Genomic DNA, 68,205 nt, shown 5'->3' on the forward strand with positions numbered 1-68,205 from the left:
TCTGCCCTGTGCTCAGCACTGGTTAGGCTACACCTTGAGTCCTGTGTCTAGTTCTGGGCCCTCAGTTTAAGAAGGACATTGAGAGACTTGAAGGTGTCCAGAGAAGGGCAACAAGGCTGGGGAGGGGTCTGGAGCACAGCCCTGTGAGGAGAGGCTGAGGGAGCTGGGGTTGCTTAGCCTGCAGAAGAGGAGGCTCAGGGGAGACCTTCTTGCTCTCTACAGCTAACTGAAAGGAGGTTGTAGCCAGGAGGGGGTTGGTCTCTTCTCCCAGGCACCCAGCACCAGCACAAGAGGACACAGTCTCAAGCTGTGCCAGGGGAAATTTAGGCTTGAGGTGAGGAGAAAGTTCTTCCCAGGAAGAGTTGTTGGCCATTGGAATGTGCTGCCCAGGGAGGTGGTGGAGTCACCGTTCCTGGAGGTATTCAAGAGGGGACTGGATGTGGCACTTGGAGCCATGGTTTAGTAGTCACGAGGTGTTGGGTGACAGGTTGGACTTGATGATCTCTGAGGTCTTTTCCAACCTTACTGATTCTATGATTCCATGATTCAGAAACTTGAGTCTCTGTACTGCCTGGAGCCAGGCAAGATGACAAACACAAGAGCAGAACCACAAGAGCACATTCCTATTCAGGACTTGTAATTGAGGCCCCTTAAACCTCACCCTGGTACCTCTGTTTTGAGCCCACTAACTCACATTTATCTCACCCACCCCTTCCTAAGAAGCCTTCAAGTCTGGATTTGAAGCTACCAAAGGGCAGAACCTTCACTGCTTCCCTCAGTGCCAGTTCCAATGATCCATCACCCCCTGAGCTTTGTTTCCTACTCAAGTTTGCTTGGCCTGTGCCTTCCAGCTGTTAGCTGTGCTGATGACTTTCTGTTAGATAAAAGCCCTTCAGCATTGGCAGCTTCTGCCTCAGACAATATTTGTGCTCTGTTGTCAGCTTCTCACCCCCTTTTTTGTGTGGTGTTGGTGCAATAATTGCATTCAGACCTTCCTGTCTCCTCCCCCCATGAGGCATTTCCTTCAGCCCTCCCATCCTTACTGCTGGATATAGTCTGAACCACCTATATCTGATGCCCCAGTGCCAACCCAAAAGTGTGCCCAGCATTTCCAGTGCTCACCACTGATGTGTTCCTGTCTGGGTTTCTGTCAGGTAAAGGGAATTAGCTCTCCTAGTGACTGCTTTCTAGGGCAACATCCCATTGCCAGGCACATTCTGCATCCCTTGTGTAATGTTGTGTTTTCATTCTATTTGGGAACACCTGTAGACACTCAGCAGAAGCATCTCCTTCAACATCAGTGTCCCTCAAAGGGCTTCCAGTAGAGACCTGCCAGCAAGGCCCCAGCTGAGCCATTTTGATGTATGTTCTACTGCCCTTGCAGATCTTCACATGGTGGGATCCTCTGCCAGTCAAACCTTATCAAAACCTAACCCCATTATGTTCCAACCACGCAGGCAGCTTTATCAGACAGGCTTAGAGCCATGCCAAAAAGCAAAACCAACCTTGGAAACTCCTGGTTTATATGTAGGATCATAGAATGGTTAGGGTTGGAAGGGACCTCGAGGCTCAGCCAGTTCCAACCCCCCTGCCATGGGCAGGGACACCTCACACTGCAGCAGCTTGCTCACCAGGTTGCCTGGCTGCAAACACCTCCAGGGATGAGGCTTCCACCACCTCCCTGGGCAACCTGTGCCAGTGTCTCACCACCCTCATGGGGAACAACTTCCTCTTAACATCCAATCTGAATCTACCCATTGGAATGTGCTGACCAGGGAGGTGGTGGAGTCACCATCCCTGGAGGTGTTCAAGGGGAGATTGGACGTGGCACTTGGTGCCATGGTCTAGTTGTGAGGTCTGTTGGAACAGGTTGGACTTGATGATCCTTGGGGTCTCTTCCAACCTTAGTTACTGTGATACTGTGTGATACTGTGATACCCACTTCTAGTTTTGTTCCATTCCCCCCAGTCCTATCCCTCCCTGATACCCTCCAAAGTCCCTCCCCAGCTTTCTTGTAGCCCCCCTCAGATCCTGGGAGGCCACAATTAGGTCTCCTCAGAGCCTTCTCTTCTCCAGACTTACCTCCAGATAAATGCCTACAGCTCAGATGAATATCGTGCCTCTTCCTCAGTGCAAAATGAATTGGAGTCTGTATCAGATTTTCCATTCTTTTGCCTGAAAATTATGTCAACCAACCTAGAGTGTGTTTGTGAGGCTCAGCATTGTATATCTTGGCTGACTATTGGCACAGTGCTGCTGTATTCGAGACCTGCCCCAGGGCTCCAGCACGGATTATAAATGAACATCAGCGGGCCAGCAATTTCCTCAGCCAGCTCTGCAAGGACTCTGGGGTAGGGCTGTTAAGTCAGGCTGATTTCAGGCTGGTGAGCTGCAGCAGATGGTGTTTCCAATTCTCCTTGCTTAGTGAAGAAGCAGCAGAAGGCACTTCACTGCCTCCCACAGCCCGTCCTATGGGCACATCCTCCTGTCCCCGTCCAGGCACTGAGTGCCAAAAGCTTTGACCTCTTCTGCAGCATGGTGTTGGCCATCAGTAGATGGGCATGAAATGCTCAGGGGGCTGGAACACCTCTGCTGTGAGGACAGGCTGAGGGAGCTGGGGTTGTTCTGCCTGGAGAAGAGAAGGCTGCAGGGACACCTAAGAGCAGCCTGAAGGGGGCTACAAGAGGGCTGCAGAGGGCCTGTTTGCAAAGGCCTGCAGTGACAGGATGAGGTACAATGGTTTGAAATGAGAGCAGAGCAGATTTAGGTTGGATGTGAGGAACAAGCTCTGCACCATCAGGGTGGTGAAAGACTGGAACAGGTTGCCCAGGGAGGTAGCTGAGTCCCCATCCTTGAAGATATTCAAGATCAGGCTGGACAAGGCTCTGAGCAGCCTGCTGTAGTGGAGGATGTCCCTGCTCAGTGCAGGGGCATTGGACTGGATGACCTTTGGAGGTCCCTTCCAACCTAAACCACTTTGTGATGCTATGATTCTAACTCCTCTGTCATGCTGCAGAAGTGGTTCACGATGCATTGCTTAGGCAGGTATCATTCCCAACGGGAGAGACACCCAAAGAGGCTCACAACCACACACCTGAGCTTGCTGCTTACCTCACACTTTATTCCCAGGCCCAGCAGAAATGGAGAGAAGTCCATTTCATCTTGCACAGCTCTACAGCTGCAACTCAAGCCTCCATGCTCCTCTGCTGATGTGTTCCAGCCCTGCTCTGTCCTGTTTTCTGCCAGAGTGTTTCTATTAACTACAGATTTCACACAGACAGGCTTTGGTGACGTGTCAAGCTGAAATGAATGAGTGCCTGGAGGTCAATGTCTTCGTAAGTGAAAGGCTATTGCTGGGCTGCTCAGGCTGAGGTTTATTTTGGGCCTCTCCTGGTGCCAGCGAAGATATTTCGTGGGCTTTCCTGCAAGGTCAAAGAGTTCCCTGCCAGCTGAAGGCAGCTGGGATCTTTCTAGGGCACAGGAGTTAAACAGCCAGCACTTGGACAGGTGGCCTCAAAGGAAGCAGCAGTGATTCAGTAGGTGTGGTCCTCCCTTCTGAGTCAGAGCTCAGCCGGGATGCCAAGCGACGCAGCGGGGCTGCAGGGCAGGGGCTTCATTTGGGACAGCAAAACCAGCTTGAGCCTTTGTGGCCATGTACAAATCTCATCAGATTACACTGGATGGGCGTATTTCTATGGGCTTAGGTTGGAAGGCACCTCAGAGATCATCTACTCCAACCTCCTGCCATGGGCAGAGATGCCTCTCAACTAGACTCAGCTGCTCAAGGCCTCATCCAGCCTGGTCTTCAACGTCCCCAGGCAGGAGCAGCCGCAGCCTATTCCAGAGTCTCACCACCCTCCTACTGAAGAACTTCTTCCTCAGCTCAGTCTAACCCTGCCTTCCTTCAGCTTCAAACCATTCCCCCTTGTCCTGTCTCTAGACACTGTTTGGACCTGATGATCTTTGAGGTCTTTTCCAACCCTATGATTCATGAAAAGTCTCTCTGCAGCCTTCCTGGAGGATCCCTTCAGATACTGGCAGGCAGCTCTAAGGTCCCCCTGGAGTCTTCTCTTCTCCAGGCTGACCAACCCCAGCTCCCTCAGCCTGTCCTCATAGCAGAGGTGCTCCAGCCCTTGGATCATCTTTGTGGCCTCCTCTGGACTCACTCCACCAGCTCTGTGTCCTTCTTATGCTGGGGACACCAGAACTGGAGGCAGGATTGGAGGTGGGGTGTCAGCAGTGCCTTTGCACTCTTTAGGCAGAATCCCCTCTCTGCTAGCCACACTCCTCTGGCTGCAGCCTAACCCAGTTAGGATTAATCTAGTTGGCCTCACTGTGTTGCTTCTCCCATTCAACACCAGGAGCATGCTCTTCTCTTTTCCTACAGCTTTCAGAAGCAGCAAGTTGCTCTGAGTAAATGAGGAATCTCAAGAGGGTGTTTTTAGGGTGAATCTGAGGTGGGCAGAATTGTGTCCTGTGGATTCCTTGTGTCAGCCCAGGATCCATTTGCAGTTAGGTTTCTGTGTGCTGTCAATGTGAGAGTATTGGACCCTTTGACCCAAAGCATGATAACCTTTGCCTTTTCCATCATTAAGAGGGCAAATTTCCCTTCAGAGCATAGCCATGTATACACCATGTAGTGGGCACAGTGGTGGTGGGTTGACAGTTGGGCCTGATGATCTTAGAGGTCTCTTCCAACCTTAGTGACTCTGTAATTCCATGAAATGCTTCCAGTCATAGAATCAATAAGGTTGGAAAAGACCTCAGAAGTCATCAAGTCCAACCTGACATCATCTGGCCTGAGAGCCAGCGCTGGCCTGAATGGAGGGATGCTGGTGAGGGGCAACTTCTGTTGTGAAGCAAAGGCTTGGTGGATGTGTTGGTACCTCTTGAGCAGGCATTCAGTGTGTGAAGATCTGCTGGAAAGCTGCCTTTCCACTGAATCATGAGAGGGAATGGGAGAGCAGCACAATAAGTGCTCTGTAACAACATTTCAGTCTGCTGCACAGAGCACAGCATCTTCTTTCTGTGTCTCAGACTCCTTTCCTGAAGCAAGAGGCACTTAGAGACAGTGTCCTTCCCCAAGGATGGATGTGACTGCCCAGCCACATGTGGGAGGCTGAAGGGGTGGCTGAAAGATGGCAGTGAACTGCAGCAGCATCTGCAGCACTCTGCTCCCTCTGAACATCCAGCTGTGATAATTCCTTTCTCCCTGTGCTGTCTCTTGCAGGTAAACTATGACCACTTTGCTATTAGTGTTTGTGTGCTTCCAAGTCATCACTGCAGCCACCACCTTGGAGCTCTCAGGTAGGTGCCTGCCTTGGGGTGCAGGAAAGCAGCCCTGAGCCCCTGTGCTGCACTCTGGTCCCATCCCTGTGCACAAGCAGCTGCCAGAAACAAGTGTACCCAAGACCTGCTCTGAGCACACACAGGGTTTCTCCGAATGGCTACTATGACATAGCCTCCCACTGTCCTTGTGCTTGGGGAGCCAGGCCAAGGCAGATTGATGGGGAAACTAAGGGCATTTCAATATTCCCCTTTTAAACCCCCTTTTAAACCCCCTTTTAGACCCTGCCAGGAGTGTAGTGTGGGCAGAAGCTATGCTGCAGCAGAGCCCCTCGTTCCCTTCATTCCTTTCATTCCCTTCTTTCCCTTCATTCCTTCTATTCCCTTCTTTCCCTTCATTCCCTTCTTTCCCTTCATTCTTTCTATTCCCTTTTCTTTCATTCCTTCTCTTCCCTTCATTCCCTTCATTCCTTCTCTTCCCTTCTTTCCCTTCATTCCCTTCCTTCGCTTCATTCCTTTCATTCTCTTCTTTCCCTTCATTCCTTCTCTTCCCTTCATTCCCTTCATTCCCTTCTTTCCCTTCATTCTTTTCATTCCCTTCTTTCCCTTCATTCCTTCTCTTCCCTTCATTCCCTTCTTTCCCTTCATTCCTTTTATTCCCTTCTTTCCCTTCTTTCCCTTAACTCCCACACCCAGCGCTTGTCCAAATCCCCAAAGCAGCCATGGCATTAAGGGTCATGGCTGTAACTTCCCTTTCTGCAGGTCATTTTCAGCCAGCTAGACCAAACCTGGGGAGGTTGACCGTGTGGGTGTAGATTTGCAGAGCACATTGCAGGCTCGGGACAGACAGATGTGTTGGATGAAAGGAATGGTTGACGTGAGCTCTGCTTTCTTTGGGAACCAGCAGACAGTAGTGATGGCCTGGAAGTGAAGATACCTGAGCAGTCTCCCCTGCGTGTTATCCTGGGAAGCTCCCTGAACATCCCTTGCTACTTCAACATCCCAGAGGAAGAGGACAGCAGCGCTCTGCTGACGCCCCGCATCAAATGGAGCAAGCTGTCGAACGGCACCGAAGTCGTCTTGCTGGTGGCCACAGGGGGGAAGATCCGGCTCAACTCGGAGTACAGGGAGGTGATCTCTTTGCCCAACTACCCAGCCATCCCCACTGATGCCACCCTGGAAATCAAGGCACTGAGGTCCAACCACACTGGCATCTATCGCTGTGAAGTGATGTACGGCATTGAGGACAGGAAAGACACAATAGAGGTCCTGGTGAAAGGTGAGGTGCTGCCCCTTCCTCCTTCCTCTCAAGATCTTGCTGCCAAACCTGGGCTGAAGGGAGAAAGAAATAAATGGGTGTAGGGGATAGGATAGGATAGGATAGGATAGGATAGGACGGAATGGAATGGAATGGAATGGAATGGAATGGAATGGAATGGAATGGAATGGAATGGAATGGAATAGAATAGAATAGAATAGAATAGAATAGAATAGAATAGAATAGAATAGAATAGAATAGACCAGGTTGGAAGAGACCTTCAAGATCATCATGTCCAACCCATCATCCAACAAACTCTCTTCAGGTTGTCCAGGGAGGTGGCTGGGGTCCCATCCCTGGAGATACTCCAAGCGAGGCTCAACAGGGCTCTGGGCAATCCAACCTAGCTGAGGATGTCCCTGCTGACTGCAGAGGGGGTTGGACTGGACGACCTTTGGAGGTCCCTTCCGATCCAAACTGTTCTATGGTTCTATAAACCCTTCCAGTTAGGTCACAGAAACGGCAGAGAGAGGTGAGCAGAAGCCATGGGCCAGGCATTTATTTTAGCAGGTTAGGAGCAGACTAAACAAACCAGCAAAATGACTCATGGCAGAATGTACAGCAATGAAATTACTCTTCTGGCAGGAGGTGAGTTGCAGAGGCAGCAGGATGACATCCTTGGCAGGAGGTAGCACTGGCCACGCTGGGCTGTTGTTGTGCAGAGGCATGAAGCTGGAGCAGGGCTGCATGAGACCTTTCATTTCTTCCAGACATTTTAGGAGATGGGATGCCCTCAGCTGGAGAGTTGGTCTGTTCTGGAAAAACTATCCCCATCATCTCTCAAAGCACATCCTAGCAATAAACCAGCAGCATTTCTTACAACCCTTGCCTTGACTGGGGGTGGAGGACAAGGAGGCAGCTTCCACTACAAGCTAGCTGGCAGGTCTGCTGCTCACAGGCACTGGAGTACATAGCTCAGAGTGGAGGCTGGAAGCCCCCTCAATGCCTCCTGGTGGTTCTTCTATTTGACTTGCAGCCAGACCGAGGTGTGCCAACAGCCATCCTTCATCAGTAAAAGAAAGTGGCAGAGATGTTTGTGACAGATCTGGAGATTCTCCCTGCATTTGCCTCATGTTATTGTTCCCTGGGTGTTTGTACAGTGATCGACTCTCTGCACCCTAGGTCCAGAGCCGGACCTTGGGAGGTGGCAGCTTTCACAGCTGCACAGCAGCAGCAGCACAGTCCCTGTTCTGCCCCCAACAGCTGGTTCCTGAAGCCTGCACAAAGCTGTGTCAGGGGAGTATTGAATCCTTCTGATGGTGACCCAGCTCTGTGTGCTGGGCTGTGGATTTCCTCCCACTGCTCACATCACTGCTCAGCTGCTGGCACACTTGGTGCATACCAAGTTATCCATGGGACAGCAATGTGTCCTGGTGGCCAAGAAGGCCAACGGGATCCTGGGTGCATTAAGAAGAGTGTGTCCAACAGATCCAGGGAGGTTCTCCTCCCCCCCTACTCTGCCCTGGTGAGGCCTCAACTTGAGTACTGTGTTCAGTTTTGGGCTCCCCAGTTCAAGAGGGACAGAGACCAGCTGAAGAGGGACCAGTGGAGGGCTATGGGGATGATGAGGGGACTGGAGCACTGCCCTATGAGGAAAGGCTGAGGGGCCCGTGGCTTTTTAGTCTGGAAATGAGAAGACAGAGGGGATTTAACAAATGTTTATAAGTATCTGAGGGCTGGGGGTCAGGAGGCAGGGGCCAGGCTCTGCTCACTTGCTCTCTGTGATAGGATAAGGAGCAATGAATGTAAGCAGCAGCACAGGAGGTTCCACCTCAACACAAGGGGAACTTCTTTACTGTAAGGGTTCACAGAGCACTGGAACAGGCTGCCCAGAGAGGTTGTGGAGTCTCCTCTGCAGACTTTCAAGACCTGTCTGGATGTGTTCCTGTGTGACCTGAGCTGGATTGTATGGTCCTGCTCTGGCAGGGGGGTTGGACTCAATCTCTTTGTATCCTTTCCAACCCCTGACATCCTGTGATCCCCCTTGGCTCCAATGCAGACAATGAGCACACAGAGTTCGCTGCTCCTAGCTGGCATGTGCTGTGCTACAGGCTCCTTGAGCTGCTCTGGAGGGTAAAGGGCTGGCTGCTGCCCAGCAGAGGTGTGAGTGATGGTCATGGTGTTTTCCAGGCGTCGTGTTCCACTACAGAGCAATCTCCACCAGGTACACCTTGAACTTTGAGAAAGCAAAGCAGGCCTGCATCCAGAACAGCGCTGTCATTGCTACTCCTGAGCAGCTGCAAGCTGCCTACGAGGATGGGTACGAGCAGTGCGACGCCGGCTGGCTGGCTGATCAGACTGTCAGGTAAGGGACCCGGGAGGGCAGAGGGAAGCCACAGAAGGCTCTCCTGTAGAGAAGCCACCCACTGAACACGGTAGAGAAACAGTTGCCAACAGCAGCCAAATGGCTGGTGTGCAGAGGGAGATGGTGGATTGCAAGATATTCTCTGCCAGGGGGGAATCTATGCAGAGTGTCCACTGTCCTCCTTGGCTGGTGGTGACAGCTGAGTGGACAATGGTGTCATCCTGGTCCCTCACCCTCCCTGAGCAAAACAGATGCTATGCCAAGATGCACAAGTGTGGCTCAGCCATCGTGAGCTGCAGTTGCATCCCGGGGAGGCAGCTTGGCCTCATGTCTTTGGCCATCACTCCCAGGGATGCTCAGGCCCATCAGAGGGAGGGCAGCACAGCAGATCATCCTTCCCCTGTCCCATAACCCAGGAAAAGCCATAAATCATGGCACTGTGCAGTGCTCCACAGCTCCCTGAGGCCGCCAGGGTCCTGCCTCCCACCTCCTTCCACACCTTCTCTCCCCAGGTACCCCATCCACTGGCCTCGGGAGCGCTGCTATGGTGACAAGGATGAATTTCCAGGAGTGAGGACCTACGGTGTCCGTGAGCCAGATGAAACCTATGATGTTTACTGCTATGCAGAGCAAATGCAAGGTGATTGGGGCTTTTACTGCTGCTAGGTTGACTGATTGGCCATTGGAATGGGCTGCCCAGGGAGGTGGTGGAGTCACCATCACTGGAAGTGTTTTAGATAAGACTGAATGAGGCACTTAGTGCCATGGTTTAGTTGATTAGATGGTGGTGGGTGATAGGTTGAGCTTGATGATCTCAAAGGCCTTTTCCAACCTGGTTAATTCTGTATTCTGCAGAGGCAAAAGCAGCCAAAGCTCTGAACATTCCTAAAGTGAGCAACAGTAAATACAGAGGCAAGACAGGGTAAAGATGGAAAAGCAGATACCTCAGCAAGGCCAGATGTTCTCTACAGTCTCTTTGTTAGACCTTGGACAATTTTAATGTCAAATGACTAATGCAGCACAGAGGGTGGAGTCTGTCTGACCTCCACCCTAGTCCACACCATCTATGTGTCTCTGGTCACCCAGCGGAGGGTGTGACACTCAGAGGTGTCCATCAGCCATGCTCAGGAAGCTTCAACACATCAGAACATCAGATAACAAATTGTCCTTTATCTCCTTCTTGCCCTGTGGCTCCAGCTGGTTGGGCAAGTTCTACTCCAGGGTGTACCTGGGCTGTAAGCCTGCCTTCTTTCTTCAGTCACCAACGTGAGGTTGCAATATATCCAGACTCTCAGCAGTGGGAAGTGGAAAGAAAGGAACTGGGAGTTGCATGCCTGTGTAGAAGCACTGCAGAGGTTGCAGACTGAGAGAGAAGAGGCTATTCAGTCTGGAGAGGAGAAGGCTCTGAGGAGACCTAGTTGTGGCCTTCCAGTATCTGAAGGGGGCTACAAGAAAGCTGGGGAGGGAGTTTTAGGGTGTCAGGGAGTGATAGGACTGGTGGGGAATGGAACAAAACTAGAAATGGGTAGATTCAGATTGGATGTTACGAAGAAGTTCTTCCCCATGAGGGTGGTGAGAGACTGGCACAGGTTGCCCAGGGAGGTGGTGGAAGCCTCATGCCTGGAGGTGTTTGCAGCCAGGCTGGATGTGGCTGTGAGCAACCTGCTGTAGTGTGAGGTGTCCCTGCCCATGGCAGGGAGGTTGGAACTGGCTGATCCTTGAGGTCCCTTCCAACCCTAACAATTCTATGATTCTATGGTTCACATCTCGTTCTGTAGCCAGAGAGGGGCATTCTCTCCTTTTTAAGGCTGCTTCACTGCACAAGTGAGGCTTCAAACCTGCTTGTGAAACAAGTGGACAGTCAAGTTCTGCCCTAGTGAGTGTCTCCAGTGCAGCCTGCGCATCAGTCTCGCACTCTAAGACAGAAATGAGCCTTGCCTCAACTGGGGCAAGCAGCTGCTGTCAGTCAGCTGAGCCTCACCCATCCCATGTGAGCCCTCTTGGCATCTGCAGAGGACCCACCTGCCTGCTGAGCTGATGCCTGCTTGGGACAGGTAGTTCTGTGCTTTAGGCTGGATCTTAGGGGGGAGTTCTTCAGTACAAGGGTGGTGAGACTCTGGAGTAGGCTTGCCCAGGGAGGCTGTGGATGCCTTCTCCCTGGAGATGTTCAAGGTCAGGTCGGACGAGGCCTTGAGCAGCTGAGTCTAGTTGAGAGGTGCCCCTGCCCCCGGCAGGGAGGTTGGCACAGCCGACCTCCGAGGTCCCTCGCACGCCGAGCCGCGCCACGGCCCCGCGGCCGCCGCGCTAACGGGCGCTGTGCTTGCAGGCAAAGTCTTCTACGCCAGCGCCCCGGAGAAGTTCACCTTCCAGGAAGCTTCGGACAAGTGCCGCAGCCTAGGAGCTCGCTTGGCCACCACGGGGGAGCTGTACCTGGCCTGGAAGGACGGGATGGACGTGTGCAGCGCGGGCTGGCTGGCCGACCGCAGCGTGCGCTACCCCATCTCCCGCGCCCGGCCCAACTGCGGCGGCAACCTGGTGGGGGTGAGGACGGTCTACCTGCACGCCAACCAGACCGGGTACCCCCACCCCGACTCGCGCTACGACGCCATCTGCTACAGCGGTGAGTGCAGAGGGGCCGCGGGAACCCTCCTTCTGCCCAGCAGCGCCCCGGCCACGACTAAGCGCTCGGTGCTTTCCCGTGGGGTCTTGACGCGGCCGGGAGGAACGGAGGCGCGGCAAAGGACTTGGTGCCTTGGCCTGCCCAGGGGGGGTCATGCAGCGCTCTTCACTGCAGGCCTCCCACACTTTCCACCCACTGGAGACACAGAGCACAGCTCAGGTGCCTCATGTGCATCCTGGGGACACAAAGCACAGCTCAGGTGCTTCATGTGCACCCTGGGGACACAGAGCACAGCTCAGGTGCTTCATGTGCATCCTGGAGACACAGAGCACAGCTCGGGTGCTTCATGTGCATCCTGGAGACACAGAGCACAGCTCAGGTGCTTCATGTGCATCCTGGAGACACAGAGCACAGCTCGGGTGCTTCATGTGCATCCTGGGGACACAAAGCACAGCTCAGGTGCTTCATGTGCATCCTGGAGACACAGAGCACAGCTCAGGTGCTTCATGTGCACCCTGGGGACACAGAGCACAGCTCGGGTGCTTCATGTGCATCCTGGAGACACAGAGCACAGCTCAGGTGCTTCATGTGCACCCTGGAGACACAGAGCACAGCTCAGGTGCTTCATGTGCACCCTGGGGACACAGAGCACAGCTCGGGTGCTTCATGTGCATCCTGGAGACACAGAGCACAGCTCAGGTGCTTCATGTGCACCCTGGAGACACAGAGCACAGCTCGGGTGCTTCATGTGCATCCTGGAGACACAGTGCATAGCTCAGGTGCTTCATGTGCACCCTGGAGACACAGAGCACAGCTCAGGTGCTTCATGTGCACCCTGGAGACACAGTGCATAGCTCAGGTGCTTCATGTGCATCCTGGAGACACAGAGCACAGCTCAGGTGCTTCATGTGCATCCTAGAGACGCAGAGCAGAGCTCAGGTGCTTCACATACAAGGCTTTGGATGCTGGAGATGGAAGAGAATTTAAAAGAGAACAGTTCTGCCCCTGAAGAGGTGTGTAGTGCTGTAGTGTGGTACAGAGACCCTCCTGAATTTCCATGTTGGGATGAATCAGAGACTGCAGCAGTCTCTGGCCATCAGAAATGGGACAAAATTACACCTAGGAAGCTGTGAGCACCCCAGTTTGGTTTAGCTGCACACTTCTCCCTGCAGCAAGAAGGGGACAAAGCAAACCAGAGGCTGCCATTCAAACAGGATTGCCATCTTCAGTGTAATGTTAGTAACACTTTAAAACACGCTGGTTTGAAACCCTTAGACCTGTTGTGCCAGATGCATCCAAGTTCAGATCCCTTGGAGGCATTCAGCTTTGTGGCCAAGCTGAAGACTGCTCCACTAAGCCACAGCCTTCTGCTTGTCTCAGGGTATGCATCTGAAACTGCTGAGCACAACCAGTCCTTGACTGAGTATCTCTGACTAACTCTCTGCATCCCTTTTGGTCTGAGATATACTGGCTGAAACAAACCAGCAGGAAAATGGAGTTGGAAGTAGATGGAGCATGGAAGGGGTTATTAGGAGAAAAGCCTGGCAGTGAGACCTGGTTTGCTACATATCCAAGAGGTCCCATCCCTCCCTCACCTGTTTTATGCTGCTCTTCAGCACCTACCCCACTTGCTCTAGCCTGCCTTGCTCAGGTGCACATGGAGCACATTCTCCCTCATTCAAAGGATGTGACCTGAACAGGAAAGTGATTTGGAGGGAAAAGGCCTGTTTGGATGTATTTTGTATTTATATTCGGCTGTGCTGGTGCTGGAGTCAGCACACTTACATGTGGAGCTCCTAAGTCGTTGCTTGGGGAGAGCGTTATCTTGGTGAGTCTTCATGCACCGAGTGCGAGGATCCAGCTGTCTTTCTCCCATGGCTCAGACCTGCTGTGGAGGTTATCCAAGCTGCCTTCCTTCCCTCCTGCCACCTTAAATTCCTTGCGGCAGGCACTAGAGGTCAGTGCAGACTTGGATATGGGCAAGGTGTTTTCAGGAAAGGGAGCTGGAGGAAAGCAGGGAAAGTGCTCTCTGGTCTGTCAGCTGCGGAGCATGCGGTGGCTCATTGCCTCTAACCGACGACCGTGCCCTCCGTGCTGAGGTGCTGTACAGAGCCATAGTGGAGGAAGGAAAAGCTTTTCTCTTACCAGCCCATCATGAGTTCCCTGCTCCCTTCAGAGCCAGAAACATCCAGCAGCTTCTTGGAGCCAGCACCTGGCTGACTGACCATGTTCCCTCTGATTGTTCTTTGTCTCCTGATGTAGGGGAAGATGTTGGAAGCCTGATCCCAGGGCAGTTCATCGATGAGCTAGGCAGTGGGCTGGGCAGTGGCTTCACTGTGCAGACTGTCACCCAGACTGAAGTGGAGCTGCCCCTGCTACACAATGCCACAGAGGAGGAGGCTCGCGGCAGCATCGCCACCCTGGAGCCCATCGAGATCACACCCACGGCCACCCAGCTGTATGATGGCTTCACTGGCCTGCCTGAGCTCTTTGCCACAAGTCTGACAGTAGAGACAACTGCCCCAGAGGAGAATGTGACCAGGGAAGATGTCACAGGGGGCTGGACTGTACCTGCAGAGCTCACCACCGTAGCCTTAGGCACTGCCATCACCACTGAAGGGGCAGAGGTGAGCTCCCTGGAAGATGTCGTGGGGGTGACTGCCACGCCAGGACTAGAGTCTGCCTCCACGTCCATGGTGGAAGATCAGCTGGTTCAAGTGACAGCAGCCCCTGGTGTGGGTCTCCTCCCAGAGCAGCCCATCTCCCCCACAGGTAAGCCACCAGGACTTCAGGAAACCTGAAGGTGTGTTTCTCCTAGACATAACCACCCAGCTGGAAACAGCCTGAGCTTCTGCCACTACAGAGGGCATTCATGTCCCTGGAGGTGTGCAGGTTTGCTCAGGGTCAGGGACAGGCTGAATGCCATCCTCTACTACGGTAGTGCAGGGGCACAAGGAGGCTGTGGGCCACCCAGTTGTCACAGAATCACAGAATCAGCCAGGTTGGAAAAGACCTCAGTGATCATCAAGTCCAACCTACTACCTCTGCCTTTTCCTCATCTTTAGTTACAATACTCCCCTCCAACTCTAATCATGTGCTCAAAAGAGCTCAGCTGGCTGAAGCTTGGGGCCACAGTGGCCACACTCTGCACTCCCACATGCATCTGGCTCTAAGATCTTCCAGGACAGGAAGCTCTTAGAGAAGGAATAAAGAGATCCTCAATGACAGAGGAGTTCAATGAATGAGGCATCTCCATCAAAGTGGTTTTGATAGGGACTGGACCTTGCCTTGTGGGGAAAACCCTTGCTGGTCACACCTCACAGGGAGGGGCAGCCCCATACCTGGTGTCTCACCACAGTTCTCTTCCCACAGGGGTGGTGTTTCACTACCGTGCTGCCAGCAGCAGATATGCCTTCTCCTTCATCCAAGCCCAGGAGGCCTGCCTGGAGAACAACGCAGTGATCGCCACCCCTGAGCAGCTGCAGGCTGCCTACGAGGCTGGCTTCGACCAGTGCGACGCCGGCTGGCTGCGGGACCAGACAGTCAGGTACAGCTGCTCTGGCCTGGGGCCCCACAAATGCCTATTCTCATTTCATGTTCATTTCACTTTGGTCTGTCCTGCTGCTCTCTTTGTCAGCATCTAAAGCCCTCCTGACCTAAGGCTGCCGCCAGGCCACGATGCCTGGTGGCCACTAGACCTGTTCTTCTCAACCTGTCCCACCTGTCTCCTAACCCAGCCTGCAGTGGTGAGCTCCTCTGGCACGTAGGAAAAGTGGAGGAAAGTCTTTATTCATTGCCTCCAGGTCACACTGGGAGCTCCAAGCACCTCTAATGGTAAAATATTTCTGTCCTGCTCACAAGAAGGCAGGAGAGAGACTATTTACAGGACAAGAGGCAATAGCTTCAAACAAAAGAAGAGCAGATTTAGGTTGGACACTAGGAGGAAGCTCTTTACCATGAGGGTGGTGGAACACTGGAACAGGTTGCCCAGGGAGGTGGTTGAGGCCCCATCCCTGGAGATATTCAAGGTGAGGCTTGACAGGGCTCTGGGCAACCTGATCTAGTTGAGGATGTCCCTGCTGACCGCAGGGCAGTTGGACTGTGGTGATCTGTGGGGGTCCCTTCCAACCCAAACCGTTCTATGATTCTAAGTACACTGAGGTTCTTCACACTGCAGGGTGCACGAGGCTGACCTGGGGGTTACCTCCTCTCTCCTTTTGCTAGGTACCCCATTGTGAACCCCCGAAGCAACTGCCTGGGAGACAAAGAGAACTCTCCAGGGGTGCGGTCGTACGGCATGCGCCCGGCCTCAGAGACCTACGATGTGTACTGCTACATTGACAGGCTCAGGGGTACGTCCTCCTCCTCCTCCCCCTGGGCACGGCCGTGGAACAGAAACCACCTTCACACCTGCACATCCACCTGCGCAGGGGGTGGGCTGCAGGGACTCACTGCCCTCCTCTCTCTCCCACCCCCTCAGGTGAAGTGTTCTTCGCAACCCAGCCGGAGCAGTTCACCTTCCCAGAAGCTCAGCGGTACTGCGAGAGCCAGAACGCCACCCTGGCCTCTGTGGGGCACCTGCACGCAGCCTGGCGGCAGGGCCTGGACAGGTGCTACGCCGGCTGGCTGGCGGACGGCAGCCTGCGCTACCCCATCGTCAACCCCCGGCCCGCCTGCGGCGGGGACGCGCCCGGCGTCAGGACCATCTACCAGCACCACAACCAGACCGGCTTCCCCGACCCCCTGGCACGCCACCACGCCTTCTGCTTCAGAGGTACCCTTCCTTCCAGCCCTTCCAAGTTGGGGTGGTTCAGTCTGGAGAGGAGAAGGCTCCGAGGAGACCTTGTGGTGGCCTTCCAGTGTCTGAAGGGGGCTACAAGAAGGCTGGGGAGGGACTGTTTAGGGTGTCAGGGAGGGATAGGAGTAGGGGAAATGGATCAAAGCTAGAGGAGGGGAGATTCAGATTGGATGTTAGGAAGAAGTTCTTCCCCGTGAGGGTGGTGAGACACTGGCACAGGTTGCCCAGGGAGGTGGTGGCAGCCTCATCCCTGGAGGTTTTGAAGGCCAGGCTGGATGTGGCTGTGAGCAACCTGCTGCAGTGTGAGGTGTCCCTGCCCATGGCAGAGGGGTTGGAACTGGCTGAGCCTTGAGGTCCCTTCCAACCCTGACAATTCTATGATTCTGTGACCTGTCTCCTCTGGGACAGGGATCTCACAGGGGAGGTTGGGGACATTGGGGTGTGATGCACTTCGGTGGCATCTTGAGCAGTGAATTCTGTCTCCTCTGGGACAGGGATCTCACAGGGGAGGTTGGGGACATTGGGGTGTGATGCACTTCAGTGGCATCTTGAGCAGTGAATTTTTGGCAGCCCCCTTCAATAGCTTTTTTTGTTCCAGCTTTGCCACCTGTGGAGGAGGATGGAGTCACCTCATTCTCTGAAGATGTGATGGCAACCCAAGTGATCCCTGGCGTGGAGGGGGTACCCTCTGGGGAAGAGGTGACTGTGGAGACAGAGTTTGCCACTCAGCCTGAGAATCAGACCGCCTGGGGGCCAGAGATCTTTCCAACTGATGTGTCACTCCTCCCAGGTGGGTCAGAGCTTCCCTGGCTCCTGGGTGATGCTTGGCTGGTGTTGCAGGGTTGAGATACCCCCAAAATAAATGATCTGTGTCCTTGCTGAAGGAGATTCCCTCTAAGTTTAGATAGTTCTCACCACATTGGCAAAGTCTTTGAGGCCATGCACACAGAAGGAGCCACAAGTGTCTGCTCTTGAACTTCTGCCTAGGACTGAGCTAGATGAGCAGCAGAGCAGCACCCCCAGCACTGCCAGAGTCCCTCACAAATCGAGTTGTTGTCTCTCCATGGTGGGAAAAGCAGGTCAGAAACACACCTCAGGCCACGCTTGCCAGGGAAGACAGAGCTGCAGTGCAGTCAGAGCAGCACCAAAGTGTTTCTGTTCCACACGCTCTCTCCAGGGAAGGAGCAGCTCTGCTTTGGCACCTGGGAATCGGTGTCACTGTGCCAGCAGATTATCTCTTCTGTCAGTTTCCCAAAGATCTTGCGTTTCTAGCTGGTTAAGGTTTAATGTTCCTTCCCACATTTGAAGGGACCCAAATTACATCTGCAAGCACAAAGGACTTAGTGCCTTTGTTCCAGAGGTATCCGTTTGGAGGCAAAGTCAATGGGGGAATTGTTAGCAGCTTCTTTAAAACACTTCAGGAAAGGATGTTCCTGTCTCACTCTCTGTGTTTGCTCTGTTTTTTCCAGTGAGTCCCTCTGCTTTTCCTCCAGCCACCACAACTCCAGAGGAGACCAGCACCTATGTTTCCACCGGTGAAGTGTCAGGGCAGGTGACTGAACCTGGAGAACACCAAGCCAGTGGTGAACCTTCAGCATCCGGGTGGGCTTCTGGAGTCCCAGATACAAGTGGGGAACCAACTTCTGGAGGCTTTGAACACAGTGGAGAACACTCAGGGGCTGGAGAAAGTGGATTACCATCGGGAGACCTGCAAACCAGTGGCTTCCTACCTGGAGAAAGTGAGCTGCCCTCAGGGGATCTAAGCGGGGTGCCTTCTGGCGTCGTTGACATCGGCGGCCTGCCCTCTGCAGAGGAAGAAGTATTGGTGCCTGCTTCCAGGGTACCGGACATCAGTGGGATGCCATCTGGAGTGGAGAGCAGTGGGCAGCCTTCTGGATTTAGTGGAGAAATCTCTGGCACGGAGCTAGTCAGCGGTGTGTCATCTGGAGGGGAAAGTGGACTCGCCTCTGGTTTCCCAACCATCTCCCTGGTGGATACCACCTTGGTGGAAGTCGTTACGACGGTGCCAGAACGGCAGGAGGAGGGACAGGGATCCGTCGGAGTCAGCGGGGAAGGAGATCTCTCAGGCCTCCCACCCACCGAATGGGACACCAGTGGTGGAGCCCAGGGCTTACCCTCAGGAGCTGAGCTCAGTGGGGAGCCCTCTGGAGTGCCTGAGCTCAGTGGAGAGCCTTCTGGGGTACCCGAGCTCAGCGGGGAGCCCTCTGGGGTGCCCGAGCTCAGCGGGGAGCCCTCTGGGGTGCCCGAGCTCAGTGGGGAGCCCTCTGGAGTGCCCGAGCTCAGCGGGGAGCCCTCTGGAGTGCCTGAGCTCAGCGGGGAGCCCTCTGGGGTGCCCGAGCTCAGTGGGGAGCCCTCTGGAGTGCCCGAGCTCAGTGGGGAGCCCTCTGGGGTGCCTGAGCTCAGTGGGGAGCCCTCTGGGGTACCCGAGCTCAGCGGAGAGCCCTCTGGGGTGCCCGAGCTCAGTGGGGAGCCCTCTGGAGTGCCCGAGCTTGTCAGGGAGCCCTCTAGGGTGCCTGAGCACGGTGGGTTGCCCTCAGGACTGGATGCCAGTGGAGAACCATCTGGGACACATGAGATCAGTGGCCTGACAGACCTAAGTGGCCTTATTTCTGGTAGCAGTGGAAGCGGCGAGGCCTCAGGCATCACCTTCATAGACGCCACCTTGGTGGAAGTGGCAACGACCCCCTCGGTGACAAGGGCAGAAGCTAAAGAGGTTCTGGAAATCAGTGGATTGCCTTCTGGAGGTGAAGATGTGTCAGGCATGGTTTCTGGGGGTTTAGGCATCAGTGGTGAGCCTTCTGGGCACCTAGACTTTGGTGGGAGTGCTTCTGGAGCGCTCGAGACGAGCGGGCACCCGAGCGGAGGGGTTGACAGCAGTGGAGAAGTCTCTGGAGTTGATGTCACCAGTGGCCTACTGTCTGGAGAGGGAAGTGGACTCACCTCTGGCTTCCCCACAGTCTCTCTTGTGGATACCACTTTGGTGGAAGTTGTAACCCAGACCTCAGTTGACCAAGAGGTGGAAGGAGGACCATCTGGGGTGATTGAAGTCAGTGGAGTTGCTTCTGGAGACAGAGGACTGTCTGGAGAAGGGTCTGGAGCAGTGGAGACTAGTGGGTTCCCTTCAGAGACAGGAGACATCAGTGGAGAGCCATCTGGGATCCCATACATCAGTGGAGACATTTCTGGAGCCGTAGATCTAAGTGGACAATCTTCCTCAGTGACTGATATTAGTGGGGAGACATCAGGGTTTCCAGAAGTCACTTTAGTCACTTCTGATTTGGTAGAAGTCGTGACAAGGCCAACAGTGTCACAGGAACTTGGAGGGGAAACAGCTGTCACCTTTCCCTCCAGCTTTGAGCCAAGTGGGGAGGTCTCTGCTTCTGGTGAACCGAGTGAGGAAACATCTGCATTGCCAGAAAGTGGTGCAGAAACATCATCAGCTTATGAAATCAGTGGGGAAACATCTGCATTTCCTGAAGCTAGCACAGAGACATCCACGGGTCAAGAAATCAGTGGGGAAACATCTGCATTTCCTGAAAGTGCTGTAGAAACATCCACAATTCAGGAAATCAGTGGGGAAACCTCTGCCTTCCCTGGATTTAGCACAGAAACCTCTTCAGGTCAAGAAATCAGTGGGGAAACCTCTGCCTTCCCTGGATTTAGCATAGAAACCTCTTCAGGTCAAGAAATCAGTGGGGAAACCTCTGCCTTCCCTGGATTTAGCACAGAAACATCCTCAGGCCAAGAAATCAGTGGGGAAACCTCTGCCTTCCCTGGATTTAGCACAGAAACCTCTTCAGGTCAAGAAATCAGTGGGGAAACCTCTGCCTTCCCTGGATTTAGCACAGAAACCTCTTCAGGTCAAGAAACCAGTGGGGAAACCTCTGCCTTCCCTGGATTTAACATAGAAACATCTTCAGGTCAAGAAATCAGTGGGGAAACCTCTGCCTTCCCTGGATTTAGCATAGAAACATCTTCAGGTCAAGAAATCAGTGGGGAAACCTCTGCCTTCCCTGGATTTCACATAGAAACATCTTCAGGTCAAGAAATCAGTGGGGAAACCTCTGCCTTCCCTGGATTTCACATAGAAACATCCACAAGCCAAGAAGCCAGGGGTGAAACATCTGGCTACCCTGACCTGATCCTAGAAACATCCACAGCTCAAGAAATAAGTGGGGAAAGCTCTGCCTTTCCTGAAAGCAGCACAGGAACCCCCACCATACAAGACATCAGTGGGGAGACCTCTGCATTTCCTGACATTAGGATAGAAACCTCCACGAGTCAAGACATCAGTGGGGAGACATCTGCATTTCCTGGCATTAGGATAGAAACATTCACAAGTCAAGAAGCCAGGGGTGAAACCTCTGGCTACCCTGAAATTACCATTGAGACCTCCACAGTGCAGGAAACCAGTGGAGAAACCTCTGCCTTTCCTGAGATCAGCATAGAGACTTCCACAGTGCAGGAAATCAGTGGAGAAAGTTCTGCCTTTCCTGAGATCAGCATAGAGACTTCCACAGTCCATGAAATCAGTGGAGAAAGTTCTGCCTTTCCTGATATTAGGATAGAAACATCCACAAGTCAAGAAGCCAGGGGTGAAACCTCTGGCTACCCTGAAATTACCATTGAGACCTCCACAGTGCAGGAAACCAGTGGAGAGACCTCTGCCTTCCCTGAGATCAGCATAGAGACTTCCACAGTGCAGGAAACCAGTGGAGAAACCTCTGCCTTTCCTGACATTAGGATAGAAACATCCACAAGTCAAGAAGCAAGGGGTGAAACCTCTGGCTACCCTGAAATTACCATTGAAACCTCCACAGTGAATGAAACCAGTGGAGAAACCTCTGCCTTCCCCGAGATCAGCATAGAGACTTCCACAGTCCATGAAATCAGTGGAGAAAGTTCTGCCTTTCCTGAGATCAGAATAGAAACCTCCACAAGTCAGGAAGCCCGAGGTGAAGCCTCTGCATTTCCTGAGATCAGCATAGAGACTTCCACAGTCCATGAAAGCAGTGGGGAAGCCTCTGCGTTCCCTGAGGTTAGAATAGAAACCTCCACAAGTCAAGAAGCCAGGGGTGAATCGTCTGCCTACCCCCAGATCAGCCTAGAAACCTCCACAGGTCAAGAAGTAAGCGGGGAAAGCTCTGCGCTTCCTGAGATCAGAATAGAAACCTCCACCAGTCAAGAAGCCTGGGGTGAAACATCTGCATTCCCCGAGACGAGCACAGCAGCAGCCGCGGTGCACAGAAGCAGTGCAGAAGCAGCTGCGTTGCCTGCTGCTAGCTTGGAGCCAGCCGCCGCAGCCTCGGCCACCGGGCAGCCCTCTGGTGCTCCCGAGGAGACTCCTGGTGCAACGTCCGGAGCGGTGACGCGCTCGGTGGCAGGCATCTGGGAGGAAACCGCTGTCCCAGACGCTGTAACGAGCACCAGCAGCGCGGATGCTGAACCCACGCAGCCACCCAGGAACCCTGAAGAGACTCAGCTGGAAACACAGCCCTCCCCCCCTGCGGTGTCGGGACAGGAGACAGAGACGGCTGCTGCTCCAGACACCCCCCATCTGCTGGCCACCGCTACTGCTGTCCTGCCTCAAGTCTCACAAGAAGCCATAGACGCCTTAGGACCCACCACACAAGGTACTGTGTCTGCTCCTGGGGAAGGGAAGGGGCAGAGCCATCACATTGCTTTTTTAGCTTCTCTAGCATGGAAGCAGATCTGAGCAGGACGTTATTGTGGGAAGCCATCAAGATGTAGGGGTTGAACACCTGGGGTGTCCCACAGCTCCTGTTCAGTAGCTTCTCTCTCACCAAATGGGGCACCACAGCAGCAGGCATGAGCTGCTCCTCTGGGTTGCTGGCCTTGGTGGCTGCAGCTGTAGCCCAGCTGTGCTGAGCAGCCCAGTGGAGCTGGCACCTGCCAGGAACACGATGGAGGCACTGTCTGCTTGTGCCTCTCAGGGTGCCTAGGCCATCACTTGAACATAGATAACCTCTCCCCTCTGTGCTGGCAAAGGTAGGGGCTCAAACAAGAGTATCTGTGAATGGCCATTGGGAGCCACTGTGACCAGCACCCTGGGTGTGATAGAGCTGGGGAAGGCACTGGGACATGCATGGCCCCTCTGAAATTGCTCTAATCAGAGAAAACCATTGCTGCAACCCAGAGAAACCAACCAATTTCTCATTCTCATCTGGAAACAGGAGCATCACCTGCCAGAGGCTTCCACCCTGGCTAGAGATTGCAGCTGAGCAGTTGGCCAAGAGAGGCCCCAGGTCTCTGTCCTCTTTGGTTTCTCACTCCATGCTGACTTGCTCCCCAAGCATTCAGCAGTGATTGCACCAGAGCAGGAGGCTGCCCATGGAGGGAAAAGCCAAAGAAAGACAGCTGGGGACAAAATTCTGTCTGCTCTCAGCATTATCTGGCCCAAAAGCAATGTCTGCACCAGGCAAACTGCTCTGATCCCTTTGGCACAGAGCACGGCTGCTCTGTGGTCTGGCCTTTATGCTGCTCTCTGCAGCTAGAATGGGCTCCATGTGTGACCATGCTCAGAGCATGGCTACCTTCTGCCAACTCTGCTGACAGATGTCCTTCCCTCCACCCTGCCCCTTTTAGGGGGGTTGTGCTCTGTCTTTGGGAGTTTCCCTTGCTGCCAAGTGTGAACAGACACAGTACTGAAATCTGAATTACATCTGAATGACCACTGATGGTGAAAAGGCTCAGCTAGCTTTCTGGGGAGCATCCCCTCCAGCAGTGCTCATATGTTGTGGAGCCATTAGGATAGTCTAAGGAGAAGAAAATGAGGTGGGACGTTGCCATGCTTGTTGGTGGCTGAGTCTTGGCCAAAGGAAGAGCCCAGTCCTGGTAACACAGGACCTCCTGCAACATAGCCCCACCTAGAAGTGCTCAAGGCCAGGCTGGACAGGGTCTAGAGGGAGGTGTCCCTGCCCTCGGTGGGGGAGTGGGAACTGGATGATCTTTAAGGTCCCTTCCAACCATGCTATGATGCTGTGATATGCCTGGCCATGTCTTGCTGTCACTTTGCTGCAATCAGGAGCATGCTCCTGGTGACAGGCCTCGTTTTAAAAGCATCAATGCTTGTGCTGGTGACTGAAGGCCCTTTGTGTGCTCAGTTCTCAGTGGACCACAGCTCCATGGAGGACATGTTGCTTAAGTGTGGTGCAAAATGTATATTCCAAGAGATTTGCTCAATTCCCTCCCTCCAAAGTAATGTTTCTTCTACGCTCTTCCCACATTACCTCCTGAACTGCTTCTCTTTGGTTAATTTACACCATTCAGTGTAGGCAGCTCTGGGCTCAGTAAGAGCCTGTAAGTGCAGGGCTTTGTGAAGCTCAGCCTGGATTCTATCATTTCCATCCCCAAAGTGTTTCAGATGAGTCACTGCCTTCCTCCCTGCGTCACTTCTCTCCCTCTGAGCAAACAGGTAATCACAAACCTTTGTTCAGTGCTGCTCAGAGCACCCTGCAAGCCCAGGCTGTGCCGAGCAGCTGCCCAGCAGGTGCTGCAGGAGTGGGTGAGGGCACATCAGAGAGGTGGTTCCCACAGTGCAGGGCCAGCTTGGCTCCAGAGTGCTGCAGGGGCTCACACCCCCCCAACGCCCTCCTTGCACACCTAAGGGGGTCTGGCTTTGGGCTGTGCCCACTGCCACATTCATGCCTGGAGGGAGAGAAAAACAAGCCAGCAAAGGCAGGGCTGAGGGGAAAGAAAGAAAGTAGGGAGTGAGACTCATGGGTGAGGGTGGGGGGATGTGTGTGTGTGTGTGTGTGGAATGAAAACCAAACCCCCAAAGCAACAAAATACCCAAATCAGAAAAGAAAAAGAAGAGAAAGAAAAAAATGGGCTCCAAGGGAGGTTTTCTTTTTATAACTCCCCCCAAGGTGACTGCCAGATTCTTTGGAGCATTTTGTTAGCCAACATTCCTGGGAAGTATTCTGAAAGCAAACCATGTGTTCAGCAGCAGCTCATGTGTGGAGAAGCTTGAAAGCTCTTCTGAAACTGGGACATGCTGCATTATCTGCCAGGCACAGAGATGCCAGTGGAGCAGCTGGAGCTTCGTACTGGGTGGCAGGGAGGGCACAGGGACCACCACGTGAAGTTCAGCTGCAGACTCTTCATAAGCTACAGATGGGTTTGAGTACAGGTGCATGGCTGGTGCTCCTACCAGGGAAGATGTTCTAGGGTAAAGCTTCTCTTTTCATTGGCAAGCTGCTTTACTACAGCATCCTTCCATGGTTCAATGCAGTCCTGGCCAGGGTCTGAAGGACCCTCCTCAGTAAGTCTGCAGGTGGCACCACGCTGGGTGGCTGTGTCTATCTGCTAGAGGGTAGGGAAGCTTTACAGCAGGATCTGGACAGGTGAGACCTCTGGGCCAAGGCTGATTGTATGAGGTTCAACAAGGCCAAGTGCCAGGTCCTGCACCTGGGTCACAACAACCCCGTGGGGAGCTACAGACTTGGGGGATGTGCGTTTGGAAAGCTGCAGCTTGGAGAGCAGCCTGGGAGTGTTGGTTGGCAGTCGACTGAATATGAGCCAGCAGTGTGCCCAGGAGATCAAGCAAGCCAATGGCATCCTGGCTTGGATTAGAAACACTGTGGCCCGCAGGGACACAGAGGTGATATCCCCCTGTGCTCAGCACTGGGGAGGCCATACCTTGAGTGCTGTGTTCAGTTCTGGGCCCCTCACTCCAGGAGGGACATTGAGGGGCTGGAGCCTGTCCAGAGCAGGACAACAAGGCTGGAGAAGAGCCTGGAGCACCTGGGCTACAAGGAGAGACTGAGGGAGATGGCAGTGTTCAGGCTGGAGAAGAGGAGGCTGAGGGGAGACCTCATTGCTCTCTACACCTCCCTGAAGGGAGGTTGGAGTGAGGAAGGGCAACCTCTTCTCCTTGGTGGCAAGAGACAGGTCCAGAGGATATGGTTCCAAGCTGCACCAGGGGAGGTTCAGGCTGGATATTAGGAAATATTTCTTCCCAGAAAGGGTTCTCAGACACTGGAATGGTCTGCCCAGGGCAGTGCTGGAGTCACCATCCCTGGGGGTGTTCAAGCAGCTGTGGACCTGGTGCTTAGGGACATGGTTTAATGTTGACCCTGCAGTGCTGGGTGAAAGGTTGAACTGGATGAGCTTGGAGCTCTCTTCCAACTAGATATATTCTGTGATTCTGGGAAGGAAACTCATCCAGGTGGCAAGAAAATGGGTTGACCATGACCTTTCAACACCTCTCCAACAGGGCAAACTTCTTCTAGAGAACTAGAGCAAAGTGATGACAAAAGAAGAAGAAGAAGAAAGGAAAAAGAAATAAGGAAAAATAATCCCAGACTTCCCTTTTTGGGGGGCTTGTTATTCTTTACAGGGCTCTTGGGATTGGAAACATGGAAAGCCTACAAGAAAGAACCACAGGCTGGAGCCCAGAATGCTGTTTTCCATGTTGTGGTTGCCTCTTGAAATTCAGCTCTTGTAAAAAGCTCAGCTCTGATAGCTGCGCTGTGCTCAGGGTCTGTAAGGCGTTAAGGGCTGCCCATTAAGTGCCTTTAACTCTGCCTAGCGTTCAACGTGGGTGAAGCCAGCCCAGCTGGAGGCAGGAGCTTGGGCTGAGGAGCAGGGAGGTGTGGCTGTTGCCCTCTTGTCCTGTCGTTAAGAGGTTCCAGCTAGATCCAGCAGGCTTTTTAGTGGGATGATTTAAGAAGAATGATATTTTGCTCTGCTCTGCCGCAGCCTCTTTAAAAGCCAGAGCCAGAAGCACAAGAAGAGACCAAAGATTAACCCTTGGAGTGCCAGTGGTTTGTAGTATTTAACCCCTTGGAAGGCTGCACATGGTTTTAGTCAGCAGTTTGCTCCTTCCACAAAGGCAGGAGCCCCACCAAGCCTGAAGAGTTGTCCATAGGCTTGGCCTCTTCAGCCAGAGTTTTGCCAGCTCAGGAATTCTTTTTGCTTGTGGTAATGTTTGAAGAGAAATAATTATTAGCTCCAAAAAAAAGGAGAAAAATCCCCATGCTGGCATTTCAGTGAAAGGCTGTGGTTTGGAGCACTCTGAGCAGTCAAAGGCTTTAAAACTTCACCTATTTTGGGGAGGGGGGTGGGGAATAAGAGAAATGTGCTGAAATGGCAGCTGTTTGTGGTAGGTTTTGCTTGTCTCTGGTGAAAGGAGCACAGAAAACCTCCTGCCTGTGGCCCTGATGTGGTTGAAGGTCAGAATCCAAGTGAGGAAAGGGTCTTGATGGGCTTTCCTCATTCTCCACACTCTGGGAGTCAAAGGGATAGAGGTTTGTTGGTCCAGAGAAGATCAGGCCAGAAGATAAAAATGTGTCTAGAAAGTATTCCCCTCATTCACCACAAGTCACCTAGTGAGGAATGAAGAGTATGGGGTCAAGAAGGGGATGGGGGCACCAGGCCTGGCTGAGAAACAAGCAAAAGCACAGAATCTTTGTGGCTGGGCAGATGATTTGATGTGTCCTGGATAGACCACAGAATGTTGGGGGTTGGAAGGCACCTCAAGAGAGCATCGAATCCAACCGCCCTGCCAGAGCAGGACCACCCAGGGCAGGTCACACAGGGACACATCCAGCTGGGTCTCCAGAGAAGGAGACTCCACAGCCTCTCTGGGCAGCCTGCTCCAGGGCTCCTTCACCTTCACCACACAGAAGTGTCTCCTCCTGTTGAGGTGGAACTTCCTGTGTTCCAGTTTGTCCTTGTTGCTCCTTGTCCTGTCACTGGGCACCACTGAAAAGAGCCTGGCACCTTCATCCTGACACCTACCCCTCAGATATTGATCAGATCCCCTCTCAGCCTTCTCTTCTCCAGACTAAACAGGCTCTCAGTCTCCACAGCAGAGGTGTTCAAGCCCCCCCAGCCATCCTCACAGCTTCCATTGGACTCTCTCCAGCAGGTCCCTGTCCCTCCTGAATCGAGGAGCCCAAAACTTCCATTTTGCATCAGAAGTTCATTAACTTAATTAAAAACCTGCCTCTGATGAGGCAGCCTACAGCCCTGGAGCAGTGCTCTCCCCTTGTCAGTGCAGTTCCACACCAAACATTTTGAAGGCAGGAAAAGTCCACACTTCCTCAGCTTCCCTTCCAGGAGCCTGCTGGACAAAGGGAAGGTCCCAGCAGATCAAGAGGTTCTCCTGGAGGCTCGCTGTTCCCTAGGTGAGCACAGCTTTTTAAGGCTGTAGCAGCACCTGCCCCTCCTGCTGCATGGAGGCTTTGGTTTAATTATTGTAATTAATTATTTTAATGACTTAATTGCTCCTGGTAAGTCTGGGTGATGTTCAGTGCCAGCCTCTCCCTTCAAATGGGAGAGAACATTTCCCCCCCACCCCCCAACTCCTCCTTTCCTTTTCTTGTAGGAGTCACTCTGCAACTGCTCTGCTGTTTTTCTTTGCTGTTTGAGCTGTCAAATTGACAGCTCAAACTTCCCAGGAGCCTCTGAGAGGCAAATTTAATTTGTACCTGGATTATTATTTTTTTCCACCACCCCCCCACCCCCCCAGTCTCTGAAAGATAATTATCTGGCTGGTCTCTGAGTCCCTCTTTGGATAATTGCACTTAGAGGGAGGCCTGTAGAGCAAGAGTGAGGGGCACAGCAGAGGCTGTTGGACATTCTGAACACGCCTCGCCTCTCTCTCTTACCTTTCCCTGCCTTCAGAACAAAGCCAGGAGTTGAAATCCTCGTGCACAGGAAACCCAGGCAGCTTGTTCAGGGTTTGGGTGCCAGCCTCTCTGCTCACAACCTGCCTTCTCCTCAGCAGGTGCTTTCAGCACAGAGCTGACCTTGTCTCCTGGCTCCTTGCTCACCTTCCACACAGGCTGCCGTGAGAGCAACGCATGCCTGTGCTGCTCCCAAAAGGCTTTGCACTGTGCCTGGTGTTGCCTTCTTAGCCTGGGCTGAAGGATTTCAGCAGCATTTCCTTCTCACCTCTGGCTTTGAGTGGTCACTTTTGCCTGCCCTTTGCCTTCTGTGCAAAACCAGCACCCATCTCTCCTTTGAACACAGACTGAGAGCCCTGGGGCTGGGTAGGATAGGATAGGACTAGGACTAGGACTAGGATAGAATAGAGTACAGTAGAAGAGAATAGAATAAGAAGAGAAGAGAAGAGAAGAGAAGAGAAGAGAAGAGAAGAGAAGAGAAGAGAAGAGAAGAGAAGAGAAGAGAAGAGAAGAGAAGAGAAGAGAAGAGAAGAGAAGAGAAGAGAAGAGAAGAGAAGAGAAGAGAAGAGAAGAGAAGAGAAGAGAAGAGAAGAGAAGAGAAGAGAAGAGAATTAGAGTAGAATAGAATAGAATAGGATAGAATAGGATAGGATAAGAGTAGACTAGAATAAGAGTAGAATAGAATAGAGTAAGAGTAGGATAGGATAGGATAGGATAGGATAGGATAGGATAGGATAGGATAGGATAGGATAGGATAGAATTAATCAGGTTGTGTGGAGAAGAGAAGACTGAGAGGGGACCAGTGTCTATCAGCATCTGAGGGGTGGGTGTCAGGATGAAGGTGCCAGGCTCTTTTCAGTGGTGCCCAGTGACAGGACAAGGGACAAGAGGGACAAGCTGGAACACAGGAGGTTCCACCTCAACAGGAGGAGACACTTCTGTATGGTGAGGGTGCTGGAGCCCTGGAGCAGGCTGCCCAGAGAGGTTGTGGAGTCTCCTTCTCTGGAGACATTCAAAACCCAGCTGGATGTGTCCCTGGGTGCCCTGCCCTGGGTGCCCCTGCTCTGGCAGGGGGGTTGGAGTCAGTGCTCTCTGGAGGTGCCTTCCAACCCCTACCATTCTGTGAGTCTGTGACTTTCCATTTCCAAAGGCCTTCCCTTCCCGGTTTCTGTGATCTGGCACAGCAGTTTGCTTTCAGAGGCACCGAGAGAGTGTTTATGGTGTGCTCAGCTGCACCACAAGAAAACAGTTCTGGCTGACTCCAGCTTGTGTCTGGCAACATCCGAGAAACCTTAGGAAGAAAACAGCGAGGCAAGCTCAAAGTTTGCAGCGTAGCTCTGCCACTCCCCTTGCTTTCTCCAGCCAGCAGTTTGCATCTAAGTTGTTGTTGGTTTATTACATAAACAAATAACTCTAAAACCTAGATGTTAGACCTTGGGTCCTGTAAACAGCACCAAAAAAAGCCCCCACAGGACCTGTTGTGACAGTAGATCTGAATAATCTAGTGCAACTTCTGGGTGATGTGAACTGCAGCACAAGTTGCCTTCTAAAGAGCTGCTAATTTTGCATTATCCTCCAGAGGAGAGTTAATAATATGTTCTAAATGAGCTTCCTATTCTTGGCACCGGGAGGCATTTCCCCCTCCTGCCTTTATTTGAGAGCTGAAGCTCTCCAAAGTGAGGGCTGCCTCTGTTCTGCATCTCATGCCACATCGCCGCTCCTTTGTTTAGCGGCGGGTGATAATAGCTGGAGTGTTGTCTTCTCCCTGGGTTGATAAGCACTTGAGCTGGCTCTCTGAATGCCTGCTCAGCCAAGCAAATAAATAGCTTGCCTCTCTGTGAGATCCCCGAGTGGCAAGGTGCCTGGCAGCTGGGGCTGTGGAGCAGGCGCCGGCTGCTTGCTGAGCAGGACCCAGCCCGCCGCAGGCTTTGCAGCTGGCTGGGGAGGTGTGCTGGGGTTTGCTCACCTCCATCTAGCTCTGAACTCGGTGGAAGTGGAGGCCTTTGTGGGACAGAAAAGGATATGAAGGGAACAGCCAAGGGTTTTGTGATCAATGGGATCCTGTTTGGGTGTTTTCCTACTGCAGGTCTCGCTTCTCATAAAGCCTATGGCTTAGATGTGACCCTAGGAACACCCAAGCTGACTCACCAAGGCTCCCACAGACAACATCCCTGCCAGCTGTGCCATTTAGAACTTGCCATTGTCAAAGGCCTCCAAGATACAGATTTCTGGGGGAGGACTAGGATCAGCAACACTTCTTTCAACTCATCAGATCTGTTTCAGTTTCCTGATACCAGCTTGGTGAAGGGATTGTAGTCCAGGAGGGATCCTCCATCCAGGAGGGATCCTCCATCCAGGAGGGATCCTCCATCCAGGAGGGATCCTCCAGGAAGGCTGCAGAGGGACTTTTCATGAGGGTGTCTAGAGACAGGACAAGGGGGAATGGTTTGAAGCTGAGGCAGAGCAGGGTTAGACTGGAGCTTAGGAAGAAGTTCTTCAGCAGGAAGGTGGTGAGACTCTGGAACAGGCTGCCCAGGGAGGTTGTGGCTGCCTCCTGCTTGGAGGTGTTGAAGGCCAGGTTGGATGAGGTTTTGTGCAGCTGAGTGTAGTTGAGAGGCATCCCTGGCCATGGCAGGGAGGTTGGAGGAGATGATCTCTGAGGTCCCTTCCAACCTGAGCCCTTCTATGATCTATGATAAGGTCACTGCCCCAAGAGCCCAACAAACTTGAGAGGGAATTTGGTGGTTTTGATCATCTTGTGTTTAAAACATCTTCTCTCCAGCCATTTGCAGCATGATTCTGGGAAGAAAAACCTGGCTGTGTCTCACTGGTGTTTGTTGTCTGGTTTTCCAACACTGCCTAGAAGCCCACAGCCTTTCTCTAAGTGTCAGATATAAAAATGTGTGTGTACAGAGAGAGATTTGTATCCAGAGATCTGGGGGTTACAGCACATTTGTGAACTCGTATTATATACAACACCTGGAAGTGGAAATTCTCTTCCAGTGTTCTTCTCCAGCTGGGAATTTGTGGCAATGACTTTGCATGTGTGTCCCTGCTCCCTCCTCCTCCAAGGCCGGGGATAGCAACTTACAGCAGGTCTCCTGCATCTCAGGAGAGATCTCAGACACCCCAAGTGTTTAGTCCACGTGGCTGAAGACATCTGAAGACTTTCCATGCCCTGCTCAACATTCTGAAGGCTCCTTTTTCCCTGCTGAACATCCTGCTTTAGCCCTCCTGTGTGCTTTGCTCCCACTGCTGCATCCTGCTTTCCACTTCATGGAGCTGAAGGGATGAAGAAGAACCTTTCCTTCAGCTGGAGCCCCCTGCAACTGCTGCTGCCACAGCTGCTGGGAGCCTCAAAAGAGCTTCTAGAGTTGTAAACAGCCCTCAGGCTACCTCATTTTCCTTTATGCTCTCCATCTTCTAGGAGCTCCAGGTGTAACTAATAAGCAGTAGTCAGCCAAGTTCAGCTCTTCTCTTCTCCTAGGCTGAGAGCACCATTTTGTTCTGGAAAATCTCTAAGTGTTCATTAGTGTCATGGAAACAGGAATCATCTTCCTGTTGAATAACCAAAGAAATCCAGAAAGCATTCAGCAGAAGGGCAATCCAGAGGGGAAAATGCCTCCTGTCAGAGAAGGCCTGCACAACTGGAGTCAGAGGTTCAGCAGCCAGCTGAGGAATCAGGGCATGGCTGGCAGTGACACAGCCTAGAATGAAGATGACAATCTCCATGCTCCAGAGCGTGAATGGATTTACCACCCAAGCTCAGAAGGAGTTTTCTCCATCACATTACAGAGCAAGTCAGCTTCTCACTGACATATCAGACATCATCCACTGAGTGACTGGACAGCCACATGCACCTGGGGACACTGAGCAGCTGGGCCATGGATAGTTTGCATGTTGGATGCATCAGACAGAGCCAGGGGCCTGATGGAAGCCCTTGGTTTCCTGCAGACACTGATGAGTGCCACTCAAGCCCCTGTCTGAATGGAGCTACCTGCGTGGATGGGAGCCTTGGTGACCCTTTCAAATGCTTGTGCCTTCCCAGCTATGGAGGGGACCTGTGTGACATGGGTAGGGCCTGCCTGGCTTCAGCTAATCCTACTAACTGCTGCACCACCTTCTTCCCACCCTACTCCCAGGAAAAAAGCCCATCCCACGAGCTCCCACCAGTCCTGCCCTCATCTCAGTTAGCTAAGCTCTAACAGAGCTTGAAGTACACTAGGGAAGAGCTGTGAGACTTTGCTTCTACACTTCCATTTGGATCACAGCAACATGTCCTCCAAGACTCCTAAGCAGGAGTCTCTGGTGTCTTCTTCATCTTCTTTAAGCTCCTCTGGTGATGCCCCATACAGATTGCAATGATGGCCACCACTGAAGCTGCTGTCTCTCGGGGTCAAGGGTCTTCCTGTTCATCTGGAACAGCAGGGAAATATCTGAGCTCACCTTCACCCCAGGCAAACTTTCTCTGCTAGACTGGAATTCCATGGAAGGATGCTTCAAGTGAGCCACAAGAAGAGATTGTGCTTCTGACTGTGGAGATGCAGCCTCATTCCCTCCAGGCATCTCCACCCATTTGACACGGCATGACATTCTTGTCCACACCTTCAACATGCAGCAGGGGACCTACATCTTTGAGGCAACAGCAGCTGACCTATTTTTTTCCACCAAAATGAGGTACTCTGGCCTGCAAAAATCTCTCTTTTTGGTTTTGCAGGGAAACAAAAGGAGTTTGAAGTGGTTTGGGGTTTTTCCTTAAAGCTGATGAGAGCCCAAACCTCTATCAGCTACCTGAGAGGAAGCTCAAACAGCTTGCAGAGTCCTCTTCACTTTGGCACAAGTAATAACATATCAGATCTTCTTCTCCTCTTTCTCTGCACCTCTCTTTCTGCTCCCCATGAGAACATATGAAGCAGACCATAAGAAGGCTGCTCAGGATCACTGGACAGGAGCTCTGAGCAGGAATTGTGCTGTCTCTACATCCCTTTCCTACCATAAACTAATCAGTCCCTGATTTACTCATCCCTGCTACCTGTTGCTGAAGATCCCTGTAATCCTACAAGAGGCTTTCTACCCTGCAGCTCCTTATGGTCTTATGTGGTTCAAGCCAGGATTCATTTCTTCTCTTCTCTGATTTATGGGCTCGTGATGCCTTGGGGGGTATGGCCTGGGAGATGCAAGATGAGAGCAGCATCCCAGATGCAGTGTGGGATGTAAACCTTCATGATTCCCATGAGGAGGACCAGCCTTTCTGTTGATTTCCAAGAGCAGCAGGACACCATGGGTGAGCTCTGCCATCTGTGGGCACAGCCAGTCCTTGTCACCACAGCAGCCTAGGAAACATCCTGCTCAGGTTCTGTGCCATATGCTGTTCCATCCCCAGGCTGTGATGACAGGGGGTGGAGTTCAAGCTGCTGGCAAAATGTCTTCCATCTCAAGAGTGTTCTCTGCTCACCTCATGCACACAATCTGCCTGCAAAGGCTAAGAATCCTTAGAGCTTCAGCTGCTTCCAGCTCACCTGTTGGAGAAGACAGAGTGTTTTTAACACCTCAACTACCAACCAGCTCTTCCAATCTCTATGAAGTGCCTGCAACCTCCACCTGGAAGTACACCAGAAGAGTGGAGCAGAAGCAAAGACTGTGATTGAAGGTGCTGGGGGCTTTGGCCTACCAAGTTTAACACACACAAAAAAAGAAAGGAACTGAGTATGGAAAAACCTAACTGGAAAAGGAAGGAGGCATGAGGACTCAGGAAAAGTCCACCACTCCCAGAACATCAAGTGCCTGGGGAAAGGGTGGTAGATGAAGCATCTGAAAGGCTGAGCTTCAGCACATTTCATTCTCTGTTTCCTTCAGCCACGTGGAGCAGATGTGTGGTGCTGCAGTGCAGGCGAGCTGCTGAAGGGCTCCTCTCGTGGCTTCTCCATCTGCCTCTGCTCCCCCTCATCTGTGGCCTCAGGCTGCCTTGGGTGTTTGTTTTCAATTAGTGGGGTTAACTCTGCAGTGCTGCTCAATTGGTAAAAGATGTTCTGAAAAGTTGAGACATTTTTGTGCTTCCTTAGCAGCTTCCAAGCTTTTTCCCCTTGAGATTTCACTTTCTCTCTCCACCATGGCAAGTTCCCACCTCCGTCTCTTTGCTCCCACCTTGCTAGGCTCGCTTCTCCTCCAGAGTCCCAGAACCACAGCAACTGATGCAACCTCTGGAACCTGGGTTTGCCTCCTCTCTCTCATTTTCCACACATTCCTGTGGATCCTGGGCTTCTGGAGCCAGGTTTTCCAGTTTCTTTCCAGAGCAGTGAAACTCTACAAGCCAGCACAAGCAGGAAGAGAGGGATTCCTCCTTGGTTAGTTCCTCAAAAATGGGATCCAGGAACATGACAGAGGGGTGGAATTTGTCAGGAGTGAGTTTGTTGTTAGCATTGGTCACCTTCCTGCAGACACAGGATCTCCAGCAGAGCCTGCCCTCTCTGCCTGTGTCTTGGATGCCCTCTGATAACCTTCCCACAGGCAGCAGCACCAGGGTTTGCTTTACTGAAAGTGACCCTGTGCTGTCCCATGCCACGAGAGTGGCCAAGAGGTGAATTGGAAGGCTTCCAGATTCATGCACCAACTCTCTCTCTTTTTCTTTTTCTTTATCCACCCTTTGTGTGTTTCAGACCTGGAAAACTGTGAGGAGGGTTGGATCAAGTTCCAAGGCCACTGCTACAGGCACTTTGAAGAGAGGGAGACTTGGATGGATGCGGAGAACAGATGTCGACAGCACCAAGCCCACCTGAGCAGCATCATCACCCCAGAGGAGCAAGAATTTGTGAACAGTGAGTGCTGAGGCCAGCCTGAGACTATGAAGGGGGTTGTTCACTGGAATCTATGGGCAGAATAGTCCAAAATGATGTAAAAACCACAATTTCCCCCCCAGAGGTTTCTTAAAGAGCCCTCAGCCTTGAGCAGGAGAGGAGCAACTGTCCAGCCATGGGACCGGAGAGCCCTTTCTCAGCTAGGACAGATCTACACTATTAGCACTGATGTGGCTTGTTCACAAGAGGTTCACTTGATGCAGCAAGCTTGGTGACCCCTGCCCATGCTCATGGCACACTGAGTGCAGAGGGAGATGGACAAACACAGTGCAGAGAAATAAGGACAACCAGGGGCTAGAAGGCACGAAGGAGCCTCATGACCCAGGGGCTCTAGGGCCAGAGGAAGTTGGGATGGCAAAGAAATACTTCCAAAAAGACACTGAGGAGCCCTGTCCCATCTTCTCCCTCCTCTCTGGCTCTTCCAGGTCACGCACAGGACTACCAGTGGATTGGCCTCAATGACAGAGCTGTGGAGAACGACTTCCGCTGGTCCGACGGGCACTCCATGGTGAGACTGCAGCCCAGGCCAGGGGCAGCCACCGCCTCTGGGGGGCAAGGAGTGCCCCTCAGGTGGCAAGAGCCCGGTGGTTTAAGTGCTGAGTGCTTGGGTTAGCCATTGACTAGAGGCAGCCCTAAACTTGGTAGGGCTGGTGCGGTTTCCAAGCCTCTAGTGAATCTGGTGCCCCCGGGCAGCATCACAGTAGAGATAACTGCTGTAGTAGCAGTGCTGGCAAACCATGGTGTCTGCTGGTGAGATGCACGGGCAAGGCAGCAGCAAGGGTGAAGGAAGGAGTAGGAGAGGCTTGGGCTGAGCCTTGGGCAAAGGGCTGTCCTCTCTCCACAGCAATTTGAGAACTGGAGGCCCAACCAGCCGGATAACTTCTTCGCGGCGGGCGAGGACTGCGTCGTGATGATCTGGCACGAGCGAGGCGAATGGAACGACGTCCCCTGCAACTATCACCTCCCTTTCACCTGCAAGAAAGGAACAGGTCAGCACCCTGCACTCAGCCAGGGAGGGTGGGAGGCTCAGGTGGTGACCCTGGAGCTGCTGGGGAACACCCAGTGCCCGTGAATGTGGGGTTGATCACTGCAGATGATGGGCAGAGGAGGTGGGAGGAACTGGCAGTAGCGTGGGCAGCTGGCAGGGGCTCTGGGAGAAAGTTTCCCAAGGGCTTGAAAACAACTAAATAAGCCACCAAGGACAAGCTCTCATGTCTTCATGCCCAGCCACACCCCAGCTGCAGCTTTGCTCCCATACACCGGCTCCACAAGCAGCTGTTGTGATGCCCAGCTGACTCTGCCTCTCCAGGGGCCAAGAATGAATGCCTGAGGCAGATCACTGCAGAATTTCAAGGCCCATCACAGAATTTCCATTTCCCCACACCCCTAAACTTTGTGGACAGAGGCAATCTCAAAGGGATTCAAGGTAGAACTTCTTCCTAACCTCCAGCCTAAACATCCCTTGGTGCAGCTTGAGACTGTGTCCTCTAAGGTTTTGTGCATGGGAGAACAGGAACGGCGAGGCTGTGAATGCCCAGCCTGCACCAGGCAGGAGCTGCCTGGGGGTGAGCTTCCCCCTCAGCCAGGCAGCGCTCCTCAAGCTCTCCATTTCTCTGCCCATCTCCTGCAGTGGCCTGTGGGGAGCCCCCCGTGGTGGAGAACGCCAGGACCTTTGGCCAGAGGAAGGACCGCTACGAAATAAACTCCCTGGTGCGGTACCAGTGCGACCAAGGCTACATCCAGCGCCACGTGCCCACCATCCGCTGCCAGCCCAGCGGGCAGTGGGAGCAGCCACAGATATCCTGCACCAGCCGTACGTCTGGGGCCCTTTCTCTCTGGGTCAGGGCTGAGGCAGCCCTGCAGCTGGCAGAAGGAGCTGGGAGGGAGGGGGTTGTCCTCTTGGGGTGCGGCGTTTAGCTCTGAGCCAAGCAGAAGTTGTCAGCGTGGGATCGTTGACTCCCTCATGACAGACCATGGTAGCTGGGCAGGTGTGGAGCAGGAGGGCTGGCTGGAGGGGCAGCCCAGGAGCTTGCTGCCCAGGAGCTTGCTGCCCAGGAGGCTACTCCACCTAGGCAAGGTAGGGGCAGCTGCAGAGCCAGGGAAGAGCAACACGAGCTTACCAAGGGCCCAGGCTACTTAAAGAAAGGAAAGAGAAAGAAATGGCTTCAGGAAGGGTGTTTTGGCACCACCTGCATCAGCAGAGAGGAGGGGGGAGCTGTGGTTCCTCAGCACTGCCCTGGCATCCCCCTGCCCTGGGAGCAGAGAGGAGCCTTGCAGCAGAGGTAAGGCAGGGGACAGGGCTGAGTTCCTGACCCTCCTGCAGCTGAAAGCCTTCAGCTGATGACAGACAGCCTTCTCCCACTGGTGTCCCAGCCCACTCCCAGGCCTGCCTACACCCCTGTCCCATCCCTGCTCGCCTGCAGCTTCCCAATAATTTCATCAGCCTCAGCCAAATCACATCTGTCTTGTGGCCTCCCTGCTAGGTTCTGGTCCAGCTGGGCAATCCTGCTAAAGCAATGTTCCCACGGCCAGGGAAACTTGATACAGGACAAACCTCCACCCCAGGAAGGAGATGGAAGGGGGAGACATGGAGGAGGCATCTGACTGGTGACTAAGCTGCTGGTACCCTTGGTTTTGCCATGGGCCTGGAGAGCTGCAGGCTGCTCCCAGCATGAACCACCAGTAATCAAGAGAGCTAGGCTGTTCCAAAGCAGCTTTTGGTGCTTCCATGGACTCTCTCCTGCAGTTAGCACATTGGGATGGTGCCAGCCTCAGAGGAGACCGACAGTAAACATCAGGCAAAAGCCTTGTCCCTGCCAGCCAGGGCTGTTTCCCCTCCTGTGCCCTGAGCACATCTCACTGCTGATGGATAGTTCCCTCTCTGTCCCAGGGGATGATGGAGGGACTGGTTGGCCAGCAGGCAAGACGGGCAAGATGCCCACCCCATTAGCAGAGCTGTCCTTCTGGCTGACCACAGGGGAGGGAGGGGACAAGCATCCGCAGGGAGGATGCTTTTGCCCAGGCTTCCAGTAGGCAGCGGACACCTTCACCACAGGGTGAAGCAAAGCCCAGCTGCGGGAGGTGGGGGGGAAGGGGGACACTGAAGGGCCGATTGAGCGGGAGCAGGCGGGCTGGCGCCGGGGCGCACACAGCCGGCGGCCGGGCAGCTCCACCTGCGGCTTCCCGTGTTTGTCCAGGGAGCCGGGGACCAAGGCGGCCAGCGTGGACAAGCAGCGTCTCTGTCCCAGCTCCTGCTAACAAGGTGCCTTTTCTTCTCCTGCCTCTCCCGCAGCCTCCAACTACCAGCGCAGGCTATACAAGAGGAGCCCCAGGAGCCGGTCGAGACCCAGCAGCAGAGCCGTGCACAGACCCACCCATTAGAGAGGGGCCGGACAGACCGAGGGGAAAGCGAGCAAGAGAGAGAGAGAGTTTTAACTGAACACTTTATATTAACAGAGTCAATTCCTCCTCCTCCTTCTTCTTCTTCTTCTTCTTTTTTCTTGCCTTCTTTTTTGTTTGTTTGTTTTGGGGTTTTGGAGGGGATTTCTTTTTTTTTTTTTTTTTTGGTCATATAAGGAAAGAAAAAACTTCTATTAAAGACAACCCCACCTTTGTGTGTGTATATATTAAACAAGAAATTAATGTATTTGGGTTTTTTCCCAAGCACCAAAGCAAAGCAAATCAGATCTGAGCATTTTTGCTAACAGTCCAGTTCCAATTATCTTCGAGCCTTTGGGGGATGGGGGGAGGGTTGGGGAGGGGGGAGGGAGGATGCAGAGGGGCAGGGGGGGGTTAAGTTAAATAATAAAGATGATGATTATTTTTTTTTTCCTGATTTTATCCATGAACAATGTAATTATTTCTGTTATTTAATCTCTGGGGTGGACAGCACCTTTTGGGGTTTGGTTTGAGTCGGGTTGGGTTTGGTTTGGTTGGGTTTGGTTTGGTCTTCTCCAGAACCCTTCTCCTCCTGCTGCGTGGTGTCGGGGGTGGGCGAGGAGGGCCAAGGGGGCTGTGGTGGAAGGAGCTGTGAGAGGAGGAAGGCAATGGGATGCTGAGCCCCCAGGATGCGGGGGGCTGGGGGCTGCAGCCCCTCTCTGCTTCCCCCCCCACACCCCCACCCCCATGCAGCTCAGCGCCTGTCCTGGGCCGATGCGCTCTTTCCAGGGGACCGTGCGGGGCACCAGCGTTCCCTGCACCTATTTATATTTTGGAACATATCCTATTTTGAAAGAATGATAAATAATAAAGAGAGTGAAAGCGGAAGGGGCATGCTGTCAGTGTTGCTTATTTTGTGGGAAGGGGAGGTGTCTGCCCAGGTTGAGTGGGGATTGAGTGGGGATCTTCCGTGCAAGGCAGCCTGGAAGGAAGGGGGAGCCCAAAGAGGGTGCTCCAGGCTACGTGGGACCTGCTCAGCCCCAGCCAGCACCCTGGGTTGTGTGGGGCGGTTTCCCAAGCCCTCAGATGAAGAAGGACCTTGAGCTAGGACATGACTCCCTCTGGTCAGCTCTCACCCTGGAAGGGGGTTAACCCGTGTGCCTAACACTCATCGCCAGCAGGAGCTGCTTCACCCTCCAGCTTCCAGTCCTGACACCCACGGGGTTAATTAACACTCATTAGTGAGGGAGCATTAGGAGCTCGCAGGAGCTTGGGTGGAGACAGTGATGATGAGAGAACATGCAGTCAAGGATGTGCCAGTGCTGGGTGTCCAGCCAGGGATCCCCTCCTTAGCAGACCCCTTTCTCATGCTGGGACAGAGGAGACACAGCCATGTCACTCCAGGGCTTTCTCCACTGATTTATTAGATGAGGTCCAGGAAAAATACATCTTTTCACAACCAGATGCTTGAAGAAGGCACCAGAGTTCAAGTGGTGTCCAGGCAAGGAGCACATGGAGATAAGGCACTGGTGCTCCCACCGGGACAGGCACAATAGCAACTATCAGTAGGACAGAGACAGGACTGGAACAGGAGCCAGGGTACAACAAAAGGCCCCAGTCTCTGCCTCTGGCCAAACTCAGCCTCACTTCACTTGCACCCTGTGAGCTGGAAGAGCAGGTGGGTGTCTGCAACACGCTGCCACTGTGGGAAGGGGTCCCCACCCGAGGGGTGGCAGCAGATCATGGGGATCATCCTCACACACATCCCATGTCAGGGAGGGTCCCACACTGCCCCGGCTGGCAGCCGCCCTGAGCAGCTGTGTGTGCCAGCAGCTGAGCAAGGTGTGGAAAATGTAAAGGAAAGAAACAAAATAAAACAAAAAGAAGCCTCCCCCCCAACCCACCTCCCCCCAGTCACCCCCAAACAGCTCTGGGAAACACCCAACACCAGGCACCCTCAGGCTTGAAACATCCTCTGGCCAAGAAGATGCTCTCCTGGCTCATTATCTCTCCTTGTAGCAGAAGACCCCAAACCTGCCCTTGCTGGGGAAGCCAAAGCTGCGGACACCAGGCTCTGCAGGGCCGCAGTTGGCCCGGGGCTTGGTGATGGGGTAGCGGACACTGCCATCTGCCAGCCAGCCAGCGTCGCAGCGGTCCAGCCCCAGGAACTTCCAGGCGGAGTAGAGGTGCCCGACCCGGGCAATCTCAGCCCCTGCGTCCTGGCAGCTCTGCTTGGCCTCCTCCAGCGTCATCCCGGCCGGGCGCCCCAAGTAGAAAACCTCTCCTAGGGGGAAGAGTGGAGCATCAGTGCCGAGCATCATCCGGAGCATCCCCATCTAGAGCATCAGCGCCTGGAGCTTCCCCACCCGAGCAGGGTACATGGGATGCCGCCACTGGGGCGCAGCATCTTCCCCGCTCCCCGGCCGCTATCCCAGCACCCACCTCTGAGCGCAGAGGAGAAGCAGAAGGCATCGAAGCGGTGCAGGTGCCGGTGGCGGGGGCCGTAGCTGCGGATGCCCGGGGCGAGGTGCGTGCCCCCGCAGGGCTTGCGGGGCTGGCGGATGGGGTACTGCACCGTGCCGTCCGCCAGCCACCCCGCGTTGCACCAGTCCAGCCCCTCGCTCCAGGCCTGGAAGAGCTGGTGGAAGGTGGCGAGGATGGCGCCCTGATCCTGGCACACTCGCTCGGCTTCGTGGAAGTTGAGCCTGTACTGCCCGTGGGGAGGCTGGTAGGGGAACACGATGCCTGGGGGCAGACCGGGGACTCAGCCAGCTCTGTAGTCAGCCCATCCGCCCCGAGTCCGGCCCAGCAAGGAGCTGGAGGGGTCCCCAACCCATCTGAAATTCAGGCTCTGGGACAGGGACCACCCCAGGGTGGCACAGCCCGAGGCTCAGGCACGCAGGGATGGGGCTGCTCTGGGCACGTAGGCTCCAGCGGCGAGTTGCCAGCGACATCTGGTGGCACAGGGGCACAGAAGCACGGTCCTGGGGACGCACGGACCACCTTGGTGGGTACAGCACCCGCACACACGGGGATGCCCAGACTATGGTAATGGGGATGTAGGAATGACCAACAGAGGGTCGCATGGACCACAGTGGTCCTAGGGACATGCAGACCTCATTCCCAAAGAGACGTGGACCACCCCTGAGAGGATGGATGGACCATCGTCATGGGGCTGCACAGGCTGCAGGATCAGGAGCACAAAGGCAGCCTCACAGCCAAGGGCATGGGCAGGAGCACAGCAAGAGGGACATTTCCTCAGCCCTGAGCTTGTCAGTGGAGCCAGGGCTGAGTCAGGTCCCTCACTGCAAGTGAGCACAAGGGGTTGGAGCAGTCACCAAGGTCATGAGGACCAGTCACACAAGAGGCATGGGGACACGTATTGCTGGGAGGTGAGGGGGTGGCTGCACATGATGAAACAAATGGGGAAGATGTGTGAGTAGAGACAGGAAATGCTGCAGCCACAGGGTCATTCCAACTCTGACTCCACAACAGCATCCCCCAACATCCCAGCTGGGCAGACCCCTCTGGGCCCACTCACTGCTCAGACCCCACAGCCCCAAGCCACCACGCTCATACCAAGCATCCCAGCCCCTTTCTGCCCTCGAGTGGGCTTCCCAACAACCCCAGACCCGCTACCTGCCCCGAGGAAGGGGCACCAGGGGAAGGCCAGACTCGCTGGCTTGGTGCAGGGGTCAGGCAGGCAGTCCCTGCCGTGCCCTCACCTTGCAGCTGGAGCTCCACCACGCCGCTCTCATCCTCCAGCCCATCGATGACCTCGCAGCGGTATTTGCCATCATCCTGCAGGTGCACGTCGCTGACGACCAGCGAGGCCTGGCGCTCGCCGGCCTGCACCAGCTGAGCACGACCCTGGAAGTCCCCAAAGGCCATGGAGGTCTTGCCAATGGCCACCAGCACGTCCCGCTCCTTGGTATAGTCGTCTCGCAGCTTGGACCACTTGATGCGGATCTTGCGCTTGGCTTCCAGGTCGGGCTCGTAGCGGTAGTGGCAAGGCAGGGTGACGTTGGCACCGTTGGAACTGTAGATGGGGTCTCTGGGGGTTTCCACCACCAGTTTGGCCCCGTTGAAGTAAGCTACTGGGCACAGGGAGGGAAGGCATGTAGTGTAGGTCAGGGTCCAGAGCTGGGCAGCCTCCTCAAAACTCACTGAAGCCACTCAGCTTCCTCCCTCCCCCAACCTCCTCTTACGCCTGGACGTTCACACAGAATCACAGAATCAGCCAGCTTGGAAGAGACCTCCAAGATCATCAAGTCCAACAACTCACCCAACCACTCACCCAACCCTATCTAATCAACCAAACCATGGCACTAAGCTCCTCTTCATCCAATCTTTTCTTAAACACCTCCAGGGACATTGACCTCACCACCTTCCTGGTTCCATGAGCATCACCTGAGCATCCCTGGAGCAACCCCACCTGTTCCCCAGAGCCCCACATTCCCTCCTAGAGGTGGGTCCCCATCACCTTCCAGAGACAAAGGAGACTCCAACTCCTTGCACCAACCTGCCACCCACAATGTACCTTTCTCCTGCCCATTGCCTCTGTCATTCATGATGTTGTTGTAGTAGAAGCCATTGTAGAAGGGGTGGTGAGAGCTGCTGGCCAGCTGCAGCAGGGTGACCTCCAGGAGCAGTGGGAGCAGCAGCATGGCTGGGGAGCAAGGCTGGAGCCTGGGCTGCAAAGGGGGAAGGGGCTGTGATAATGACCCAAAATGAGCAGGAGCACCCCAGAACTGCCTGTCACAAGGATGCAAAGAGAGAGGTGGGAAGAGCTGGTAGGACATCTTCTCTGCCTGTGGGGGAGGTGCAGGCAACCTGAGCCCTGTCCCCAGACCTGCCTCACAACCCGGGCTCCCAGTCCCCTCCGTTCTCATCCTCCCACTTGGGTCACACTGTGCACCATTCATCACTGCCCCCACTTGGGACTTGCGGGACTCCTGACCTGGAGTGAGGGGCTGAGACCAAGCCAGGGAGTGGGGAGCTGGGGGAAATGGGATACCAGAGCGTCCTTTGAACAGGGAGCACTGGGAAATCATCACGTAGGGGGTGCAGGGGGAAGAAAAGTGGCCAAGTCCCGCTCTAAGCTGCAAGCTTGGTTTACAGAGGCAGCCGAGCGTGCAACCGTGCCGGGGAGGGGAGGGGAGGAGAGAGCTCAGGGCTGCGTCCACTGCCCCGCCATCGGACAAAGCCCGGTGGCACCCAGATGGCTTGGCCAGAGACCTCCGGCTCCCACCCAGGGCTGCTGCTTTGTGCCACAGGCACGGCTGAGTCTACCCCCCCGTGCAACACGTATCGCTCCCAAATCACGTCCCTTTGTGGGTGGGGGGGGACGCCCGGCTGCCCCAAGGCACCAGACACCCGCGCTGCCCGGGGCGCTCCGAGCAGTGCCCTGCGTGGGGCACACCCAGGGTGGCTCGCCGCGGGAGTCGCCAGCTTGCGAGCTTTGCCGAAGCCGGCAGAGGGGGCCCGGCACCCGGCGAGCCTTCGGCAGCCCCCTGCCAAGCCTGCGAGTAACCTGACATCTGTGCCCCCTGGGCAGGCAATGTTTACCAGTGCCTGCAAAGGTGCCCCAAGACAAGGGGCTGTGGAAGAGAGGGTGCTCATCCCGACGGGGTCCAATTTGGGGTAGGGTGGTGGTCTCCAGGGACTGGGGTGTGCAACCAGCCATTCACCACCGGCTGTTTGCTCCAGAGCTCTCCTCTGTGGTCAGTGCCGCTGCTCACCTCTCTGCGGGGGGCAGCCCACACTTGCCACCCATAGAGGCGTGAGGAGACGGCGCTGGAGGGCTCAGGGTGCACTCCCTTGACGGCCAGCACGGTGCCGGGTACCCGGCAGCACATGGCACTGCACACCAGATCCCAGAAGGCACATCCCCCATGCGCTGCCCACACATGGCAGGGCAGGCTCGAGGCACCCGCAGCTTCACACCTTGTTTTGGGGGGCACCAGCCCTGCCCCACCCTGTGCCCCCCAGTGCCCGACCACCCCCTAGAGCTCAGCATTGCAATGACGTGCCAGGGGGCCTGGCATCCTCAACTGCAAAACCAATTAGCATCATGCTGCAGCACCCACCCCAGCAATGCCTGGCTCCTTCTACGGTGATGCCTGGCACCCTCCACTGTGATGCCATCCCTCCCTGCCCCACACGACAATCAGGGTGCCCACCACCCCAGGGTGCCAGCCCTCCCCAGCCCCGGGGCTAAGCCCTACTCACTGCTGGGTGCGAGCAGGCTGCAGGCAGCGTGCAGGCAGGCTGCAGGCAGATGCACTGTGTTTAGGGCTCTTGCAGGGCTGAGAGGAAGCAGCTCCAGGGCCTGCCTCTTAAAGGGAAACACACGCCTTTCCCAACCCCCTGCTTGCAGCCCAAAGCTGGGGTGGGTGCCCCCAGCCCCCTGCCTGCTCACCATGCCTGGGTGATGGCCTTGCTGTCTGCCTGCACACTACCTGCTCTCTGCCCACATGCTGCCCAGACACCCTGTCTGAGATGTGCCATCTGCCAGCATTGCCCCTGGCTTGGAGGGGAGAGGCAGGGAGCAGGGTGCCCTGCTGGGGCTGGTGGGATCCCAAAATGCCTCATGCAAGGTCCTGGTGAAGCCACAGTGTCAGAGGAGAAGAGCCACCCCTTGTCCCATGTCCCACCATGGGCATCATCCCTCATCCCCAAGCAATGGTCATGTCAAGCATACGTGTGGCAGGAGCACTACAGGCATGAGTGGTTCAGCATGGGTGGGCTGTGGGGGGTGGTGGTCCATGCCTGGAATGTGCAGGCAGCACCTGCCTGTTTTGGGGGCCAGGACAGGCAGCAGAGCTGCAGGGTTCACCCTCTTTGGGATCCACTTGGGGCTGTAGGGCCAAAACAGGGACACAGAAACCGGGGCAAAAGCTTCAGAGTGCCTGGCTGTGTCCGTCTGAGGAGGCATCATCATCCCTGGACTCGGGCTGAACCAGCTCCTGCTGGCACACAGCCCCACAGCCCCAGCTCTCAGAGCCCCAGATCTGGCTGTCAGGAAGGGCAGCACAGGGCTGGCACAGGCAGGGGAGACTGGCCTGGGGATGACCAGCAGGGATAAGTAGACAGAGGAACCATGAAGCAGAGTGCGCCCTGACCTGGCGACCCACTGCCCCAGCCCAGCACGCCGCCTCGCCCCCCGCTTTGTTGTTTCACGGCAAGGAAATGAAGCGAGGGGGCCCTGGGACGGCCTCAAGACGGAAAGAAAACAACTGGTGCAAAAATAAACCACCTCGGGGCTGCTCGTGGGGTGAAGGGGGCCAGGACCCCTTCCTAACGGCACCCTGGCACAGTGTGCTTGGGATGTGATCTCGTCTGCCCGCCGTCGCCGCGCTGATAGGGAGCAGCCGGCACGGAGGCGGCGTTATCTGCCGCCAGAGCCAGCCCAGCAGCCCCTGTCCCCCCCCGAGAAGCCCTCACTGAGGATGGCTGTGGGACCCAGGGCTGGAGACACCGATCTTCCTCGCTCTCCTTTTCCCTGCACACCCACCCATCGGGACCTGCCAGCCCTCCCCAGGAAGGGACACGTTGGGGCTGGGCTGGCTGGGGATGCAGGAGCGTGACGGCCGGGCACGCTGCTTGCCTGCCTGCCTGGAGCAGGCTGCTCCACAGCCCACAATAGAGGGACGATTACATCTCCCAGCACAGCGGTGTGGAGCCACTGCACTGCCTGCAGCGTGGCTGTGGGTCCCCAGAGCCCTCAGTCCTGCCTCGTGGCCAGAGGAGGTAGTGGGATGGTGTCCCAGCTGCATCCCAGTTGGCTGCATTCTGGCTACAGGTACTCCCCCTGCAGCTGCTTGCCTAAGTTGTCCATGTCCCAGCGATCCAGTGACTGGAATGGTTGCCTCCACCCCCTGAGCTGTGCAGATAGACAGAGAGACATCCCCTTTGGGACACACTGCTCCTTGGCATGGCTGCCCCATTGTTTCAGAGCCGAGGAACAAGGAACACAGTACTCAGTGCTGCCTATGCTGCCCACAAGCCAGCAGCCATCCTCCGTCTGGCCCGAGGACAGGAGCACCAGCAGGGAAGAGGAGAGGGAGGCTTTAGTGCATCTCTTTTCAGCAACAGCTCCTGGGTCACATTCAGACAAGACTCTTGTCTGGATGTGGCTTATGATGCCCTCTGCCTCTTCCTGGAGAGCAGGAGGCATGGGGAAGGATCTGGCTACCAACAGACCCCTGAAGAAGGAGGAATCCCCTTCACTCTTTCCCCCATGTCACCCTATTTTTGCAGCTTCAGGGGTGATCCTGGGTTTGTTTTCTGCTCCCAAGGGGGGACCCCGAGTAGAATTGCAGGTTTCAGGACAAGCAAGGCTGCAGAATCAAGGTAGCTCTGCCCTGGGACCACATGTTGAGGGCACATGTTAAAGGCTGGCTGAGGCTTTGACTGAACAGGAGCCATAAAAATGTCATTCCTGTCTTCCTCACCTCAAACCCAGCGGCTGACAGCTCTGTAGTGGCCTCACCAGAGAGATTTCACCCTGAAATGCCACTCGTGCAGGACAATTCCGACAGGAACCTGTTGCCCAAGGCTCAAACTAAAGAGGAAAACCCAACGTTCCTGGTGGGATGGAGGAGGTTGTGATCTGCACGGGGCTTTCCGGGTGGAGGTGAGAGGATGCTCTCCCCGACGGCTGCTTCCTGAGGAACCAGCTCGCTGGCAGCCGGCAGCACCAGCAGCCGACTCAGCAGGCAGCGGGGTGCCGCGGCCGCGGGGTGCCGGCCCTCCCGGCCTTCCTGCTGCCCCAGCAGCCCAGCCGCGTCCGGGAAGAGCATCCGAGGCACGAGGACAAGCCGTGAGGGGCTGTGCATGGAGTGGAGGGTGCCCTGGTCCCCACCAGCACCACACCACCCCCCCGATCCTAGGGCTCTGCAGGAGGAAGGAAACGCCGCGGAGCGGGAAGGGGCTCAGCATCCGTGAGAGGGACTCGCCTTGGGGGTGGCAACGGGCAGGGGGAAGTGGCGGCCGGGCGCTGAGGTTGCAACCCCTGCTTTGACACTCATCTGCTCCTGTCACACTCCCCACAGAGTCTCTGCTGTGCCCCAGCTCGAGGCTGTCTCGTCCCGACTCGGAGCAAGCTGCTCTTATCTCTGCTCCAGCTTCCCAGCGATAAGAGCGGCGTGTCTGGAGGTGAACTGGGTTGACTGTTCCCCACCACCACCACATCCTCGGCTCTAGGCTGTGGCTGCTGTTTGTCACCAAGCAGTCACAACCACGATGAATTCAGATTGCTCTCTGCAAGCAGCCCCTCAGCTTCTTTGGTGCCCAAGGCTTGCACCCATGGGGCCATACAGGAGCCCACGGTCCGTGGGCTGGGACCAGGGAGGGGATGAATGGCCAAGAAAGGCACTGGTGGCAGAAGTCTGGTGCTGCAGGGATGGAGAGCTGTGGTAAGATGCAGGTGACCCTGGGCCACTCATGCCAACCTCCACAGTCCCTGCTCAGTCTGGCAGAAGGCTCTATAAAGGAGAAAAGCTCCTCTGTCTTGCTCATGGCAGTGCTCCTTCCCTGCCAGGGATCCCATCCTAGATGTAGGAGGATTTTTCTTCAGCAGCATTCATCCTGCAGCCCTGCCCAGGTGGACTCCACTGGGATCATCCCCATGGACATCCCTAGAAAAGCCTAGAGCTCCCTCCAGCCCTGTGAATGTGCCGGGGTGTGAGAGGCAGTTTTGCTCCAAGCTGGGGGATTTTCTCTAGGATCAAAGCCAAAGGAGGAGTCGCAGGGTGTGGGGTGCTGATAGTGGCTTCCCCTCTCCAAGTCCCATCCCACTGTGCTTAGCCAGCTGTGAGCACAGGCTGCTGCAGCTGCAATGGGTGGAGGCAGTGAGGACGATGTACAAAGTCCTGGTACCCTGTTTTTTTGGGCTGGGAAGGGAGCTAGGAGGGTCTGTGAAAGCAGGAGAGGTGCAAGGGTCAGCACAGCAGCCAGCAGCACCCCCAGGAGGGAGGACCTGGGGGACTTAGAGGGGATCCTCCAGGAACATGGGACCTGCCAGGCTTTGGGAGGTGTCGGAGAGGCAGGCACAGAGCAGCCAAGCCAGCGGCTCCAAGGTCTCAGCTGTTTTTAATACTGTCAGAGACACCCCGGAGCGGGGTCACCATCCCACCCGGGCTCCCTCGGTGCTTGCCAAAGCAAACCTGCCACCGGCCCCAGGGCTGCCTCGCATCCCAGCCGGCCTGGACACCCTGCCCGCGCTCCTGCTGCCTGGCACCGGGTTCCATCCTCTCCTGCTGCTAATCCTGAGGGCTCGAGCTTTGCAAGAGGCTCCCCTCCACCCCATGGAAAGGGAAAAAAAATCAGGTTACAAGAAGGGTCATGGCACAGCTCTCTGCCTACTGTATTTGGGTGGCTAAACCACCACTTTTCCCACCTTTCCTCCACGCCCTTGCAGCTATAAACCATCTCTCCCCCTCTGTCAGACTGCAGCCCCACTGGGCACCACTTGGCTCTGGGGACAAGGGACCTTCAGGCACCTCCAGACTGCAGTAAGCTGGGGACAGTGGCAATGGTGAGACACTGGAGTCCGCACCCTGGGAAAGGGAATGGGCAGTGCCCACCAAAATGGCAGCCGCAGTGCCCACCCTGAGTGCCCAGAGGGGAGTCACTGGCAGTGGGCATCCAGTGCCTCTTGATAGGAGCCATCCCACCATTCCCCTCACACTATGTGGTGCTGACACCACAGGCAAAGAGACCCAGGGCCTGGCAAAATGGGCAGGGGACAACAGCCAAGAAGGTTTTTCAGAGTCCCTGCTTGCAGCCATACATGGAGCAGGAGGCACATCACAGGCTGCAAGTCCAGGGTGCTTGCCCTAAGCCACCCAGAACTGCTGAGCCCCAAGCCCCAGTGCAGGCAGGGAACTGCTGCCAGCTGCAGCCTCTCTGCTGGAAGCAGAAGCAAAATGGGGAGAAAATACATCTCCAGGCTTAGCTGGAAGGATGCAGCCAAGCCCTTTCTGCAGGACAAGGTCCTTCAGTAAAGCCTCATTTGCAGGATGGCATCCCCCAAGGAAACCCCAGTTGCAGGAGCAGGTCCCCCAGGCAAGCCTCAATTGCAGGAGGGCGTTTCACTCCTGGCTAGAGGGGCAAAAGGGCAGGAGCCATCCCCCCATGCCACATGAAAGGGCCCCGTAAAGTGCAGTGCTGTAGCCCCAGCACCAGTGCGGGGCAGGGGAGCCCTCCTGGCTGCCTCCCAAGTTTGGGGACATGGAGAGGAGTGGGGGGTGAGGTCAGAGCAGGAGTGGGTAGGGTCGAGCAGGGCGTGGGCCGGGTGGTGAGGAGGAGCAGCCCCGTCCTTCCTCCCTGGGCAACTACTCGTCGCAGCCCAGCAGCTCCACACGCAGGGTGATGCGGTTGTGCCAGGCCACGGGCAGGATGCGGACAAAGCGGGCGTAGAAGGGCACGTCGAACACGTTCTTCTTGTGGGAGTAGTTGTCGCTGTTACCATGGAAGATCTAAGTGTGGGGGGGGAAAAGGTAGGTGTCAGCACCACCAGGAACCTTCCCACCGTCATCCCCTCCCTCAGAGGTGGCTGCCCACCTAGCCCTGCCCCACGCACCTTGGTGCTGTTTGTCAGGCCATCGCGGTAGAGGGTCCACGACGTGCCGTTGTCACTGTAGGCCACCTTGTAGGCTGCCACGTACTGGATATGACCAAAGTCACGGGCTCCTTGTGTGATGATGCCTGTCACCTTCTTCTGGTCCTTGAGGTCGATCTGGCATGGAGACAAGGCAAGGCTCGTGGAGGCTCCTCGCTGGAATGGTGCTCCCACCCCAGAGCATCCTGCGTGTCCCAGGGGCAACCGGGACATGCTGGCCCTCGGGGGTCAAGAGTGGAGAAAACACTGCTGGACCAGCACCAGAACAAGGGGACACAGTCTCAAGCTGTGCCAGGGGAGGTTTAGACTCGAGGTGAGGAAAAAGTTCTTCACTGAGCGAGTCATTCGTCATTGGAATGTGCTGCCCAGGGAGGTGGTGGAGTCACCGTCCCTGGAGGTGTTCAAGGGGAGATTGGACGTGGCGCTTGGTGCCATGGTCTAGTTGTGGGGTCTGTTGGGACAGGTTGGACTTGATGATCCTTGGGGTCTCTTCCAACCTTGGTTATACTGTGATACTGTGACCCTGACCCAGTGTCAGAGCAACTAATACAAAACTGCTGTGAAGTATCTGACCCTTTAACAGCATCCCCTGAAGCAACTCGAAGCGAGACACAAACCTCAACTCAGCTCCCTTCCTCATCACTGCCCCCTTTGGCATTCTTTGCTGAAGCCATCAAAGTGTGAATGACAGCAAAAAAAAAATTAATAGAGGATTCCCAGAGGAAATGCATTCCCACTGGAAAGTGCCTCTGGCTGAGAGAACAGGCAGTTCAGCACGGTCTGACATTTGGGTTACAAGTGAGATGGTTTCTGGTCTCTCTCTGCTCCGCCACACTGCGCTGCTTTCTGCTGGCAGGCTACGGCGTAAAGCAGCAAACGGGCTGAAAGGCTCCTTAATTTGGCTGCTGGGTTTTATGCTTGTCAAGGGTAGCACTGGCTGTGTATACACACACACACACACACGTGTGTGTGCTCAGCTGGGGGGTATCTGTGGATCTCTGCACACAAACAGCCTGTGGTGCAACAGCCCAAGTCGCTGTGTCACCCCGACCCCATCCGCAGGCGTTTTGATAAGCTGGTTTATTTAGGGCTGCGAAGCAGCTGCTTTTAATTAGTTCCCAAATAAAAAAGCAGGGCAAATATCTAAACTGCTTTGTCCTATTATGTCATGGAATCATGTGAAAAGTATAAAAACAGGGGAGGAAAGGAAACTGAGAAGGAAATTTCAAAACTATTTGTTCCCATTCCAGCCTGGGAAGAGAAAAGCAGACCTGATCTTGGTCTTTTTCCTGCAAAACAGAAACGCGGTGTCCTGGGCAGCTGGAGGGTCTGGGACAGTCATCCCAAGCCAGGATGGCATTTCCCAAGGGAGCAGTGCAGAACTGGGGTGCTGCAGGCTCACTGCACTGGAGTCCTGTCCCTAGAAGTACCCAGAGCTCTGGTGGCTGCAGCCCCATCCTGGCCACCCCAGTACTCTTGAGGAGGGCACTGCCAGGCTGCGTGCCCCACAGCAAGGCTCCAGCAGCACCAAGCCGGGGGCTCTGACCAGCCTCCCTCGCTGTGCCCATCCTGCTTCCACCTGCCCCAGCACAGCCCTGGGCACAGCTGGGGAGGAGAAAGGAGGTCACGGAGGGAGGGCACCGAGACCCACCTGCAGCCACTCGGACTGGCCGTTGTGGAGTGCTGTCCAGGCGTTGGTTTTGCCTGTCTTGTCCAGGCGAGCGTAGTGGGGGTGCCAGGTAAAGGCGTCGATGCCCCAGGTCTTGAAGACGCTGGAGGCTGTGATCTGCTGGTCGGAGATGAGGCGGGACTTCATGCCCAGAGGCTCCGAGCAACCTGCCGTGTTGAAATACACTGTAACACAACGGGTTTACACGGGCAGTGAAGAGGGAAGAGTCCGCAGCACCGGCGCCAGCAAACCACCCCCCGCCCCCAGCCCACATCTAACCCAGCAGGCTCCATCCCCACGACCCCATCTCCCCACTGCCTGCAGCAGCGGTAGAGCCGGGCAGGGAAAGGCTCAGCAGAGGCACAGGACTGCAGCCAGCTCGCCTCTTGCCGGGATGTTTAGCTCCCAGCTATTCCCTAGCTAACAGTGCCTCCTGCTGCAGGGACAGTCAGACATCCCGCAGCACAGCCCGGCCCCGGCATGAGGCAGAGGAGGAGATTTTCACGGGTGAAGAGAGCTGTGCAAAGACTGAAAGCACAGCCCACACCACACCCTTGCAGTGGCAGGACGTGACCCAAGCCCCCATGGCAACCCATTCCCAGCCCAGCACGCAGGTCGCGCCGCAGGGCAGGAATGCAGGAGGCACAGGGAAAGGGCTCAGGCTTAATCGTCCCTCACGCTCCTCAGAGGACTTTGATCCTCTGGTGCTTTTCAAGCTCTCTGGCAGGAAAAGCAGCCAGCCTGCAGCTCGGATGGGGAGGGGCCACAATAAAAAAACCACCACCTTGGGAAGGTGTCAGCAGCGTGAGAAGGCAGCCTGAGCCTAGCTGAGTGCTGGGATCAACAGCCTGTGCTCCCCAGAAGCACCCAGGGGTATTCCCAGGCCCCACACAGCCAGCCTGAGCAAAACCAAGCGCTGGCAAATCCCCTGTCCTGGGGGAACCGAACCAGTACAAGGGGCAATGCTCTGTCCCATGCGCCCTGGGGTCCTGCAGCCCCCGGAGAGGGGAAGGGCCACCAGCATTTACCGTTCATCTCACAGCCGATGAGCTCGAAGCGCAGGGTGCAGGCGCGGCGGCACATCACAGGGTAGATGCGGATGAACTGGGCCGTGATGGGGGGGTTGAACATGTTGGTCTGCATGGTGCCATAGTCCACATTCCCTGCAAAAACCTGCAAGGGCCAGCAAGGGCTGAGCGTCCCAGATCCCCCGCAGTCTCCTGCGTCAAAGCCCTTGCCCAGCAGATGGAAGACCTCAGCACCACAAGCGTGGGGGAAGCTGGGCTCTGCCTTCACGCCCAGGGGCAGTGCACGACCTTGCAGCAGCCCCAAAACTCTTGACAGAGCTTTGCAACACTCCTTGCTCCATCCCACAGAGCCACACAGAATCACAGAAGCATTCAGATTGGAAAAGGATCATCAAGACCAACTATTAACCCTACTCTGCAAAGTTCACCCCTAAACCATGTCCCCAGGCACCGCATCTAAACAACCTTTAAACACATCCAGGGATGGTGACTCCACCACCTCCCTGGGCAGCCTGTTCCACTGTCATTCACTCTTTCTGTGAAAAAAATCTTTCCTAATCTCCAGTCTAAACCTATCCTGTTGCAGTTTGATGCCATTCCCTCTTGTTCTATCACGCAGCATCACCCACTCCCTCCCTCTGCAGTGATGCTTCTTAAATGATGACAAGCAGAAAGGTCTCACTTCCTGTTTTTTTTAAGGCAATAAACAGTCAGGTCATGGTTTCATGCTTTTTTTTTTTTCTTCCACAAGAGAAACTCTTCTCCTTTGTTTAAAGCAGGGCAGACACTCCCAGCCATCTCCTGGCTGGTCCAAAACACAACCAGGAGACGCTGACCATAAAAACCTGCGATCGGTGGCAATTCCTGCTCTGAAAGCAAGACACAGGCAGCTCATGCTTGGTGCAGGTACAGCACTGAGCCACATGAGCTCTGCTCATCAGAGCTTCCAGACCATGCCCAGCTCCCACAGTGTGACAGCGATACAGATGTTATCGGGATGACCTACATAAGGCAGTGCTGATGCTTTGGTCTTGCTTATTATGGTCAATTAAACAGAGCCAGAGAGTGCTGCCTGGTGCCGGAACCGCCTGCGCTGTCTCACTGCCAGGATGTGGGCAGGGACTTCTGACAAGGGATTGTGGTGATAGGACAAGGGGCAATGGATTGAAGCTGCAAGAGGGCAGATTTAGACAGGAGATTAGGAAGAAATTCTTTAGAGCGAGGGTGGTGAGAAACTGGAACAGGTTGCCCAGGGAGGCTGTGGATGCCCCCTCCCTGGAGGTGTTCAAGGCCAGGTTGGACGAGGCCTTGAGCAACCTGGTCTGGTGCAAGGTGTCCCTGCCCATGGCAGCGGGGTTAGAACTGTATGATCCCTTCCAACCCAAACTGTTCTGTGACTCTGTGACAGTTCCCAACATGGCTTTGACCCAGATCAGAAGCTCTTTCCCACGCACGGGGACAGTCTGGAATGCAGCTCACAGCCACCCCAACCCTTGCTGGAGAGCAGCCCTGTGGAGAAGGACCCAGGAGTCCCGGTGGATAACAAGTTCTCCATGGGTCAGCCATGTGCCCTTGTAGCCAAGAAGGCCAATGGGATCCTGGGGTGCACTAAGAGTGTGCACAGCAGATCCAGGGAGGTTCTCCTTTCACTCTACTCTGCCCTGGTGAGACCTCGCCTGGAATACTACATCCAGTTTTGGGCTCCCCGGTTCAGGAGGGACAGGGATCTGCTGGAGAGAGTCCAACAAAGAGCTACCAGGATGATTAAGGGGCTGGAGCACTGCCTTATGAGGAGAGGCTGAGAGCCCTGGGGCTTTTTAATCTGGACAAGACTGAGAGGGGATTTAATAACTGTTTATAAATATCTGAGGGCTGGGGGTCAGGAGGCAGGGGACAGGCTCTGCTCAGCTGCACCCTGGGGTAGGACAAGGGGCAATGGATATAAACCACAGCACAGGAGGTTCCACCTCAACATGAGCAGGAACTTCTTCACTGTGAGTCACAGATCACTGGAACAGGCTCCCCAGGGAGGTGTGGAGTCTCCTCTGGAGATTTTCAAGCCCCATCTGGATGTGCTCCTGTGTGACCTGTGCTAGATTGTATGGTCCTGCTCTGGCAGCAGGGGTTGGACTTGATCTTCAGAGGTCCCTTCCAACCCCTAACATCCTGTGAGCCTATGATCCCTGCAGCCTGGCTGGGTAAAGGGGAGCTGGCATGGCCCCTGCACTGAACATCAATCACCGCCCACCTTATCTACATCCTGCTTCTCATCCTTGAAGAAGGTGAACTCCCGCCCATCCAGGCTGTAGGCCACCTTGTAGGCACGGACGTACTCGGCCTTGCCCACGCGGCGGGCACCCTGCGTGATGATCCCGCTCAGGCGCATCTTCCGCAGCAGGTTGGCCTGGGCACGAAGAGGAGAGCACAGCTCAGGATGGGGTGCACAGCTCCCACCCCCACCAGCACCACTGAGCCTGCCTGGGGAGGGTGGGCTCACACTCAGCCTCAGAACCAGCAAAGGGGCTGCCCAGAGCGCTGTGGGTTCCTCCATCCCTCCCAGCCTCACGCCTGAGGGTGGGCAGAGAAGGGGAAATTGCCATCCCCAGGTCCCCATCTTCCCATCAAGGACCTCGCCTCTTCCAGGCATGTCACTAGATGCCCCAGGTGGCAGCTTGCTGCAGAAATTCAGCCCTGCCACCAGAAGCAGAGATCTCCAACGAGACCAGCCACGGCTATCAGGGCTGCCCACTACACCAGTGCTACCAGGGCTGCCCACTACACCAGTGGTCCCAGTCCTGCCATTGGTACCTGGATCCAGGGGCTCTTGTCGTAGTCACTGGAGGTCCAGGCATTGACAATGCCATGGTTGTTGAGGCGGGCGAGCTCTGGGCCCCAGCGCTGGAGGCCAAGGAATCCATAGTAGACAGAGGATGCAGAGAGCTGGGCATCAGAGATGGCTCCTCCTTCCATGCCCAAGAGAACAGCACAGCCTAGGGGCAGTGGGGGACATCAGCAACCATGACAGAGAATGACCATGGAGCAAAATCGAGGGGTCATCTGCCTGTTGTTTGGGGACAGGGCAGGAGACGGAGACCAGCACTAGGACCTGCCTGTCCCTTAGGTGTCCCCCAACCTCTCCAGCCTTCAGCCAAAACCATCCATCAGCCCCTCTCACACCACAGAGCTCTGAGGGGTGAAAGGGCTGCTCTGGACCCCCTTGAGAGAGGAGATGGCATCTTCCTGGGGATGGTCCCTCCGTCAGGACTAAGCTTGCCGGAACCAAGGGCAGCTGGCACACAGGCACCCACAGCTACCCTTCGGATCCCAACAACAAACTGGTGAGATGTCTCCTGGGCACACTGGCAATGAAGGGCAGGGCTGCAAGGGGATGAGGAGGAGAAGGATTTCTGTTCAGCTGGTGGCAGACTTACGGACTTGGCAGGTCTTCCCCAGGAATGGAGAAGGACACTTGCAGCTGTAGTCACCATCCAGGTTCAGGCACGTGCCTCCATTTTTGCAAGGCTGGGAGTAGCACTCATTCCTGTCTAGGAGACAGAGGAGGGGAGCTCAAGAGGTGACCCCAAAGCCAGTGCCAAGGAGAAGACCCCTCATTCAGTGCAGCAATAAGGGGGAAAGAGCCATCCCCCGAGCAAGGATCACGGCAGCGCCCCTGTTGATACAGCAGTGTAAGTTTTACGTTCTAACCCAAGGGGCCACCTAAGCCTTGTCCCCACTGACTGCAGCCACATGGGTGCATTGGGACACACATTCAGAGAATGGCTGGGAGCTTGCATGGAACAGGCTGAGCCTCAAGGCACCCCTTGTCCCACTACCTGTGGGACCTGTGAGACACTGTGTCCACCCCAGAGACACAGAGCAAGGCTCAGCCGTTGCCATGTCCCTGTGCCGTGGTCCTTCCCCTGACCCTGCAAGGTCCAAACAAGCCCATGGCAGAACCCAACACAGCCATAGCTGAAAACACCCTCCAGCTGTCCGCCCAGTGCTGCCCAAGGGGTCCCCAAGCCCTTAGTGACAGAGCAGCCCCCCACTGCCCCTGCTGTACTCACTGTTCTGGCAGTGCACCCCATCATACCCCGCAGGGCACTTGCAGATGTAGTCGGTGAAAACGTCTCCCCGGTTCGGGACCACGTGGCACTCGCCGTTGTTGTGGCAAGGATTGGGGTGGCAGGGGCCTGGGCAAGGGAAAAAATGGCTGTAATGTGGGCTCAGGTGGAAAACAAGAGCATCAGTGGGGTGTCACTCCCCAGAGACTTCACGTTCCCCCCAGGCAATGGAGGTCACTGCATCCTTGCTCCGATCACCACTCTGTGTGCACATCAGCAGGACTGGACCCCAGGACCAGCAGTACAGGGCCACAAGGGCACACTGCCACACTGCAAGGCTCCTGGCCTTCACAGAGCACCTGTGAGGGGGTCAGCCCCTCACCTTTTTCTGTCTCATTGCAGTCAATCCCAACGTAGCCCTCAGGGCAGATGCAGAAGAAGGGGGTCTCATTAATCCCGGTCAGGCAGGTGCCCCCATTCTGACAGTGGTTCACATCACAGAAGTCACCTGGAAGCAAAGCCCACGTGTCACTGCAAAACATCCCTCAGGCAGGCATCCACCAGAGCCCTGTGGATGCACATGGAGGCATCCCGGCTCGACAGCAGGAACTGCTTCCCTGTGGATGCCATGGGGAGGGGAGAACCTAGTAGGGAGCAGCTGCTGGATCCTGGATGGGCCCACCAGCATTCCAGAGCAATGGCTGCGAGCAGGAGCATGAATGAGCTGCCAGGAGCTGCCCTGGTACATTAAAAAAGGGGTGTGTCAAACCAAAGGCAAGGGAAATCCAGGGGGTTTGGTGCATCAAATGTTTGTGCCACTCAGCTGGGAAGCAGAAGTGGCCAGGCTGGGGCTCTCTGCAGCACGAGCAGGACAGGACTGTTCAGGGGATTGGAGCTGGTCCCACTGCCAGGGCTTGCTAATGAAAGTTAGCACTTGTAAGACCAAACCAAAACCACTGTAGGAGGAGCCCTCCTGCCTCTGCTCTCAGATGCTGGAGACAGGCAAGGAGGCAGGATCCATCTCTGCAATCATCACACTTTGAGCAGCTCCCACAAGGCAGCCCCAGCCCACAGGCAGGTTACCCCTCAGGAACTGGTGGGGCTGCACCTTCTTCCCTGCCTGCTCATCCACCTCCAGCAACTCCCACGGTGGTGGTGGCGGCATGGGGTTGCAAGACTGGCTTCTGCAAAAGGACACCAGGAGCTGCTCCCACGTTGCAGAGTCCCAGCCAACTCCAAAACAGACCCAGTGCTGCCCAGAGCTGAGCCCATCACTGACACTTGTGTTTCCCCTGTGTTAATATTTGCAAGATAAGGTGAAAATGCTGGGTAGCAACTGTGGGGGAGGAGTGAGAAAAATGTGAGAGAAACACCAAGGTCAGTGAACAAGGAGGGAGAGGAAGTGCTCCAGGCACCAGGGCAGGGATTCCCCTGCAGCCTGTGGTCAATACAGTGAAGGGAGGTTGTCTCTGTGCAGCCTGTGGAGGACCACATCAGAGCAGATATCCACACTGCAGCCCACGGAGGACTCCCCATCAGAGCTGCCTGTTCCTGACGGGCTGTAGCCACACTGGAGCAGCTCGTGAAGAACTTCAGCCCATGGGAAGGATCCATGGTGGAGCTGTCCTTTTTTTTTGTCTTCTTTTCTCCTACATCACCTGCTCAGGAGGGAGAATGAGGCAGTGGCTAGGTGGGCACCTGGCAACCAGTTGAGGTCTGCACCCATCAACCTTCTGCTCTCCATGGAAGAGATGAATCAGGCTGCAAGAGCCTGGCTGAAGTTCTTCCCACCCTCAATGTATTCTGCCCCAAGAGCTGCAAGACAGCAATGCTCTCCACAAAGCTAGCCCAGATTCCAACAGAGCTGCCGGAAAGCCCCAATAACTCCTCACCAAGCACTGGGATGGCACATCCCTGGATGCTAGGCTCTTCTCAGCCACACTGCAGGAGACAGAGCAAGGGCTGAACTCAGGTGGAGACTCAGGAATAACCCCCCACTACCTAAATGTACTGGAGAAGGTGGAATACCAAGCTATGGGCTGCCTATTCAGACCCACACCAAACAGCATGGCTCTCATTAGCTTAAGCTACTACTCAGTGAGCTCCTAGTCATTAGCCTTTTAATAGCAGGGCTCCCTGGAGTTAACCCTACTCTTCCTGACACTACACACCAGCGATACACGAAGGGTTCTGAAAAGATGCTGCAGCTCCCTCGGCCCAGCCTCGGGAGGCACAAAAACTTGGGCACCGGTTCAAGGCACTGCCTGTGCTGCCCAGCCTGTTCTGCATGACCTCATGCTCCATCAATGTGCTGCCACGAGCTACAGCATGGGAGGAGAGAGCTCAGGCTGATACGTGGGGATGCCTTTGCCCCACGCCCCTCCGCAGGTCTGGGGCACATCCAACCTCCCCATCCCAAGGATCTCTCCCGGCACCTGGCCAAGGCCCTACGGACAGAGCTGCTTCTGTTCAGCAGTGGGAGCTGGTTGCTCCCCCAGGCACAGAGCACCAAGGATCGTGTGCTCCCCAGCATCCGCTCTGCTCCGCCGCAGGAGCTGCTGGGGTGGGACACAGCAGTAAAGGCTTCTCCCCATGTCGGGACAGGAGGGGACCCTGGTTTGTAGTTTAGTTATCCTAAGCAACTGGACTGCTTTTCAACCCCTCCCAGGAATAATCCCTTACGAGGTGGGTCTGGCTGGCCAGCCCCCTGCCTCGCAGCGAGGCACTCGGGTCACATTTTCCACAGCAGCAAGTAGTTGTGGATGCTCCTGTTTCTCTGCTGCTTGAGGCCTGGTTTCAGAGCAGCTCAGCATCTCTATCCTCCCCACACACATTTTTTCTCTGGTCAGGGTCAGAGCTGTCACAAGCTGGACAGTCAGGAACCGAGGGAACGAAGACCAGCCACCACTTTTGGAAATGTTTGCTTATATGAACCCACAGGCTGGCTGGAAGGCAAAAATAACATCCTCCAAAAACTGGGATGGCTCATCCCAGTGGGGTTGGGGGAGGTCAGGTCAAGCCTGTCTTGTGAGGGCAAAACAGATACCTCTGCCAAGGGAGAGTGAGCCTAAACAGGGCCATCCTCACAGCACACCTTCCTGCTGCCCTTTGTCTCCTGACCCAAAGCCTGTGCTTGGGCTTTCTTCCTCTTTTCCCTAGTCTCACCCACCCCGTTGGGTGTCAACCACCCCAGGCATGATCCACAAGGTAATGAAGAAGCTACTTCCCCCTGGAGTTTCCCTGGCCAGGCCAGGCCGGCACGCCATGCCAGGCAGTCCCAGGGAAGCTGTTTACATCGGGCAGGGGCATGCGGGCACTGTTATCTAAGCCTGAAAGCACGGGACAGCCCGGCTGAGGTACTCCAAGCTCTGGAGTAAGGACGGGGCTGTGAATCCAAGATCTTCTGCCCTGCTCCTTCAGGGATGCACAACCTCTCACTCACCACCCCCGCACCCCACACATGGCAGTTGGACCCTCCACCCTGCTCCCCAGATCCTCACACTCTGTACCTTGAATCCCCTGCACCCCGGATCCTGTGCACATCAGACAACCTTGCACCCTGGCACTCCGGATCCCCTGCAACTCGGTCTCCACTGCACCCTGGATCCTCCGCACACCAGAAAGCCCTGCACCCTAGATCCCCTGGAGCCTCTGCACCCCGAGCTGCCTGGCACCCCGGATCCTCTGCACTCTGGATCCCCTGCACTGTTGATCCCCTGCTCTCCGGATCCCCAGCATGCGGGGCTCCGTGGCATCCTGGATCTCCTGCACGCCCATACCCTTTTGCATCGCGGCTAGCCGGGCTTCCTGGTACCCCTGATCTCCTGCAACCCGGGTTCCTCGGCATCCCAACTTCCCGGCCACCCCGGCTCCCTGGCACTCACCGGCCACGACCATCAGTAGCGAGAGTCCCAGCCCCAGGGCGAGCAGCGCTCGCCAAAACCTCGCCCGCGCCATGCTGTCTCCCGAACCGCGCGGCTGAGCCGAGCTGTGCCGTGCAGAGCCGAGCTGAGCCTCTCCGCTCCGCCGCGGGGCTCGGGGCGGGGAGTGACTCAGCCCGGCCCGGCACGGCCCCTCGTGCTCCGCCGCCCGCCCCCGGGGCGGGGACCGGCCGCGCCGGGCCAGAGGTGACCCGCGGGTCGCCCCCTCCCGGAGAGCGGCCACTGGGGAGCGCAGTGGGCTGGGAAAGGGGGGCTTCAGGCAGCGGAGGGGGTGCAGGCAGCAGAGGGGGTGGAAGCAATGGAAGGGGTGCAGCAGCGGAGGGGGTGCAGGTAGTGGAAGGGGTACAGGCAGCAGAGGGGGTTCAAGGTAGTGGGGAAGTGCAGGTAGTGGAAGGGGTGCAGGCAGCGAGGGGTGCAGGCCCAGCCCCCCGGGGTGCAGAGAGCAGGCAGGCAGCAGCAGGGCAAGGGGCAGAGTCAGAGAGTGGCCTTATAGCCAAAGGTGCTTAATTAGTGCCCTGGAAGTGAGAGCCGCCACGGCACAGGGCTCTGGGTGTGGGGGATCCGCCAGCTCACCCCACGCCAGACCTTGGCTCTCGAGTGTCTGCTGGGGACTTCTTGAGCCTGGCAGTGCTTGTAGCTCCCGGCCCTAGCTGGCAGGCACTGGACCGGGATGCACTGGGAGCTGCCAGCACTTGGCAGGAGGAAGAGCTGTTTTGAAGCATCAACCCCGCTTTTCTCTCCCCGGGTGGTGAGAAGGCTGGAGAGGGCTTGCTCTCTGCTGGGACAGGGCATGCAAGAGTGCCCTGTGCCACCCTCACACCCAGCATGCTGGCAGCATGGGGTTTTCCCAAGCTCCTCCTAGCCAGCAGGAAGAAAAGCAGCTTGCAGCCAGGTTGGGTATGCACAGAAAAGGAATTCTGAGGATACAACTCTCTGCACAGAGCACCATGCCACAGGTCTGTTGGTTCAGCCACAAACAAGCTACTCTTTGAGCTGTGCCTGGCCACCAAGGGCTAGAAAAGCCCAGCCATGCTGTCGAGAGGAGCTGGTGCTGCTCTGGAAGGCAGAAACTGTCAGGCTAAAGCATATTCAGGCTAAAAATCATCTTCAGCAGCAAACCCTTTGGAAGGAAGAACTGCACAGGACAGGAATGATGGATCATTTGACCTCAAGCTGGAAATCCACTCCAAGCCCTCCTCCTAAACATAAAGCTGAGTTTATCTCTTCTTGCAAACCCCTCCTTTTCAGCATTAACTCACCCAGCTTCAGCTGCTCATAGCTGCGTGTTGACTCTGCCTGAATGTTGCTACATTTCTGGCTTGGGCAATGTGGCCACTTCAGCCAGTGGTGAGCTGGGCAGCTCAGCCACACATTATGAACTTTGACCAAGTCTTTCCACCTCCTTTCACACCTCCATTACAGTGTCCAGCTAATACATTCCTTGGACACAGTCAACCGGTGCCCACTGGAGCACCTAGACTGGGACCTGCTGGCAGGTCCAGCTGCCCCAGCCCACCATGCTGGCTGTGGGTGGCATTGCTGGAACACCAGGGCGTGAGGAACATAGGGAGCTGGCCACATATTCCTTTCCAAGACCCAGCACCCTCACTGGTGGTGTTTCCATCAGCTAATAGCCGCACAAACTCTGTGCAGGGTTTAACTCCAGCGCAGGGAGAAGCAGTGGTTGGAAAGGAGGGAGCGGACAAGACGCAGCACTTGCTTTCGAATAACCCTTCAACCTCAGGGTAATTACTGCTGTGGTGTTCTGAGCAAAACAAGGTCAGAAGGAGGAGAGAGCAGGGCAAACTTCCCAGGCCTGTGCACAAGGAACTAGGACAAGGGTGTTTTTTCAGCCTTTTGAGGCGCTGCAGCCTGGATTGGTCTCGGACAGGGGATGCAAGGCTGGAAAGAGCCGCAGAAAAATCATCAGGCTCTCTAAAAACAGAAAGCAAAATGTTTTCCTTCTGTCCCCAGGGGCATGAATGCTGATGTCCTGAAGAACATGCATGGGAAAGGATATTAAAAAGCAAGTCAGGCGCAGTTATGCTCTCCGTACAGATGGCGCTTCCTGGAGGCACCAGTGGCTCCTTGAATGGAGACCTGCGATGGAGTGGAGGAGACCAGCGAGAAGCTGGAGTTAGGAAGAGCCTGTGCTGTTCCAGCTGGAAGAAGGAAGTTTTGGCTATGGAAGACAAGAGAGAGGAGCAACCTGTCAAGGACAGGGAAACAGCAAGAAATGGAGACAGCCCCCACGGGCAAACACCACGCCCTGGGTTCGTACAGCCGCCAAGTTTTTGCAAGGGATGGCTCTACTTGAAAGGGTTGGGTAGGTTGAAGGTCAGGCATAATTTCACTCCCTTCTGCAGGGACTGCTTAGGCCTTGTTATAGCAGGATTTACCACTGGCTTTGGTTTCTTCTGCATGGAGATCTGCCAGGCTTTGCTGTGCTGTAACCCTTTCTGAGCCATGCAGATAGCCAACAGCCTGGTTCCCGTAGCTGGGGTGATAAAGAGGAAAATACGTGATGGGGCTGTGTGTTTCTCTGATGCAATCCTCTTTATTTCCAGGCTTAATCAAAGGTGTTTTGCAGTGAACAAGAGAGGTGAACAATACACAGCCTGCCCCTTGCTCAAGCGTAAAGCCCCCATAAAACTAGCCAGGGTGCGTCTCACGGTGGATGAGTTTGCAGTGATGGCTCAGGTATCACCATGGTTTCGGGTTCCTTCTCTCCACTCCCTCTCACACACTCACCTCTAACCCACAGGACCTCTCCCTCCACCATCAGGTAGCAATGAGACCCCCCTGCCTCCAGCAAAGTTGGTCCTTGAATGGATGGCAGCTCCTATTGTTCCAGCAATCTGTTCTATAAAGGAGTTTGCTGGCTTAGGTTTACCTCAAAAGAAGGGCAGTCATTATACCCCACAGGGATTCCCCTCCCACAACTCTTCTGCAACATGGTTTTCCTCCCTCACCCCAGCATCAAGGGCCTAAAAAAAAACCCTGGCAGAAGTGGCCAGCCCCAACCCTTGCAGGCACAGCTCTTTCCCTGAGCTCCAAGTTGTGGTTCAGGCCACAGCGCAGGCCTTGGGAAGCTTTCCTGCCCCTCAGGATCAAGCCTCCCAGCCTGCCACACGTGTCAGCCACTCCGAGTGGGAAGGGGAAGTGATCCATGGCACTGTCGCAGAGGATTAAGCCCCAGTCTGCTCCTAATCTCTCTAACAGGATAACCAAGAGCTTGGTGCCAGCATCTGTAACCTCCTGCAGCCCCGGGCAGCATCACTGCCTGCCGGCGTGCCAGCGCGTGGTTTGCAACAGCTGCAGACAACATCCACTGGCCAGGACAATCCCTGCATGTAGCTGGGCTTCTCTGTTTGTTTTCTGGAGAACAAAAGAAAGAAAAAACAAAAACAAACCCAACTCTCCACACTCTCTGCCATTTCCACCAAAAGAGCAGCAGTTTCTTTAAACCCAGGCTTTACATTTAGGGCTGCTGACATTTAGGTGCCAGGAACTATCTGAAGAAACCTTGATACTGAATAGCCTCAGGGCATGGAAAGCTTGTGCAGCTGCCAAATGCCCTGCAGGGTACCTAAAATGCTGTCATTTATAGAATCCTAGAATTGTTTTGGTTGGAAAAGACCTCCAAGATCATCAAGTCCAACCACTGACCTAACACCACCACAGCCATTAAACCACGTCACACCAAAGTGCCATGTCCACACGTTTCTTGAGCATCTCTTAAACCAAATCAGTGTCCCATTCTCTTTGAAACTGTGTCCTACACCATCACAGTAATAAAGGCATGCAGCTGAAAGGCAGATTTAACACAGAGAAGGCAAAGGGCAGCACCATCCCTCAGTTTTGCTCCATTCCCACTGCTGATCGTGTCAGAGCTCAGATGAGATCCCAGCCAGTTTAAGTCCTTTGCTCTAACCTCAATAAACAAGATTATATCCAGCTTAGAGCTGCTGTGTCTGTGTAAGGTGCTTAGCATAAGCACCTTTATATAACCCCCTTCTTCAGCTGGAGTGCTTTGCAGTCCCTGAGCATTTATCCTCCAGCAGAAAAGGTGTTGCCTTCGTCTTCATTTGGCACATGGCAATCCAAGGGTTGGAAAGGCGCGAGGGAAAGACATGGCACTTTTCTTTTTGGCCATCTAAAAGGTATGGGGCTTGGCCTCTTACACACACACCTCCTCAGCAGGCAGTGCTAGCAGCAGCACTTCCACAGGTCATTCCCGTCGGCTGCAGGAGGAACCACCCTGGGATATAGCTGTCTCTCCACTGATGACGCATCAGCACCAACCCCTGCGCGATGGTGGTGCCCATCTCAAGGGACTGCCGAGGAAGTATGGAGCAGATTCCACTTCCCAGACTCACCTTGTCCCTCTCTGTTGGCTAGCCACCCAGTAAGAGGAGCCGACACGCTGCGCTGCGCTGCCGCTGCGCAATGGAAACCGCTCATGGATTAGCAGCGAGCTGCCTGACCGCGCAGGAGCACCCAGCAGATGCCACGGGCAGATAAGCTCTGGCTCTTTTGTTCCTTTTCAGGAAGCTCTTGGCAAGCTTCTGCCTTGACACAAAGCACTAAACGGTGTGCTTGATAACTTTATCATCCAGGTTCCTCCGATAACCCAGGTTTACTGTGGCACGGGACGGGTCCTCAGCCTGTTATCAGCCTCACAAGACACCTCCTTCACTCAAGCCATCACCTCGGTGCGTGTGCTCCTGGAATATGCTTGATGGAGGAGCCTTCAAGACTTGCAGGGCTCAAGGCAGGTTTGCAGGCGGCTCGCACTCATCAGGGGGCTGATGGCACTAATGCTATATGAATATGTAACAACAGTAATGAGCTCTAACGAGCTGGGCCACAGGGTTTGCAAAGGAGCCCAGAACCTGTCTTACCGGCTGGTGAGGAAGAGGCAGTTTGCTGCACGCTCCCCTCCCGCCCAGCTGTGTTGGGGGGAGAGGCTCTGCCCGGGCGGGGGCCTGATTAATTTGTGGAGCTGCTTTTTGATCTGTGCATCTCGGAGCATAATGAGAAGGTTTGAACTCTGCCCGTCCCACCCTCTCCGTGCCTCCCACTTCCTCTGATCCTCCAGAGCCTGGCAGGCAAGGGGAGATCTGCCACTGCTCTGGGATTTCTTTCTGAAGGGAGCTATATTTGGGGCCTTTTGAGACACACTTCAGTAGCCACATCTATGGCTGGTTGTAGCAGGAAAGCACAGGTCCCTGCACACCTTCTTTTCTCTCTGCTCACCCCTGTGGGGGCATCCAGGGTGATCACACCTATTGACAGCTCCTTATTCCCTTGCTTCCTGCAGCCCAAAGTGGCTTTTGGAAGCCACCTCAGGTCAGTTGTGCCCCTGGGTAGGGTGCTGGTGGCCATTGATGCAGGGATGGCTTCTGCAGGACCTCCGCTCTGAGAGGAAGCTCCTGGTGCTCAGAACATTCAGCTGGAACTGCTGCAGGAGCTCCTGTGCTGGCAAAGAACCATCCATCCCCCTCACCCCAATACCAATCAGGGCCTCCCCACTGTGATTCAATCTCCCTTCCATCTTGGATGGATCCTGCAGTGCTGGCACACTGGTTGAAGCTCATTTTCCACTGCTTCCTGCCCCTTGGGCTGAAGCCTCCAGAACCACAGTGGAAACCGCAGCAGCAGCTCGTTTGGCACCACAGGCCATGTCCAGGGGAGCCAGCTCAGCCACTCAGTTACTGCTCTCCCATCATTCCCCCTTTCCTCAAAAGGAAATGAAAACAAGCTCCAAGCCAGACATGTCCTCAATGAAACCCATCTGGGAGAGTCACGGACATGGCCCAAGCAGGACTGCTGCCCAGTCAGGGCGTCCAGACCGGCCATGGAGGAGCTCACGTAGCCAGCCCGGAGGAGCTGGCCCAAAGGGACGCAAAGCCAGAGCAGGGGACACAGTGGGACTGCTGGGGTGGCTGCATCCTCCCCCTGTGCTCTGCCTGGGGCTGTGCTACCTCCTGTCTCAGCAGCAACAACAGCTGCAGGGCAAGGAGCCAGCTAATGATCTGCACATCCACAGACAGCCCCAGCCAGTTTCCACACACACCGTTTGGAGCAGTGAAGACCTCCTTAGCAGCAACGAGATTGTCCTGAGGGGCAGGGGATGGGTCCAGCCATCCCCTGGCTGCTTCACACATTTCCTCCAAGGGAGACTTCCTGGAGTTTAGTTTTCTGTCAGATCCTTGTAAAGTCTCCCAACTGTTTCTCTTTCCCTGCTGGGAAGTTCACACTAACTTGTTTTTAAGACGTCCATTTTCTTAGCCATAGCCTACACGTCCTCTGCAACCACTCCTGCTTCTCAGTGGGATTTCCCATCACACCAATTATCCTGTCCACCCTCTGCCAGAGCCTTTATTACAGCACCAACTGATTTGCCTTCTCCCATCAGCCCCCCTTCAGGCAACTCACTGTTCCCTCTCACCTTCCTGTCTTACTCCACAGCTCTGTTGATACTGGATGCAAATCCCACCTATTCCTTGTCCTCCTAGTGGCTCCTGAGTTAGCCAGCCCCAGCTCCAGTGCTGAGTCCCCACTTGTCCCCAGGTGGCAATGTGCTGCTTCCCTGACAGCCCCAGCAGTGAAATGAATGGCTTTCACTGGAGACACCCAGAATAGATACAGTAAGTGAAGACATGTGGGTTTCACAGGGCCTTTTAGCTCCTAATGGGACTTTGCATCCTCCTCAGAGCATTCCTTTTGATCCTCCTTCTGGGCCAGCTTTCCTTGTGCCTCCTGGAGATGCTTCTCAAGGATCTACAGATGCAGACCCAGCACCTCCTTCCGTGCTTGTGGTGGGGTCAGGGCAGTTCTTAGTGGCTCATGTGGTAATTTGTGTCCAGTTTAGGGCGGTCCCTTCCAGTCCTTGCTATCCCACCTCAGGTTTGAGGTGCAAAAGGAGGAAGGTCACCTACACCGAGACCTGGTGTGGCTCACTTCTGTGATCTTCATGAGCAGATCACACTGTGCAGAGGCTGCTCACCTAAAAGGACACCACAACATCCCCATGACCCAGAGGTAGGTGCAGTCCTTCTAGGGTAGCTGTGAAATGGGGCTTCTCTGCAGCCTTCCTCCTCCTTTGTCACGTTTGCCTCTTCTGCACTTTTGGTAGGTTGTCTCTTCTTCTAGAGAAGTCTTATGAGGAGCAGCTGAGGCAGCTGGGGTTGTTTAGCCTGGGGAAGAGGAGGCTGAGGGGAGACCTCAATGCTCTCTACAGCTCCCTGAAAGGAGGTTGGAGTGAGGTGGGCCTTGGTCTCTTGTCCCTAGTATCAGGTGACAGAAGGAGAGGAAATGGCCTGAAATTGTGCCAGGGGAGGTTCAGGTTGGAGAGTAGGGAAAATTGGTCAGGGTTTGGAAGGGGCTGCCCAGGGAGGTAGTGGAGTCACATCCCTGGAGCTGTTCAAGAAATGTGTGGCCATGGCACCTGGGGCCATGGTTTAGTGGCCATGGTGGTGTTAGGTGGACAGTTGGACTCGAGGATTCATAGATTTATAGAATCAATAAGGTTGGGAAAGACCTCAAAGATCATCAAGTCCAACCTGTCACCCAAGACCTCGTGACTGCTAAACCATGGCACCAAGTGCCACGTCCAGTCCCCTCTAGAACAGCTCCAG

At 55.1% G+C, this 68,205-nt stretch overlaps 3 protein-coding genes across 5 annotated transcripts; 1 reads left to right on the forward strand and 2 right to left on the reverse strand.

The window, feature by feature from the left end:
• The first annotated feature begins 5,237 nt into the window (after window positions 1-5,237).
• Window positions 5,238-38,298, forward strand: ACAN (aggrecan). Its single transcript, XM_054168845.1, has 19 exons — window positions 5,238-5,307; window positions 6,194-6,565; window positions 8,735-8,909; window positions 9,422-9,549; window positions 11,236-11,529; window positions 13,792-14,301; window positions 14,902-15,076; window positions 15,754-15,881; window positions 16,010-16,303; window positions 16,926-17,117; window positions 17,797-18,677; window positions 18,867-19,968; window positions 20,749-21,981; window positions 31,957-32,076; window positions 34,659-34,817; window positions 35,282-35,364; window positions 35,701-35,845; window positions 36,487-36,669; window positions 38,149-38,298. The coding sequence occupies exons 1-19, from the start codon at window positions 5,238-5,240 to the stop codon at window positions 38,235-38,237; spliced, it is 6,333 nt and encodes a 2,110-aa protein (XP_054024820.1). The 3' UTR covers window positions 38,238-38,298.
• Window positions 38,299-40,158: 1,860 nt separating this feature from the next.
• Window positions 40,159-44,522, reverse strand: HAPLN3 (hyaluronan and proteoglycan link protein 3). The gene is made up of 5 exons (XM_054168943.1): window positions 44,466-44,522; window positions 42,775-42,928; window positions 41,960-42,328; window positions 40,677-40,979; window positions 40,159-40,518 (listed from the first exon to the last, which is right to left on the reverse strand). The coding sequence occupies exons 2-5, from the start codon at window positions 42,899-42,901 to the stop codon at window positions 40,238-40,240; spliced, it is 1,080 nt and encodes a 359-aa protein (XP_054024918.1). The 5' UTR covers window positions 42,902-42,928; window positions 44,466-44,522; the 3' UTR covers window positions 40,159-40,237.
• Window positions 44,523-48,310: 3,788 nt separating this feature from the next.
• On the reverse strand, window positions 48,311-60,630 carry MFGE8 (milk fat globule EGF and factor V/VIII domain containing). Of its 3 annotated transcripts, none has more exons than XM_054168886.1 (10): window positions 60,506-60,630; window positions 57,004-57,129; window positions 56,625-56,750; window positions 55,989-56,102; window positions 55,366-55,547; window positions 54,806-54,961; window positions 52,558-52,702; window positions 51,512-51,696; window positions 49,822-49,977; window positions 48,311-49,717 (listed from the first exon to the last, which is right to left on the reverse strand). In XM_054168886.1, exons 1-10 carry the CDS (start codon window positions 60,576-60,578, stop codon window positions 49,574-49,576), a joined length of 1,407 nt encoding a protein of 468 aa, XP_054024861.1. In that variant the 5' UTR covers window positions 60,579-60,630; the 3' UTR covers window positions 48,311-49,573. The 3 variants fall into 3 exon arrangements, with proteins under 3 accessions (XP_054024861.1, XP_054024860.1, XP_054024862.1); XM_054168885.1 differs by having other exon boundaries at window positions 51,512-51,714; XM_054168887.1 differs by lacking the exon at window positions 57,004-57,129 and having other exon boundaries at window positions 51,512-51,714.
• Window positions 60,631-68,205: the final 7,575 nt, after the last annotated feature.

Source organism: Dryobates pubescens, chromosome 17 (genome assembly GCF_014839835.1).
Source record: "Dryobates pubescens isolate bDryPub1 chromosome 17, bDryPub1.pri, whole genome shotgun sequence".
NCBI lineage: Eukaryota > Metazoa > Chordata > Aves > Piciformes > Picidae > Dryobates > Dryobates pubescens.

What these genes read in the sequence shown, in the direction of transcription:
- ACAN (XM_054168845.1), top strand. Translation starts at nt 5,238, where the DNA reads ATGACCACTTTGCTATTAGTGTTTGTGTGCTTCCAAGTCATCACTGCA. An exon ending in CTATGCAGAGCAAATGCAAG is followed by an intron (nt 9,550 to 11,235) that starts GTGATTGGGGCT and finishes CTGTGCTTGCAG; the next exon opens with GCAAAGTCTTCTACGCCAGC. An exon ending in AGGGGACCTGTGTGACATGG is followed by an intron (nt 32,077 to 34,658) that starts GTAGGGCCTGCC and finishes TGTGTGTTTCAG; the next exon opens with ACCTGGAAAACTGTGAGGAG.
- HAPLN3 (XM_054168943.1), bottom strand. Translation starts at nt 42,901, where the DNA reads ATGCTGCTGCTCCCACTGCTCCTGGAGGTCACCCTGCTGCAGCTGGCC. An exon ending in AGGCAATGGGCAGGAGAAAG is followed by an intron (nt 42,329 to 42,774) that starts GTACATTGTGGG and finishes TGTGCCCAGTAG; the next exon opens with CTTACTTCAACGGGGCCAAA. An exon ending in CTTCTCCTCTGCGCTCAGAG is followed by an intron (nt 40,519 to 40,676) that starts GTGGGTGCTGGG and finishes TCTTCCCCCTAG; the next exon opens with GAGAGGTTTTCTACTTGGGG.
- MFGE8 (XM_054168885.1), bottom strand. Translation starts at nt 60,578, where the DNA reads ATGGCGCGGGCGAGGTTTTGGCGAGCGCTGCTCGCCCTGGGGCTGGGA. An exon ending in GCTACTGATGGTCGTGGCCG is followed by an intron (nt 57,130 to 60,505) that starts GTGAGTGCCAGG and finishes CTTTGCTTCCAG; the next exon opens with GTGACTTCTGTGATGTGAAC. An exon ending in GCCAGTCCGAGTGGCTGCAG is followed by an intron (nt 49,978 to 51,511) that starts GTGGGTCTCGGT and finishes TCTCCATGCCAG; the next exon opens with ATCGACCTCAAGGACCAGAA.